Source organism: Gorilla gorilla, chromosome 6 (genome assembly GCF_029281585.2).
Source record: "Gorilla gorilla gorilla isolate KB3781 chromosome 6, NHGRI_mGorGor1-v2.1_pri, whole genome shotgun sequence".
Classification (NCBI taxonomy): Eukaryota; Metazoa; Chordata; class Mammalia; order Primates; family Hominidae; genus Gorilla; species Gorilla gorilla.
The window spans coordinates 93,297,527-93,369,615 of NC_073230.2; the positions used below are offsets into that span (position 1 = coordinate 93,297,527).

General features: G+C 38.5%; 1 protein-coding gene and 1 long non-coding RNA gene across 2 annotated transcripts in view; both read right to left on the reverse strand.

Annotated features, from left to right (window-relative positions):
• Positions 1 to 1,757: 1,757 nt before the first annotated feature.
• On the reverse strand, positions 1,758 to 55,841 carry ASB4 (ankyrin repeat and SOCS box containing 4). The gene is made up of 5 exons (XM_004045783.5): positions 55,626 to 55,841; positions 45,740 to 46,039; positions 13,691 to 14,181; positions 5,460 to 5,573; positions 1,758 to 4,439 (listed from the first exon to the last, which is right to left on the reverse strand). Exons 1-5 carry the CDS (start codon positions 55,810 to 55,812, stop codon positions 4,251 to 4,253), a joined length of 1,281 nt encoding a protein of 426 aa, XP_004045831.1. The 5' UTR covers positions 55,813 to 55,841; the 3' UTR covers positions 1,758 to 4,250.
• An 11,917-nt stretch (positions 55,842 to 67,758) lies between these two features.
• LOC129523785 (uncharacterized) overlaps positions 67,759 to 72,089 on the reverse strand; it is a 12,501-nt gene continuing 8,170 nt past the window's right edge. Inside the window, exons 2-3 of the long non-coding RNA XR_008667400.2 lie at positions 69,709 to 71,081; positions 67,759 to 68,068 (exon numbers count right to left, since the gene is read on the reverse strand). This is a non-coding gene — a long non-coding RNA (uncharacterized lncRNA). The remainder of the gene's footprint in view (positions 68,069 to 69,708; positions 71,082 to 72,089) is intronic.

The following is a 72,089-nucleotide window of genomic DNA, read 5'->3' on the forward strand; positions in this document are numbered from 1 at the left end:
TAGGTCACTGTAAACTTGAACTCTTGGGCTCAAGTGATTTTCCTGCCTCAGCCTCCGGAGGAGCTGGGACTACAGGCATGTGCCACCACACCCAGCTAAGAGAATAAATTCTTGCATGTCAAAAAATAAATGAATAAAATTATTCTACCCTCTGCTCATTCATTCTGATACCCAATGACCCTCCCTGCTAGGGATCTCATTGCTAATCTATGTCCTGCTACAAAATTCATCTCCTCCTTCTCTTTCCCCCACTGAAGATGGAAACAGCTGCAAAATCAGCTCCATATATGATACATTTTCAAGTGACTAAATTTTTCCATAGTAAAATAGATCATTGCGTCTATTTTACTACTTATAAAAATACAAAGATGCAAAAATTAATTGGTTGGCATGTTTACTAATCCCCCACTCAGTGGAGAATTTCTATCCCTACTCCCTACCTCAAAAAAGCCCAAGAAGGTCAGGGACCTGGTTTGTCTTGTTCCCCCGTGGATTCCCAGCTGTCATCAAAGTGCTGACACAGTACAAGCTCACCCAACAGTTCCCAAAGTGAATAGAAATCTACAATGTATCACCTGCAGCTACAGATTCACTCTAAGGATATACTACTCCACTGGTGGAAGCCTATCTCTACAATATAATGATTATGACAAAAGCAAGGACATTAATATCAATAAAATGCTACTGAGTGTCATGGTCTGCTCTACATGTTTTAATCTGTTAATAACTTAACCCTCAAAACAATCCTATAAAAGTCCTATGAAGTAGGCACCGTGACTATTCTCATTTTACAAATGAAAAAACTGAGGCCTGGAGCAGGTGTGTCATTTTCCCTATATTATGAGTCAGATAAAGAGGGGACCCAGACAGAGAGCATCAGAGCCAAACTTCCAAACACCTAACTGTAATGCATCTACTTTATCCTCCTAAAGAAAGTAACAGGAATTCCTTCCAGATACTAGCTGTGGTGTTTGTGTTTCAAAGAAAATGGGTGAATAGTTGAATTCATTTGTAAAAGTTTGGAAAGTGTACCAACTTAGAACTTTGTAAGTTCTTCACAAACAATCAGATGAGTAATAAAAACGTAAGACTCAGCTGTCTTTTCCAACATTGATAACCCACTGCAAATGGTTTGTTACTTTTCTTATCCCTATAATCATCGTTCGACTACTGTGTTTTTGTCACAACCCACTGGGTTTAGAATGGAAGGACAAAGTAGAGACATAACACTCGATGATTAAAAAATAGAACACAAGTATGTCTAGTTCCTAAGAAGGAGAGAAAACAAGATAAGTGATCTTTCCCTCATATCTAAGATTCTTCCTCTCATGTAAGTTTCAGAAGAGAGATTGTTTTTTTCTTCAAGACAATAGATCCTATTTACAGAAAGTTTTCTAAGAAAGTAACAAAGGCGTCATGAGGATGTAATTTCCTCTGTTGCTTTGCCCAGGGTTTAGTGGACAGTGAGAATGAAGGAAAATGAAAAACCCCAGGAGGACAGAGATGGTGAGAGGCAGAGGAGAATGATTCAGTACAATTTCTTTATTACTATTAAAACACACTTGTTCTTACAGCAAGAGGCTGCATTGTATTTGTGTTTTGGCCACAGTTACCCTTTACTTTCTTTTGAAAACATTATTTATTTACAGGCACAATCCCTGATTCTCTTTTTCTTTTTAACTGTTGATAAAAGCAATGAAATGTGTAGAGTTCTTCAGTGTCATTGCTGAAAAGTCAAAGCGGGGTTAGGAAAAAGAGTCTTATTGGTAAGTAAACACAAAGATGAAAGGAGACAGAAGAGCTTTATTTAAGTTCTCTAAATAAAAGTTCAAAGATAAGGAAAAATCACTTTAATTCCACCAATAAAAAAATTACAAACAAGTAGCCATGTATTCTACACTAGATGAACGTAAGTGTTTAAGCACAAGCAAGGTGAATAAGAAAAGTTTTCATTTCCCTGGGCGAGGAACATCTTCTCCCTTTGTCCTCAGCATCAGTTTTACTTGCCCCAAGTCAGTGCATCACAAGCTTTGCTGCTAGAATACGCCTTAAGATGCAGGGCAGCAAGCAATCCTCCAATTGTTCCAGGGTGTGATCTTGTTTTACTTTGTTAATTATTACTATTTTAAGATTTCAATAGTTTTGGGGGTACAGGTGGTTTTTGGTTACATGGATAAATTCTTTAGTGGTGAATTTTGAGATTTTAGTGCACCCATCACTGGAGCAGTGTACACTGTACCCAATATGTAGTCTTTTATCCCTCACCCCACTCTCAAGCTTCCCCTTGCAAGTCCCCATAGTCCATTATATCACTCTGGACGTCTTTGCATCCTCATTGCTTAGCTCCCACTTATAAGTGAGAACATATGGTATTTCACTTTCCATTCCTGAGTTACTTCACTTAGAATAATGGCCTCCAGCTCCATCCAAGTTGCTGCAAAAGACATTTCATTCTGTTTTAGGATGTGTTCTAATACCACTTGCTGCAAGCAAACTATTTTTTGAAAGATCAAGATTTATGTGAATAATTCATACAAATTCAGCATTCTATTCCATGATATAGATCTTGTTTTAGTACAAAATATCTCCACCAAAATATCTGAGTAAAACTGATACTTAAAAGAGATTATTGTATCCACCTATGACTTTTCTTACACAGCCCTGGGAGTAAGACAATCCCAGTTCAGAAGCACAGTCTCAACTGAGATTAACCAGTTAGGTGATCGCCAGTTAACATTAAATGGTAGCCTATTGGAATATCTGACATCATCTCTATTCAACACTCCAGCATCCAAAGTTAAATATGATGGAGAACCACACACATAAAAGAAACCTGCTCACAACTGACAGATTTGTTTGCAATTTACTTCTGCTTTAACCTCTAAAAAATGATGCTAAGAGCAATGAGCTTATCTAAAAGTGATTAGCAAGAACAAAAAAAAGTGAAGCAAAATTGACCTCATAAACCACAAGGCCCAGAGCTTAATCACCTACATTTTTCTTTCTGCAATCCACTAACTAGCAAGCCTGATTAACACACTAATCTTCCCAAGTTTCTCAAACTTTTACCATTTGCAAAAAGTCTCTCTATTTACTTTTCGTAGCCCACTGTCACTAGCAAAGTGCTCCTTATCTCTTAGCTACAATGCTATGAAATGTCAGTCTGCTACATAAAAAGACCGAAGTAATCAACTAAGTCCCCTCACACACTTTCTTTCCCCCATTTTCCTATGCTTCCTTGTCACATGCACTGGAGCCATTGAGTGTGCAATATTTTTCTGAAGGAGTCTGGGAAAGTATTAATACTAACCAAGAAACCATACCAAAATGACACACTATCTAGAAAAAACCTTAAAAATACCCTAACAAAACCAGGAGATCCCTCTACTTTACATAACCCCTTCACTCTTTAACTTCATGCTTAAAAGAAAAATCACTCTTCATGTCAGAAACACAACTTTGAAAGACAAGCATTAAAAGTGAGTCTGCACCTGTACTCTTGCCCCGTCACTTTGTATTGCAGTTAGCTGTGTGTATGTCTGCATCCTCTGCTAAATGGTGAGATCCTGGAAGGCAGGAGTCACACGGGACTCATCTTTGCATCTCCAGTCTCTGGCTCAATGATGTCCGGTTCAAATGTCCATTCTTGACTATTAACTGGACTGATGTTTCTTTCTCATTTCTAATTTGACTCCAAGATCTCCTTGTTTTGACTATGCTCATATGCCTTCATCACTGAAATAAACTTGAGTAGCTTGGTTTGGGGAGTAGGAGTTTGCAAAACTAGTGACAGTAATTACTGCTTAGCAGTAATGGGGGAAGACACCAAGTTTAAGAGGCCAATTGCAAAGCCTGCTATATGGCCATTTGAATGAGAATGTAAACATATTACTGATAAGGCACAGAATTATATTGGTTGGAAGAAAACCTGGGTCCCATTTCAGATGAGATAAGATATAAGAAGTTTTACAAAAATATTTCAGGTACTTAGTAAGAACACTATACATATTAGTTATTACTGTTCTATCAGTACATTCTGAATACATCCTTGTCTTTGAAAATTCCTTAACTTTACTTCTTCTTTATTTCCCCATACCATGATATTCTAGGATTAATGACAGTGTTTGTAAAGTGTTTTGAAATCCCTGAAGTGTTATAATCAACCCAAGTACCATTTTATTTCGGCAAACTGTGTCTACCCAGAGAGTCCACTTAAATACCTAGGATTGGGAACTGCTGTCTCATAAGGCCTAATAAATAATTCCCTCTGGCTCTAAAAGCAAGTACTTTTTCAATGACAATGGGAGGGAAAGCAAAGGAATTGCTCTATGGCATCTGTTGTGTAATGTTCTTCTAATGGCACATCTCGATAAGTGCATGAGAGTCCTTGGAGAGTTACAGCACACAGTAAAGAGAGAGTGGTAAAAATCCCAGTATTTCTGAAAAGGAAGGCAAGACAAATTAAAGTTAGCAAGGCCCCACAGTTTACATCAATAAAAATCAGCAATGCTGCAACTAACCTCTATACGTAATGGCAGCTTCCTAGGGTCTCTATTGGTGAGGCAAAAATTAAACGCAATATTGAAATGGGAGCAGTGAGGCGGTGGTATACAAGGAAAGGGGAGGGGAAATAACATTCTACAATTCAGAACCCAGGAGATAAGATAAAATATGCATGTGTGAAGTGCCTGGATGAATCTAAACCGAAATAGCAATTTTAAACACATTATGTGCTTGGTGTGATGCATATATTCAGATATTTAATGGAAGTGAAGGATTAATGCAGCTCACTCAAGTTAGGTGACTTTTAAAAGTAACACAGCCAGTAAGTAGCAGAATAAGATTACACCTAAGCCACAGACCTCCAAGCCCAGTGAACTTTGCACCCTGTGCCTGATACCTCTCCATGTGTTAGAGACAGACTTTGACATCTAAAACCAAGAACCAAGGGTGTTCAGTGGGAAGGACTGGTATACATTGGTAGCAAAGTCTGAAAGTCTGCAAGTGAGAACTTGACTCTGCCAATGGCTTTCTGTAGGACCCAAGACAGGGTTTTTAAAACTCTTTCCTGCCTAATAGTCACTTCACGATATTTAAAAGTAAATGAAATAATCTACACAAAACGCTTTAATATTCTGGTAAAAATGCTATATGAGCAATTCCAAATGTTATCATTTAACTCATCTAAATTAATGAGAAGAAAGGAAAACTACCACCTTTATATACTTAATTCAACTTGCCCTTAAATGGAGGAATTCCCCAAGACACTCCTTAATGCCACATATTTGATGGAAATATTAACTCTCAAACCTGCATTTTATAACCCTTTGTCTCATTGCATTTGAGTATGCTTTAAAGGCATTCTCAAAACCAACATTTTTATTACAATTTTCTGTACTTCTAGGGCAGTCTGGAAGTACTTGATAGTGAAAACTATTAGAAGGGAATCGATTATTTACCTCCAAGTCATCATCGGGGATAGCTCTTCTCCACTTTGTGTTCCATCTGATGTGTTCATAGGCATTGACTACAACTTCAATTGCTTTAGGACAAGAATGGCAGGCCTGTATCACCTGCAGAGGAAGCACACAGTTTCATTTGTTTGATGCACACATATGGTTCATTCATTCTGCTCACAGAGACATCAAGAATTCACAGACCAGTGGGCATGGTAGCATGTGCCTGTAATCCCAGCTACTTGGGAGACTGAGGCAGGAGGATTGCTTGAGCCCAAGAGTTCAAAGCTATCTTGGGCAACATATCAAGACCCTATCTGTAAAAAAAAAACCAGAACCCACAGACCTATTAAGCTCCCTGGAATGCTAAAACAATTTTGAGAAGTCTCACGCCTTTGAGTATTCCAGTACACTGCCACCATGGCTAATAGATGATAGATTAATAAAATCAAACCAATTTCTTTCACCTTCCACAAGCAAGTGAAAAAGAGGCACTAACAAAGAAGACGAGAATTGAAGAATTACTTTGCCTTTGTACATAATTGAAGCAATTTTGAGACAGACTGGACACAGAATACATTTCCAGCTGCCTGGGAAACTCTTCCAGCTCTACAGAACATTTTATCAAAAAATTCAATGTTAGTCAATCAACTTAGATTCACTGGTGACCACGAGGTAAAGTAAACTACAGAGTAACATGCAAGTTGAGCCAAGTTATCTTCCCAGTCCAATACCTGCAGAGGGCTGGTGTCATGTACTAAACCACACTTATTGGTATTTTACCTTTCATTAACAAATGAAAGATGACATGAAATTCAGTTAGCTCTTAGCACACTCTGTTTAACAGTTTATTAACCAACCAAAAATACTTGAAAGCTTAGTCAAGATGGCCAGAATTACCTTCAGGAGATAGAAAGATTTAGCTTTAACATTTAGATTAAACTACATGGATGTTTATACACTTAACCAACTTTTGGTGTGGCCAGTAAAAGGCATTCCTGACTCCCAGTTTAATCATCTTTCTTTCCATTGCCACCCAACAAGCAGCTCCAGCCACAGATCTGCTCTTCTAAATTTGTTCATCATGAGTTTCGTATCAGTTCCATTTTTCCCATGAAACTTCGGAGAACATAAATCAACCTTTCTGAGGGGTCCTCCTAAAGCCCCTTTCACTTGGTGTTAGGTGAGGCATTAGAAGAGAGGCATGCCTCTGCACTTAAACAACTTTCTCCAAAGACATTTCTTCCTAATTTCCCAGACCATATCAACCTCAACGTATTATTGTTGAGCAAAAGATCACAAAACCGACTTTCTCTCCATAGGGAAATGTGTTGCTCGACAACCTTCCTCATAGGTGGTCTACCATTGCCTTTTTCAGTGTAGGGTGGTAAAGACCTAATGTCTTGGGATCACAGATAAAACAGAGACAGAAAGGTTATGATCTTAATATCCAACTAAGTAAGAGTGTGCGCATGTGTGTGCATGTGCATGTGTGTGTGTGTGAGTGAGTGTGTCTGTGTGTGTTGACAGTAAAGAGGCCAACCTGGATGGAGTCAGGGCAGGGCTAAAGGTCAGAGCTGGTAAGATGAAGCCAGCTGGCAGCACATCTGGAAGTCAGCCTGAAGAGCTTGGGATTGACTTGACAGGCAAGAAGAGGTTATTATACACTCTTAACGAGAAGGGATGATATTCAACCTATCCATTCCATTAAGAAGCCTTTATTGAGCACTGGGTTTAGTACTATGACAGTAATTCTGGGAGATTTATGACCTGTTTTTTGTCTTTAAGGAGTTTACAACCTAGTTGAAGAGAAAAGACACAAATAATTTCAAAGAGTTAGAGAGCAATATAAGTCAGTAAATAATAAAAGACTAATATAAAGATCATCAGGTGCTCCTTGAGCACTATCAGCAACCCACAGAGGAGAAGAGAAGTGCATCGAGGGCAGAGAGTGGAGGGGAGGGTAATGGGCAGTGCACCAACTGGCTCCTAGGCTGGCGTCAGGGCTAGTGCTGGGAAGGAAGGGTGGCTGAAGCTGGGAGAAGAAACAAGTATAGGGCTTAATACTAATCAGATAGGAGGAAGAAAGAATACAACTTGGAAGCCAGAGATAGAGGACAAACAGAGTTGCCACTGATTGACAGAAATAAGGAACATACTAATCTGGGATGGACAGATAATGAGGAGGAGGATAGTTCATTTTTTTTTTTAATGGAGTTTTACGTTTTTAGCCCAGGCTGGAGTGCAATGGTGCAATCTCAGCTCACTGCAACCTCCACCTCCTGGGTTCAAGCGATTCTCCTGCCTCACCTCCCAAGTAGCTGGGATTACAAATCATGCCACAACTCCTGACTAATTTTTGCATTTTTAGCAGAGATGAGGTTTCACCATGTTGGTAAGGCTGGTGTTGAATTTATGACCTCCAGTAATCCGCCCGCCTAGGCATCTGAAAGTGCTGGGATTACAGGTGTAAGCCACCGCGCCCAGCCATTCATGTCAGCAAAAAATGTACACAATAGATGCTCCCCATTAGAAAGCTAAGATGGAGTTATTATGTGTCATCAAAGTATGTGCTGGCAGAAGCCATGAAGTTCAGTGACAGTCTAAATGGGTATAAATGGAAAAGATAGAGGATCATTACCTACAGCTTCAGAAATCCTAATAGGCACGAGAGAGGAAGAAGGGAAAATAATAGCTACCATTTTTCGAGGACTTACTATGTGCAAGGGACTGTGTTAAATCTTCATATACTTTAACTTGCTCAGCCGTTGAACAATCCTATGAGTTGGTCCTATATTCATCCCCATTTCAGAGATTTAAGACCAAAGGCTGAGAAAATTTAACCTCTGGGTCTTTTAGCTAGGAAATGGTAGAGTCAGGATTTAAACTCAAGTCTGCATGACTCCAAAGTCAGAAAAACAGCAGACATGTCAGAGTGAAAGATACCAAATGAAGAAAGCATTCAAAGTGAGATTATCAAGGGGGTCATGAAGATCAAGAGATGAAGACAGATTAAATACCAGCAGATTGAATTAGAAGGTCAAGTCACTGGGAGTTGGGTGGACTGAAACAGGTAAGGAACAGATTGTGGGAGATAAATAAAGGATAAACGAAAAGTTGTAGCTAGGGCTGCCCTGTCCTCATCTTTAAGACCCTTTGTGTCACAGCACGAAGAGTGTTAGAGGCCCAATAAGTAATTTTCCCTTTTTAGTGTAGGACCTATTAAAAAATGAAATGAAGATGACAATCAGAGATCAGAATATCATCTTTATTACTGATAAAATAGATTACATATGTTTAGTTAGGGGGCCATACACAGCTTCTAACATTCTACCCCCAAACTGAATTTATACCCCAAAATTGCAGACCTCTCCCTGGCAGACAGAGTTTATTACTGGAAGCTTGCCACATAAATGAACAAAGAATTCAAGGATCCTCTAGACTCAAGGTTGAGCAAGCTAAGTCAATTCCTCCTCCCAACTCATCAATCTGTTAAGTGAAGTGAGAAGGTTAGGGACAGAGATTAGCGGGAGTTTTATTTTAGCAGCATTTTCCTCATGAAAACATAAGACAAAGGAAACATGAGACAGCGACTGATGTGGACCCCAAAGGGAGAAACCACAGCCTCCTTTTGACGTTGCCAGCCCAGAAAACAGAAGATGTTCAGTAAGCTCACCTTAATGAGTCTCTGGCATCTCTATTCTCCCTTCATGGAGGAACAATTAGACAAAAAAGTTATTTCTACTGTGGTGACTATTGGAGAGAGATTTAGACAACTCATCTCACCATCCAACCCCCAAAAGCATGGATTAATACACAATCTATTAAAAAAGAGATTCAAGGTAAGTCTCCCTGCCTCTCTTCTCATCCAAACGTCATCTGTAAGCCACTTCAGCAGAAACATTCTCAAGCTACTTCCACTCTTTTATACTGATATATATGTGTTCAGAAAGGTACTTAATGATCAAAGAGAACTGCCTAGCTTCATATACAGCATTGTTCAATGGCAGAAATCATCCTTACCTCCCCCAAACCCTCGTGTTAACTTTTCCTCCTCTAGAAAAATGTCTTTCTTGCCCTACAAGAAAACCCAGTCTTGGCTCCCTGGGGTGTCACTTTCTTCTGAATTACACTGGGAGAAAAAAAAATCAAATGTCCTTTTGTACCCTGGAAAGCAATTGCAGACCCTATAATTCTTTTTTCCCCCGCTTATGTAATTTACACATTGGCTTTCAGTGAAATACACCCTCTACAAATTTGCTTTGTATTTGGAAGAAAACATCTTCAGCTCTGACCTTGTTCCTTGTAAATAAGGAAACTGAATTCCCCATCCACACAAGAATGAATCACTTTATCTTCTGGATAAATGAGTCAGTCACTTACTTGTAGTAAAGATGACTTTCTCTTTGGAAAGTCGGGCTGTGGAGTAGTTGTTCTAAATCACTTTGAAGCATCTGCATAGTAAATTGAATAGTTTTTCTTTACTTTTCCTTTGGAGGGGGGCCAGCTCTCCTACAGTCTGTTGAGTAGCAACAAAAATGTTTGTAATACCAGCCATCTACCAGTAGCCAACTCTATCCTAAATGTCTTTAGCATACAGCCAAACTAAAGGAACTCAAAGGAACAAAACAACTGAATAAGAAAATGCTAACCATGGACAAAGTTGGTTGGAACACAAAATTGTATGCCTACTTTACAGGCTGGTGGAGCTACCAAGAAAAGCCAGCAGGGGAGATGCTTATGCTGGACCAAGAGCACATGTTGAGAGGAGGAGAAAAGTGAACACTAGGGTTGAATGCCACTACTCGATTCCACAGCAAGTTTCAGAATACAAGTCAACATTTAGTCTCTGGGCAGGGACTCACACACATACTGTCTCTCCTGGATGGGAAGACTGCTATAGTAAACCAGGCCCAGGAGCACCAATTCTCCTGCTCAACACATGTTTAAGAATAATAATAGTCATAGTCATCATTTGTTTAATGGTTACCATGCCCATGGCACTGTGCTAACCACTTCTCAAATGCTATCTCATTTAATTATCAAAACAACCTTACAAGAAGGCTATTACTATTCATGGATAAAGGGATAGAGTATGTTTCTCTGGCACCTTCATGCCCTGTGTCCCTGTCCATCCTTTTCGCTGGAAGGAAAGTAGTCTTTGAACGACAGTATGCAGAAAATTATGCTTTGTGAAGTGAGCTGTATTACAGAGGTAGATGTTTTTGTCTTCTAGAGCTAACATCATGAAGAATGACCAGCCCTTAGCAAGATGTAGGTAAGAAAAAAAGATGGAAGTAAACAAAGAGAGATGTGTATAGATGTAGGATAGGACTGAAGGGAGGAACTGGGAAAGAGACTCTGCAATGACTGAAAGAAGTCCAAGAGAAAGAGGAAAGAAATGTTTGGCACCACCCTCTGAGCTTTGAGCATGTTTGTGATGTGCTATGAGTAGGAATAACTTCCTTCTGGGGAAGGACTGAGTCTGCATCACATTGCCAAGGCATAAATTCAGGGTATACTCATTCAACAGGGGAAGAAACTGAGGCCCAGAAACTATCAGCAGTTTATTTAATCACACTCTTAAGTAAGTGACAGAATCCAAGTTTGACCCCAAAGTCCATGATTCTCACCACCTTCACTATTTCCACTGTGAATCTAAGCTACACTCATCTCTCATCTAAATTATTGCAACTTTGCCAGCCCCCCACTCAGAGTTATTCTCTGAAAGGCAGTCAAAAGGACCATTTTAGAACATAAATCAGACTTTTATTTTTCTCAACTCAAAATCTTTCAGTGACTTCCTCTCCCATGCAGAGTATAACACCAAGAACATTCCCACGGCTTACAAGGCGACATATATGGTCTGCAAACAACCCACATATATACCTCTTGGATTTATCTTCCCCTTGCTCACTCCACTTCAGCCACTGAGGCTTCCTTGCTCTCCCTCAAACATGCTTAGCCCTCTCCTACCTCAGGACCCTTGCACCTGCTTTTCCTTAGGCCTGGGATGCTCTCCCCACCTCCCCATCAGGTATTTGCATGGCTTGTTCCTCCACATCCTTATTTTTTCTTTTGGAGACAGAGTCTCGCTCTGTCACCCAGGGTGAAGTGCAGTGGCACAATCTCGGCTCACTGCAACCTCCACCTCCCGGGTTCAAGCCATTCTCCTGCCTCAGCCTCCCAAGTAGCTGGGACTACAGGCGCACGCCACAACACCCAGCTAATTTTTTGTATTTTATTAGAGACATGGTTTCACCGTGTTGCCCAGGCTGTCTGTCCTTGAACTCCTGAACTCAAGCAATCCGCCCGCATCCTCCCAAAGTGCTAGGATTACAGGGGTGAGCCACTGCACCCAGCCCCCCACATTCTTATTTTTTCTAATCAACTTAAAGTAGCACACATAATCTGGCATTCTCTTTTTTTTGCCCTGCTTTTTCTCCATAGCACCTAACATATCAGAGTATATTTATTTGGTTGTTGTTTTGTTTGTTTCCTGTCTCCCACTAGAAAGTATCTTTCATGAAGGCCTTTGGTTCATTGCTCTACCTCCAGCAAATAGAACAGTACCTGATACTTCGGAGGTGTTTAGTAGATATTTGTTAAATAAACAAATGAGTGAACTTGACACTTACTCTGTGTGACTTTATGAAAATATATTAACACTATTAGCTTTAGCTTAATCACCTTTTAAATGTGCGTAATGCCAGTGCCCACCTCAAAGTCTATTATAAAAATAAAATGAAACAGTCTGTATAAAACCTATTTAGAGCTCAACACAGGACAGTTACTGTAACATTATTCTTATTCTATTCCTCATCTTAATCATTTGTAGTTCTCTAAAAAACTTTTGGAAAATTCATGACATTCTGGGCTTTACATATAATTTTTAAAAAAAGAATTAGTTAATCTTCCATTAGCATCCTGATAACCAAGAGAAAATTCCTAATGAGATAACAGGATTGCTGAACCCATCAAATCTTCATTTGAAAGTTCTCTGGTTTGTCCATGTGGAATCTGCCCTGACTGAACGCACTACCCTTAAATTCTCTAGTAGAACTTTTCTTCTAACTAAGCCTCACACTGCAGGACTTCAGACGAGTCCCTGACATTTTACCCAGGTAAGACGTAGAACTTAAGCTGTGAATTCAGAAAAACATCTGTTAATTTGCTTTCTGTGGCCTAATTAGTCAGCTGTTGTATACTTCAAACTCTTCTTGTTGTTAATTAAATTTTTAGAGCAAGGGGGAAACCTAAGTATAGTATTATTTGATTTATTTTCAGGTAAAATGCATTTTGGCCTCCAAACTAATTACTAGCAATAAAACTATGCAAAATTCACTCTCTTCCATATTTCTGTAGCACTCATTATTCTTCTACCTTGTCATTTACTACAGCATATTAAAATTACCCCTTTATTTGCTTGTCTCATCTGCTAGATTCTAAGCTTCTTGAGGATAGGTCCCATGTCTTAGTCATATCAATACTGGTAGCAACTGGTCCCTACCAGCCTGTTTGAGATTATGAATGTTGTTAAGAAAAACCATGCAGTGTGATATCATAAGAATAGATGCTGGAACCAAAGTATCTAAGGTTGAATCCTGGCACTGGCACTGTGGGAGCTCAGGTAAGTTACTTAACTGTGTCTCAGTTTCCTCCTCTGTCAAATAGGGACAATAATAATATATACCTTGTATGATTGTTGTAAGAATTAAATGAAGACATACAAAATGCTTATAACAGTGTGCTTATTTATTATATATAATAAATATAATTTTTAGTACTTAATAAACGTTAGCTTTCATTAAACTGGAAAATCGGGTGGCCCTTTCAATGGCTACAAGCTAATTTCAAAGCAGGCTGAGTCATCTTTAGATCAGTCATTCTGTTTAAAAGATGGCAAATGTATGCCTGTCTAACACTATTCACCTTTCTGGCAGACTTACCTCAGTCCCTCAGGAAGCCACCAGTGCACTGGTGTTCACACAAGGCAAAACAAATTATTTGCTACTCTTTTTCTCATTCTAGCTCTCACACCCAATTTCAAGCAAACCTAGACTAGGATGAGATGAGGAGACAGCTAGGATTAGGTATGTAATGGAAGGTCAAAGAGGATCAGAGGTAGTTAGCCTAGGACTCAAGCCTCAAGCAAGCTTGAGTTACTTGGAGATTTCAGACAAGGCTGCCATTTGAATCTTCCTCAACCTGCTGACCACTGGGCAGAGCCTCACCTTGTGGAACTGTGGAGGGTATATTCGGGCCGCCCCATGGTTCAACAGGAGCTGGTAGCAGATCTCAGGCTGGGCAGCAGGGCGCACGGAGGTGACCTTCAGCACGTACTGGATGGCAGCACAGCCGTTGATATCCATGAGATTGGCTTCGGCGCCAGCTTCCAGCATCATGTGCATGAGCACGTGGTCACAGTTCCAGGCTGCCTTGTGGAGGGGAGATTTAAAGTCGTCATCCCGGGCATTGACTTCGGCTTTGTAGTCAAGCAGCATGCGGCAGACCAGGTGGTGCTCCGTGCTGTACTCCTGCTCCTTAAAGCGGAGGGCCCAGTAGGCGGCGATGGCCAGGGGGGTCTCCATGTGGGCATTCACGCTGTCCACTATGGCCCCGTGTTCCACGTAGAATGCCACCAGCTCCGAAAGGCCGAAGTGGGCAGCCGTGTGCAAGGGCGTCTCCTCATCTTGGTTGTTGGTCTTCATGTTCACATTCGCCCCTATAAAGGGAAATTGAGGAAGACAATTATTTAAACATGTTTTGTCATTATTCCTAAGGTTCATTAAACAAGACTTTTCTCACTGCTTCTCTTTTAACTTCTGAGTGCCGTATATTATCCCCAACCCTCAACCCCTTTGCCCCCAGGCTCTCTTCCTGGGCCTCGTCGAAGCCATTCCCTTGAAGCAACAGTGCCATCTCCTGGACAACCAGCAAAGGTACCCAGGGGAGGAGAAGGAAGGATTTGTGCCAGAATGCTGGAGCGTTGCTGAATTTCACTTCTTACTCCCAGGTGGATTTGGAAATACCAAGAGATTTCTACAACTAAATCTTTTTAATCAACATAACAATGATATTTGCTAATATCATTAAAAACAAATGTTATGTCACAACATTTGACTCTTTAAAAATCAACTGTTTAGAATATTCCGCAAAATAATACTTTTCTTCTCTTTCATAGCAGATGAACCTAAAAGTTTGATGCAAGTAAACTTTAGTGGTATGGAAACTTCCCATCCCTTTGACTGAAATTGCAGTATTAGGGCTGCCCAAGTCTGTGAGGCTTTCTTGGAACGCAGCACCACCACCACCACATATGCTTGTGCATGCACACACACACATACACATGCACACACACACATACACATGCACACACACACACGACTTTAGTCACCAAACTAGCCTAAAGGTTATATTTTTCATCAAAAGGGGCAGAAGCTGGTATAGTAGAAATACTCATTGAAAGAGAGAAAATGATTCAGAGACTGCGAAATGTTTGATTTATGGTTGACAAAGGATGTTAGAAATAGGAATTTTTTGTACTTGGAAAGCTCCTTAGAATTACTTAATCCAACCCACTTATTTAACGGACTAGAAAACTTAAGTGAATTTTGTTTTTCTAACTCGAAATGTTAAGTGTGAGAGTGGTCAACTCAAGAAGCTGAAATTTTCCTTCTCTGCCTAATTTAATGAGGTGAACCAAATGACCCTTAGGGGGCCAACTCTAATATCAGCGCTGCTGGAATTTTTTATAGCTACTTCAAGTATTAGTCTGTACAGATTTATTATTATTGTTATTATTATGCTAGTAACTAGTATTTATTAAGCACTTAACCATGTGCAACATTCTGGGCTAAATGCTTTTCATATACTGCCTCATTGAATCTTCCAAGTAATCCTTTGCAGTGGGTGCAGTTTTTAATCCTAATTTTATGGATGAAGAAATTTGTACTCAGAGAGGTTAATAATTGGCCAAAAGTATAGCCAGCTAGTTGTCACGAGTGCAACTAGCTGGGGCCGGTGTCACAGGTGGTAAAGTAATTTACCAAGACAGTTGTAGGTAAAGAAAGGCAGATTTATTAGAGAAAGTATGAAAATGCGTTGCAAGGTTGCAACCGGCAGCACAGCAGAGAAGGGGCTGTGTAGAGGCAGGGTGCAACTGGAGCGAAGTTTTATAGAGTTGTGCTGGGGGGAGCTGCTGTGCTGAAGGAGGTCATTGTGCCCACAGAACAAGGTCATTGTGCCAGGAAGAAGTCATTGCTTGTGATTTCCCATTTCTCAGAACAACTGTTCATTGTTCTTCCCCACCTGGGGCTCTCTCCCACTGGGGACCCATTCCTCATTGTTGAACCGAGGTTTGAAAACAGACAGACTGGCTTCGAAATTCCTTATCACTGTTCTATTCCACCTCATATTACTTTTCTGAAGGAAAATTTTTCTGTAGTTTACTCTCTTTTACTATATGAAAACCAGAAAGTACTAGAAAGATAACATTGCATTTTGTTAGCTTTAAAAAAAAATCCGTTCACCATATATTGTTCCTTTATGCCCTTATTTATGGCATCTCCTGATCATATGGAACACATTTGAGAAAGCCAAAACTCCTACAAGCATGCTCAATATCCTATACAAACTCAGTCCCCAAGGAAGGTACCCAAGAGTCCATTGCTCTGTAAACTCTGAGACTGTATTCCTAACTTGTAGAAGGCAGAATTGTAACCAAAGATGGTCTTTCACGAAGCCGTCTGTGTTTATCAGTATTCTGCCCTAGAGAAGTTCTGGGTCAGGTCTTGTTTCAGGTCAGCTCGTCTTTGCTCTGGAGTGAAATGGAATGAATGAGAATGTCTTCCCAGAAGCCATGTGCAGGGTCACTTCAGACGCTGGAGAATTTCCAGTAAGGAAGAGAATCAAAGGGTCAGGATGAAATTCTTACAGTCCAACTTGGAACAAACCACATCCTTTATTTTTTAATGTACTTGGACATTTACGATTGATCTTTGACCTGTTGGTGCAACTAGATATGCTACATGGTTTCCTTTTCTGAATAGGAGTTCCTTATTTTTATACTTGAATTGTGTCGCCAGTGTAACTTTTCCAGGAAATATATAAAGGACAAGTATTTGGCTACTTTTTTATTTTAGATTTTGTGATTTATTCAATAAATTAGAGACCAGAAACATCAACTCCTGGGAACTTTGAAATATATTTTTAATGTGAAAATACAATGTATTAGTTTCCAAGAGCTGCCCTAACAAAATACCACACACTGGGTAGCTTAAAACAACCGAAATTTATTCTCTCACACCTCTGGAGACTGGAAGTCCAAAATTAAAGTGTCTAGGGTTGGTTTCTTCCAGAGACTTTGGAGGAGAATCTGCCTCAGACCTCTCGTACCTTCTGGTGATGGCTGGCAGTTCTTGGCTTGTAGACCTATCACTCTAGTCTCTGCCTTCACCTTCACATGACATTTTCTCTGTGTCTCTGTGTTGTAGGAAAATCTGGGTTCTTGTCACATGACCAGGTTAATTTAGGCACGCAGAAACTTTGAAGGGTGAGTGGTTACAGAATTTATTTGGCAAAAAGGAAAAAGACTCTCAGCAAAGTAAGAGGGGTTCCTGTTAACAGGCCCCCATCTCACAGACTGAATCCCAGGTTACCACCCAGGAAAAGGAGAGGCCAGGCTGCTCCCCAATGCAAATGGCAGGAACTTCCATAGCTCCATCCCATTCTCCCAGTGCACAGGCTGGTTAGAGGGTCTCTGGGGACCCCATTATACTTGGCTGTCTCATTTGTGTCTCCACATGGTCATCTTATAAGAACACCAGTCATACTGCAATAGGGAACAACCTTACTCTAGTATGATTTTAACATAACTTAAGTAATTACATCTGCAGCAACCTTATTTCCAAATAAATTCACGTGCTGAGGTATTGGAGGTTGGAACTTGAACGTATCTTTGTGTGTGTGTGTTTTGGGGGGTGGCGCACAATTCGACCCATAACACATAACATACATTACATAGTATATAAAATATATATGTACAGTTTTTTTAATTATTGTAAAGCCATCACCTTCTAATCACATCCTTGGTCAAGAAATTAGACACTCTTAGCCCCAGAAAATCCTTCCATTTTCCAGTTTTTGAACTTTGAATAAATGGAATCATAAACACAAATTATTTTGACTTGCTTCTTTCACTCAACATTGTATTGGTGAAAATAATCTGTCTTGTGCTGTTTAGTTCTCATTTGTTCATTTTATTATGTCTGCCTTTCAGCACGAGTAATCCACAATTTATCCATTCAACTGCAGATGGGCATTGCCCATGTCAGGCTATCCCAAGCACTGATGCCATGGGCATTCTTGCACATTCTTATACTCTGGTGCTCACGTGCAGGGGTTTCTCTGGGCTCTACATCTATGAGTGGAATTGCTGGGTCACTGGGTATGCATATCTTCAACTTCATTAAGTACTGTCAAATAAGCAGTTGTACCAGCTTACACTCCGATAAGCCGTGGGTGAGGGTTTCTCATTGTATTACATCCTTATCAACATTGGTATTTCCCGTCTATTTAATTTTAGCCAATTTGTTGGTTGCAGAGTGATATCTCATTGCACTTGAATGGTTTCCCTAATTACCAATGAAGTTAGACACGTTAATATTTTTACTGACCAACAGTGCTTTTATATTACTCTTATAAGCATTTCCATGTAATTATATAGTCATTTTAAACATAATTTAAAATAACTACATACTCCTTAGAGTAAGTTTACCCTACTATGCTGATTTTTTCCAAAATTTTGATCTTAAAATTAATGCTACAATTAATAATTTTGTATGTAAATTTTAGGATTATTTCCTTGGAATAAATTCCCCCAAAATAGAATTATTAAGCTGAAACATTTGAACTATGTTAAGAGTCTTTATTAATAACTACCAAAAGTTATATTTTTATCTCTCTCTGTGATGCATAAGACTACTTACTTCACTAAGCAGTATATTACACACTTAAAGAGAAATTCTTGCAGAAATTCTTATTTTTTAAAATCCGAATTCATTTGATTATTAGAGTTTAGACACTTTCTCTGTAATTATTAACTAATGGTATTTCTTTTTTAGTTAATTGTCCAAATTTAGTTCATTGTCTCTTTATTAGGTGAAATCGTTCTGCTTTGTTTGCACTTTTATGAGCTCTGCATCAAGATATAAGCTTATGCTATCATAATTGCTATAAACATTGTAACCAGTTTGATTTTTCCTAAACACAGTGATATTAACTTTCGATTGTCAAGTTTTCCCTTGCCTTTTCCTTTGTACCAGAATGTCCTACTCTTTTCAGAAGTTGCATAACAATCTTGATTAATTATAATCTAGTTTTTATAAATGTTAAAAAAATGTTTAAAATTTGATTCGTCTGGATTTTATTTTGGTGTACATATCAATTTAGGAAGAATTGACATTCTTACAGTATGGAGTCCTTCCATGCAGACATACAGTCTGTTTCTCTAAAAAGTTTTCTTTACATTTCTATAAACTATACCCTATAAAATTTGTAGCAGTTTTCATTCTAAGTGAGCAGAGTACATTGTTTCTGGGGTAAAGTGACTTTTAATGGGAGAAGTTCCTTCATGAACCTTTTAATTTATGCAAGAGGGTCTCCAGAACTAGTCTAGAATTATAGTAAATGAGAGAGATAAAAAATTAAATTTTCTCTGCATGATAAAAAAGAGGGAATTTTCAGATTTCATCTGTGGGCAAAAGAAACACTGGTTTGTGTGCACTGAGAATGGGATGAACAGGACAGATAGGATAAGAATTTCAGCAGAGAAGATGGAGACCCCTTCCTGTCCTGATGGTCTTGATTTCTTGAAGATCCTTTGTGTGGAAACAGACTGGTACTAAACGGGAGGGCCAACACAGATAAGTGCTTCCCAACCCTTCCAGACACTTCCTATGCTGCAGTGTAAGCCATAGAGAGTATCATCTACACATAATCTTTTAAAAATAAATACAATGCCCTGGCTAACATGTAGAGGCAAATTTATGATGGTTACAAATAATATAAATAAACTACAGTGATGTAGTGTGAAATTCAATATGTTAATATTTAGGAAAGATTATCCTAAATGATATAATGAAATATGATTTGCTTAAGCCCATGTGTAGAATCTGAACAGCTACATATTCGAACTGATAGAGGTGTTTTATATTGTAATTCAAATACCACGAGCATCATTGCCATCATGAATGGTATTCCAAAATAAAAAAAATTATTGGTAAAGTTCTAATAAATCAAAGTTCAGCCTCTCCTTGATTTATACCGTAGCTGCATTTCTAGAAATGCAGCTGTAGTTATTTAAAATGCTATAGTTATTTAAAAACTCAAAATTATTTTGTGTTTATATATAAAAGAGAGAACTCTGTCGTGTTACTGCATCTAAATATCTATTATTACATCAGCACCAAATCTAAGACTTTAATGAATTATGAAATAGTCAAACATAGAGAAAATTCCAGAAAATATTGACACCTGTACACCATACCCATATTTGACTGAATTTAATTATTACCATATTTGCTTTAGTTTTCTTCTGTCCTACGAGTTTTACAGAAAACCCTAGCCCTTTTCTTTCTTCTTTCTCCCATAATTTTTTCCTCCACAGAGACGACTACTGTTCTAAAATTGATGCTTATCATTGCTTGGTAAATTTTTGTTCTTTTTACTATTTATATGTGTATCCATTTAAAAATATACTATTATTTTGTGTTTTAAAAAACTACATACACTGTATCTCACTTTTGCAACCTGTTTTTATCCATCACAACATGTCTTTGAATAGAGAACTGTTTTTTTTTTTAATTTCAGCTGCTGAACAGAATTACCTTGTATAAACCACAGTTTAGCTATTCCTTTATGAAGGATGGTAAAGTTGTTTTAGCTTTTTCCCAATAGTAAATATCTTTCAAATTGTGCAGTAGTTACTTGAGAGGAAGAAATAGAATTACTGGGAAGTAATGTATGAACATTTTCAACCATATTAAATTATATTCATCAGTGTATATATCAATGTATATGTCCATCAGTAGAGTTTAAAGGTTCAAAATCATTTCCAACATTTGATACTCTCAAACTTCTTAGTGTTTGCCAATTAAATGGTATTTTGATTTAATTTGCATTCTCCTGATTACCAGTGAAGTGTATTCTCATATGTTTACAGGCCACAGAATCTCACTTGTAAGAATTGTCTCTTCATAGCTTCTGCCCATTTTTCACTGGGTTGTGCTTTTCTTATTTATTTTTCATAATAAAGGTCATATTCAAAAAGGAAACATTTCTTTATGTATTGAAAACATAATCAGAATATATAAAGATCTACTATGAAGGAAATGATAAAATTTTTATTGAAGGCAAAAGACTCAATAAATGGAAAGTTTTACTATGTTCATAAATAGAAAGACTCATTATTGTAAAGATGGCAATTCTTTCAGAATTAATCTATAAATTCAATGCAATTCAAACATTTTTCCCCACAAAATTTGCAGAGTAAAGAGCAAAAATAACAAATCAATTTTGGAAAAGTGAAGTAAAAAGAATGGAAAGAAATTTTTTTTTAATTAAAAAAGAATAAGATGGAAAGAAAAGACAGTGAATAAGGGGTACTTACCCCACCAAATATCAAAGCAAACTAATTAAAATAATGTGGTGTTGATGCATAAAGAGAAAACTGGACCAATGAAATAGAAGGTAAAGCCTAGAAACAGACCTACCTACCGAAAGCATCTGTAATGACAGGTGTGGCAGTGGATAAATAATGGACTATTAATAAAGGTATTGAAACCAAAGACTAACCATGTTGTAAAAGCACAGATTTCATCTCTAGTGTGTGTGGATGGGGATGGGGGGTGGGGAGTGGGAGTGTGTGTTTAATTTCAGATAAATTAAAAGCAAATGAAAAGCTAAATAATAAGCTTGTCTAAGATAAAGGTGTAGAAGTAGGGATTGGAAAAGAATGGGCAATACTCTGTATTCAGTCACTGTGGTTCCAGAATACCCTCTCAACTTATTTACTTTTGATGGGCACATTTTTAGCCAAGCCTTCCATGAGATCTGAAACAACAGAGCATTATTTTTTTATTCTTCCACCAGTTGAGCTTGTTTGTATACTTTCCAATAAACCTGAGTTTGTAGACAGAGTGTTAATTGTTTTCACTTTGTTCAGTCTCTTAGTTGGCTGGAAGAGTTGGAGAGATCAGCTGAACAGCTGTTAATGGTATACTTTGTTTCTGCTCCCTTTGTCCGTAACTTCCTTAAAGATTCTGCAGTGCAGTACCCACCACCGTGTCAGAGGCACATGTGCCCCTGTTGGGGGGACACTTTCAAAATTCAGAATTCAAATTATTCCTTGACTCAGGGATATAGCATATGATTGAATATAATGCCCCAGCACTGAAATTTAATATTTTATTAAAGGTTTTTCTGGGCTTAGATGTTTTCGTTAATTTTACCAAACTGAACCTACCCATTTCATCTCCAAACAAAGGCATGTTTTTTAGATGAAGATTTTTTTTATTCTACTCTGTTTTGAAACATTGTTCGTATTCAAAAAGAAAACATATCTTTATGTATTAAAAACTATAAAACCATTTTTGCTTAAAATATTCACCACCCACCAATTATCAAGTAAGTTAAAGTCAATGAAAAAAAAATCCCCTCTCAAAATTTTTAACTCCAGTCCTCAAATGAATGACTTAAAACATAGTAAATCACTAATGGCTGCCTTTTTAACATCACCTTAAAAAATTACACTTTTCTTAGAAAAGGTGTTAAGACAGGTCAGAAAGACCATGGAGAAAATATTATCATGGTTTATTAGTAAGGATTTGAGAAGGAATTTGGTTCCATTTACTATAACTTCAGGTAGAAGTTCAGAATCCTCATTAGTTGTTTATTTTATCTGAGATGTTTGATCCATGTTGGTTTACACTTGCTCTCATCACCTTGACCTGCACCTGCCTCAGTACAAAACCCTCCTGGGCTGGTATAGGCTTCTGTGCAGATAAAGAACAGCACATTTGTCATGCATTCTTTTACGAAAATATTAATTGTGTCTGCTCTTTTTTGAGCACTCACTAAGAGTTTTACATATATTGTCTCGCTTACTTTTCACAGCACGAATTATTTAGAAACATCTATTATTCAAAGGTTAGATCCCTTTTATTCTATTCAGGGCTTTTCATTTTCTGCATGTTCTGGGATTATTTCTCAAGTCTGCTTCTTTGTCAAGGATGCAATTTTGTACAGTGTCGAGTATGTTATGAACTGTCGCCAAAGCATATTTTCAGTTGGTTGCTTTTTTTCTAGTTTCAATTTTGCCCTTTCAGTCTACATTCTATGGCAAATATATTCTCTTGTGTCTTCCATAGTCTTGTCTCAAATGAAATCTTAAATGAAGTACCATTTCCTTTAAGTTCTCATTTATCTAATACTCACACTCTCTAGAGTCTGGGGTTGAGAACTACCATCTTCTAGAGCAACAAGAACATTAATTCCTCACCTGTGCACCTCATTCTTTAAGATTTATGTCATCCAGTGAAATTACTCTTTATTTCTTCTTATCTATAATCTTACTAACTCCCAGTGACTCTCCCATTTTCCCTGAAGGCACAGGTGTCTGGCTCAAGTCTTCCTTTTATCTCTGTCCTGAAGTCACCCTGCGAAACCTTTGTGGATGGCCCATCCAACACACTTGCACTTACAATTCTAAACCTTCTGGGGCAAATTGTATGGCAATGATAAAAAATCTCATTGGTCGTTCCTGCAGTGGAATCCCTGTTAAAGATTTGTACATCATCTTGTTGGACTCAGTTTGAGTTAGTGGTTCCAGTTGCCCAGTTTAATCTCTATCTTACCCTTATCTAGGTATCTAGGTCATTCAACTCTTTCTTGAGTGCCAATATAGTCTAATTTTTTTCCTTAGGTTAGGATTTAATCAGAATAAACTTAATTATGCTGTTGTAAAGACACTCATATTTCAGTGGCTTAGAGCAACAGAAGGTTATTTCTCACTGTCGCATAGTGCACTGCAGTTCCAAGGGGCAATTCAGAATCAAGGCCCTCCATTTGATTTCTCAGGGCTCCAAGCTGCCCTGGTCTTATGGCTTCGCCATCTCTACCTGAGGCTTGCCCCACTATCACAATACCGTGGGGAGAAGAAGACTTTAAAAATTCCTCATGGACTTTTCATTGTCTAAGCCTGGAAGCCACTCTTATTTCTTTTGTTCATATGTCATTAGCTAGAAGAGTCATATGCCTGCTGAACTTCAAGTGGACTAGAAAGTGTGGTCTTCCATGAGCCTGGAGTGGAAGAGAACTAGATATTGGTGAAAACTAGTTATTTCTACCATTGCTGAATTGAGTTTCTGTGGGTTTTGGTAAAACAAACAGAAATGCTGACTAATTCAGCATCTTTACCTTCTCTCTATCCTTTTAGGGGAAGTAGGGTCTCTCCTCCAATTTAAGACCAACACCTTCCTCTTTGCAATTGATCATACACCCAGCAGTAGAACACTGCTCCACAAGTAATTTATCTCTATTATTTACCCAACATCTCCATTCCCATGGACTCTTTGCCCTCATTTTCTAAGCATACTTAAGCTTTTGCAACTCTTTTCTCCCTTTTAGCTAACCTCCAATTTCTTTCTATTGCTTTTTGTTTGAACTCCTTGAAAGGGTGGTCTCTGTTTTCCGCAGCCACTGTCTCACCACCGATACACTCCTCAGTCCATCAAACCTTGCCTCTGTCCCCACACTCCACTGGAACTGCTCAGACGAAGATCACCAGTGGCCTGTAATTGATTATCTACATTTTTCAACCTTCCAGTTACCACACTTCTCTACTACATCTAATGGTATTGATGACTCATTTCTTGAAATTCTTTTTTTTTTTTTCAGTTTCCTTGGGTGTGCTTTCTTCTCCCTCTCTGAAAACAAAGTCTGTGATGATTTTTCTGTGATTTCCTTTCTTCTCACTCCCTAAATTTTTGCTTCACTTTGGGCATCATCATTTGCTCCTTGCACTTCCTATTATACATAACCTCCTGGAGCAATCAAAACTACTATTTTCTCTTTATCTGTGAACAGACAGGTCCCCAAATTCTATCATCATATATATGATAAAAGACTCGTGTCTAGAATACATAAAGAACTATTAAAACTAGACCTGGCATGGTGGCTAACGTCTGTAGTCCCAGCATTTGGGGAGTCAGAGGCAGGAGGATTGCCTGAGCCCAGGAATTTGAGGTTACAGTGAGCTATGATGGCTCCACTGCACCTCAGCCTGGGCAACAGAGTGAGAACCTGTCTCCAACAATAACAAAAAAAAAAATTGAACTATTACAACTCAATAGAAAAAGCCAAATAACCCAATTTAAAAATGGATAAAGTATATAAACAGACTTTTCTACAAGAAGAAACCATGCAAATGATCATTAACACAGGGATAGGAAACACTTTCTTTCTGGACATGGAAAGCTTGAGAGGATAACTAAACATCCAGTGGAGACAGATTATATATAGTTGGATAGATGAGTCTGGAGTTCAGAGCAGAGGCTCAAGCTAGAGATACCAAGCTGAAAGTGAACACCATCTGATGACATTTGAAGTCACAGAAGCAGATGGGATCACACAGGTTTGAGTTCAGACGGAGAAAAGAGCCTCTTAGACTGAGCCCTAGGACATGCAAATATTTAAACACAGAAAAGAGTAACAGATCCAGCAAATAAGACTGAACAAAGACCAGTGAAGGAATAGGAAAACAGCTCGGCTTTATAAATGCTTATTAAACCAAACTTTTTGACACTTGGTCTGCTCTCATGACAAGTTTCTTCTTCTTTAACAGCTACTTGTATTTTTTAAGCCATATTGAAAACAGGAAGCAAATATCACAAACTATTTCCCCTGTCTCCTGAAGCAAATCTTTTTCATATCAAAGCTTATCTGCCAACTCCACAGAATATTGCTTCTCATCCTTTGGGAGACACATTTTTTTCATTGAACCCATGTTTATTTATCATTTTGTTTATTTTTAACTTACTCAACCTTAAAGAAAAGATATCTTTCTAGACATGCTATTGGAGAATAACCAAGATGCAGACACTGAGCTCAGTCACTCTGTATTTATTTTATTTTTTATCTTTTTAATTCCAAAAAACCATTGATTAAAATTTTGCAAAGTAACCATAGATAAGACTGAATAACTCAGACTTTGGAATATGTACCATTACTGTATTATTTTCCACTAATCTGTTGGGCTCATGAAATCAGACCATATATTATGGTCAGAAAGGTGTTTTCATTGAAGGAAATTAATGCTGCTATTATCATTCAACTGAAAAAGAGGTTAACCCTGAGGAAGACTGATTTTTTCCTAGAGGGTACAAGTTTGGATAAAGTGATAAGGACTTCTTCCTCCACTCAGGGACAAAATTCTGTCTGTTCTGGACTCAAAGGCAAGAGGAGGCCTGGACCAGCCCTAGGGGTAGAGGTGAATGGCCCTGGCTCATGGAGGCAGGACTGGAGTGAAACAGGGAGATAACATGGCATGAAGGAGAGTGGTACTAATGGGGCTTTGGGTTATCAGAAGCCAATTGTATGAGAAGGAATTCGTCAAGCAACAGTGAGCCTACTTTTTTGAGTGGCAGCAACAGCAGCAAAAGCAAGGGTGATGATGCCCATCTCTGGAGCAGCCAGCATCTTTGATAATAAGTAAGGAGTCCTTTAGTCCAGGGGGAATACCAGGGTTTATTCTACAACCAGTGCCTTACAGAAAGAGCAACTGCAGCTGGGTGCAGTGGCTCATGCCTGTAGTCCCAGCACTTTGGGAGGCCAAGGTCGGGGGGATCACAAGGTTGAGAGATTGAGACCATCCTGGTCAACATGGGGAAACCCCGTCTCTGTGAAAAACACAAAAATTAGCTGGGCTTGGTGGCACATGCCTATAATCCCAGCTACTCAGGAGGCTGAGGCAAGAGAATCACTTGAACACGGGATGCAGAGGTTGCAGTGAGCAGAGATCACATCACTGCACTCCAACCTAGCGACAGAATGAGACTCTGTCTTAAAAAAAAAAGAGAGAAAGGAAAAAGAAAAGAAAAGAAAAAAGAAAGAAGAAAGAAAGAAAGAAGGAAAGAAAGAAAGAAAGAAAGAAAGAAAGAAAGAAAGAAAGAAAGAAAGAAAGAAAGAAAGAAAAACAATTGCTTGGACAGAGGTGGTCTCTGCTGGGAATTCATATGAGGAAGGAGTACCTTGAAGAAACAAGATTCCCTGCTAACACAGTGTGTGGAGGACCACAGTTGTTAAACACAGGGATGCCTAGGTGTGATACTGTCTACGTCACCAGCTGGTGAAACTAGAGCTATGGCTACATAAAGGTTTAGAACAGCCCCTTAGGTGAATTGAAGAGGGAAGTGTTTTCCCCAGCTCCCTTTGCATTTCTGCCTTTATCTCAGTCCATCATCTCCTTAGGTCTCATAAAGACCAAGTCCCCTTCACACTTTGGATGGAATTAAGCAAAAGACTTCATAATTTTTGTCTGTTTCTTGCAGAAAGGCCATTTCAGAATTATCTTCCCCTGCATAGTCAGGGTAAGGCTCCCTCTATGCTGGGCCAGAATATTTTCATGGACTCCAGGTTGTGCTTCTTTGTACCATCTTCATCACTGAGAAATGGGTAAGACAGGTAGTGACTAATCATCTGAGACTATCTTTTCGAATACCTGATAGGTTGCATGCCTGTCAGAATGATGAATTTAAAGGGAGGGAGAATTTGTGTACCCTGAAGCCAGACATTGAACATGTCAAGTCAACCTCTTCCTCTAACTCTTGGAGGGGTTGTCTGTCCATTTTGTTTAAGAGGGACATCCAAATTCATTCCTTTTTATGATGTAATTAATAGAAATTTCACCATTCTTTGGTTTACAGTTTGTTCATATATTTAGTTTACATAGCTATTGCTAAAGGGCTTTGGTAAGTTTTTCTGTATTTTTATAGATGATTTAATAGTAAGCAGGGAATGGTGTATTAGAGGTGTATATGGTCTGTGCTAATCTAGAAGGATTGTACTGTGGCAAAGTTATAGTGTCGGTGAGACAGAAATTCAAGTAATCAACAAGGAATCCCAGACTGAGTAGAGAAAGAAATGACGTTAAGAGAGGGTGAGAGACCTGTATTCAAAAAGGGGCAAGGAACTGGAGTCATGACGACAGTAAAGAATTGGTGCAGTGTAACTGAGAGAGAATGATGGAAGGATAAGAAGCGAAAATACTGGAGGGCCATAAAGGACCAAGGATGAGATCATGTGAGTGCACAGCTGACCTGGAGTGAAATGCAGATTGTTAGAATTGTGGAGGTCCAGGAGTTGTGAGGGTGATTTTGGACTGGTAATTTATGCCAGCATCGAAATACTTCGTGGATGATGGCAGAATTAGAGAAATGGACCAGAATTGAGAGACAGATGACCAAGTCCTCAAAAGGAAATCACTTACATTATAGCAGATAGTAATGCCTAGGATGCCTAGGGTGGGTAGATGAGAGTCCTAGCTTCTTATTGCTGCTGTCACAAGTTACCACAAACTGGGCAGCTGAAAACAACACAAATTGATTATTTACAGTTATGCAGGTCAGAAGTCTGACACAAGTCTCAGTGGAGGTAATGGTTAATTTTATGTAACAACTTGGCTGGGCCATGCTGCTTAGCTATTTGGTCAAACAATATTCTGGATGTTTCTGTGATGTTGTTTTTCTAGATGAGATTCACATGTAAATCAGCAAACTTTGAGTTAAAAACACATTGTTCTCCTTAATGTGGGTGGGCTTCATCCACTCCATTGAAAGTCTTCATAGAACGAAGACTAACCTCCCACAAGCAAGGAAGGGCTCTGGCAACAGACTGTATCTATTCCCTAGGTCTCCAGCCTACTGGCCTTCCCTCCAGATTTCAGACTTGCACCTCCACATTGCATGAGCCAATTCCTTAAAATAAATCATTCCATTCCCTGTCTCTGAACACACACACACACACACACACATACACACACACATTCTATTGGCTCGATTTCTAAAAAAAAAAAAAAAAACCCTGACAGTGGGCTAAGATTGAAGTCAACCAGAATGTATAGAAGAGTCCATTTCCTTACCTTTTCCAGCTTCTAGAGGCTTCCCACATTTCATGACCATGGCCTCCTTCCTCCATCTTCAAAGCTAACAATGGTGGGTAGAATCTCTTATACATCCTATCTCTCTGACCTTCCTTCTATAGCCACATTTCCTCTAACTATAGCCAAAAAAGGTCCCTGATTTTAAAGAGACATGACCAACATGGATAATCCAAGATAATCTCCTCATCTCAAAGTTCTTAATTTAATCACATCTGCGAAGTGCTTTTTTTGCCATATCAAGTAACATGTAATCACAGGCCCCAGGGATGAGGACTTAGACATCTTTGGAGGGTCGTTTTTCTTCCTAACACAGTGATGTAATCTGCCCTCAGAAGAGAAGCTGGAAAGAAGACTGATGTACACAGGGCTAAATGGAGTTCTTGCTGCACCAAATGTGAGTTCCCCTTCTAGCTATAGGCCCTAATTTCATTCTTCTAAGCAAGCATTACCCAAAGTCTGCTCTGTGGCATATTAGTATTGCAAGATGGATTAAAAATAAAAGCTCTGTGGTTAAATAAATGTGTAGATTTTATGTACCTTTGTATCTTTACAATTCACATTAGCACATGAAAGATTCTGAGAAGTTTATATTGAGGAAATCTGTCCAGTTTAACATGGGTTTTCCAGGACTTATTTTTCCAAGGAATTCTCTTTTTGAAACACCTATTAACAGCTCCAGCATCATTGCTTAATACAGTGGACTTTGGGAAATGCATTTCTAGACAACACAAAGATACTTTCACAGGTCCAGGGATGGGGGAAAAGAGCCTTACATAATCCATAAAGCCTTGCTGGAGTTCCCTAGAATCAACTTGAATTATCCGTAGCCCCGTTTAGTAGGTGAGGGCTAAGATTCAAAGAAGTTAAATTTTGCCCTCATGAATGGAATAGTCAAGGTCTGAACCCAGTCCGTCTTACTCCAGAACCTTCACTTTTAAGCATTGTCCTTGAGTTCCTCTTTTCATATCAAGCCATGTTCGAGCCTCCTGGTCAGCCCTTGGTTGAACACCACCCCTGGTCTAATAGGCTACAGCATGGGAGGATCAAGTGTTACAGAAGATAGCAACCTGTGCTTCCCCTTCATCAGGGGCTGGGAGCAAGGCAGTTATAGAAGAAGCTGAGGGAGTGGCAGGTTTGCTGACTGACATATACAGTCTACAGTGGAGATGAGATCCACAGAATAAGGCAAAAACAGCAAAGTCCCCCAAGGCAGTCCCGAGGCTAATTTACATTAGCGGCAGGACTCTAAAGTAGCAAAGGGAAGGCAGCACCACCTAGTGGACAAAACGAGAGCCCTGTATTGAGGTCACTGCAGTCAAAACCTGATTTCACTATTAAGCAATTTGTCTCAAGCTCAGTGTCTTAATCTGCAAATCTTAACCTCATAGGATAGTTGTGAGAATTAGTGAAAGCACAGACAAAGTGCCAACCATGCAAAATAAATGCCATATCCAGCTGTTGTTGTTTTTTTTTTTTTTTTAAGACGGAGTTTTGCTCTTGATGCCCAGGCTGGAGTGCAATGGCGCAATCTCGGCTCACCGCAACCTCAGCCTCCCAGGTTCAAGCGATTCTCCTGCCTCAGCCTCCCAAGTAGCTGTGATTACAGGGTTATTATTAATTATTAAGTCCAAGCCGATCTTTCTTCACAGCTCTTCCTCCTGACCCCACCCAAGTTAATTCAACTATGCTTGCGAGAAGTGCACGTACTTCCTACTCTTACCACCCAGGTCTTTGGTTGGTGTGGCCCTCTTAATTCAAGAGTGTTGCTGAGGGCTGCCAGAATTCTGAGGCCGCAAGAAAACAAAGGGGGCTGGAGTGATTTGCTTTCAGCGGACTCCGTAACTGGGCCTTCCCTGCAGCGTTCACTTCTTGGTGGCTCTCGGTAGGGGCTGGCTGTCAACAAAATGTTTTGTCTTGGAAAAGAGAGGGGTCCACCGTTATTCTGTCCCCATTAGCTTTCTAATTAGTAAAAACTTCAAGAAGCTGGCATGTGCTTGATTCTTAGCATCCAATTCTGAGCTTTCATCATTTCCCCTATTTGTATGTTTTCTTGGTTAGCTTAACGGAAAAACCTTCTAAAATTGTTTATATTATGTTCCATAAGTTATTACTTACAGAGATGACAAAGAAAACACTTGCATTTCTGTTTGTAAGTCTGATATCTTTTGCTAAATGGGTATTTAAAATGTTCGGAGGATAATAAGCTCCAGGCTCCCCTAAGTAAGAAACAAATTAAAGTGCTGATAGAAAATAAATCAAGAAGTACAGGCCTAAGGAAATTTCATCCTTCAATTTCCGGTTTCAGATGCTTCCAGTTATAAAACAAAGATAACACATCCAGACTGAAAACTCAAAACAGAAGACACATATGGTTTTTGATTGTAGAATTTAAAGAGAGTGGGTTAGAGAAGGAAACCTATAATGCTAACAGGTGGGAAAGAAGGCTGTGATTACTACTTTTCCTCTGAAGCACTTGGGAATCACCTGGCTGCAGTAAGCAACCCAAACTTGAGAAAATTGACCTAAAATTGTCGTATAGGTGAGACCAAAACAATTAGTGTTTGGAGAAAAAAAGAAAAATGCTAACATCTAAGTTTAGTGACAGGGATATTTAACATACGCCTAGTTATTTCTATTATTTTAAACCTTGCTATATTACATTGTTGGAGGTAGAAATTAGAAATTGATCAAAGTGTTGCTTTTAATTAAAGAGTTTAATTTTAAGGAAAATGAATTAATGGATTTTCAATATATCTTTTTCAATCACTTATCTACACCCTTTTTGGAGCAAATCCAGAAACCAAAATAAAGGCATGATATTTAAAAGGAAAGGATCAGTTTCTGTGTTAAGAGTGTGCTTTGCAACTCCAATTCTTCATGTTAGAAAACGACAGAATGGGCATAAACGATTGCCTTGATGGGACTCATTTTGGAAGAAACATCGACAGTTTTTCATATCTTTTAATTAAACACACTTCTAATATACCCAGCTGCCTTCTCATTTTTTTTAAGAAAAGCGTTTAAAAAATCTTAGGATAGTTAATTTTTTAAGCTAATAGGATTCTGATATAGCATTTAAGCTTCTCTTTTAGATATTGTCACCTTAGCACAGTCTTTTCTCCTAATTTTTTAATTAGCCAAATGTCCCAGAAGGATAAGCATCATTCAATTTCCAGCAAGACACAGTGGGAGCATCACGGACCCAAAACAAATAAAATTTGATCTGCTTGAATCTGACAAGCTTTGTGTACTGAGGCCTGATTCAACTTATCTGAGTCTCTGATTCCTCATTTTTTAAATAAGGAGAATAATGTGCAACCTCACATGGTTGTTGCAAGGATTAAATGAAACATTTTATTTTCAAGTACCTGACATAGCCACATCATAGATGCTTAATATATATTATTTTCCTTTCAGTTTTCCCCTTCATATGCATATATACCGGCAATATCAATTTCCTTTATATGTAGTGCCGATGCTGTTAACTTTATTAAGCTAGATTTTCCATTAAGCATTTATCCTTATTCATTAGCTAGGAGGACTGACGCACAAAGATATTAAATTATTTACTCAAGTTTAATGAATGAAATTGAAAACCCTTTTCCTCTGCTTAACATGAATGTGCCCTTTTCAGTATGCAGAGCTTTGTTGCATTTATTCAGAAGCTATTGCTAAGTGCTTAGTTTGGAACAGAGGATTAATGAGCCCGGAGACATGGCGTTGGTCACCATGGCAACCAAACTAGCTTTGCTGTGTTCCAAGCTCAAACAACGGATGTGGGATGCTTAACTCTGGCCTGTGATATATAGCTGGGTGTTCTTTTTCATATATCTGACTCCCCATTGCTCCTTCCAATTACTCCCTGATTCTCGTGGAAAGATAAATAAAAAGAACACCCCTACTTCTTTAGGGCTTTGCTTTTTCAGCTATACTACCTAATCTCCTTCCCGAATATAATTATCTTCCCATCTGTTTCTTAAGATTTTAGCACCTAACTCACATTACTCCTCACCTCAAAAATTCCTGACATTATTCTGGGGGTCTTTAATGCCACATGAATGACCCACCCAATCTCCTGGTCTCCCCGTTTCTGAATCTCATTCACTTCAGTGACTTTCTCCTACTCTGACTTGATGACTCCAACCCACAGTCATACCTGGACTGAGTCATTACCTGAAATTTATCTGTCTCCAGAAATCACTGATTCATATATCCAATTCTCTGCCCACAGTCTTCTGTCTTTGCATCTTGCTTGTTCAGTGTCCACTATAACAATTCTTGGACTCCATCAGATCCCTCTCTGTGTTCTCTTTGTCCATTAAATGTTCCTTGCTTCTCTCCTTCTCTATCCAGCTTAGTTCCATATTTTATCATTTTAATAACTCTTTTGCTGGAACTTTAAATTCCCTTCATCTCTTCATAGCATCTATCTGGGGCCATTATGAGTGACCCTAAACCTGCGTGAGCCCGATTATCTGCTGTCTCAGTGCCTGCACCCAAGCAGCTGAGTGCTGTGTGACAAAAACCACCTGTGCCACCTGTGCAAGACTAGTACCATCATAAAGGCAAACATCAAAACTCAATTGGACCCTCCAGACTGCTCAGAAACCCAGCGTTTCTCTGTTTGACTTACTTTCCCGTTCTCTATAATTCCCTATAATAATTATTCTCTATAATTATAGAAAATATAATATATTCTCTCTAACAATTATTTCAAACCTCTTTTTTCCTCAGATCTTTTATACTTCTTCTCTTTTCACTCTCAACTCTCTTCACTTCTTACTTTACATAAAAAATGCCCTTCAAAGGGAAGCTTCCTTAAAGCCTTCCCACCACACACATCAACTCTCATTCTCTCCTTCTGTGCCTCTGGCTACAATAGAACAGAGGTTCTCCTCTCCAAAGTCAATCCTTTTACCTGCTCTGGATCTCATTTCCCAAACTTCTCAGAATCCTCACACCAAAAATTATCCCTACTCTCTTCTTTGTCTTCAATGTCTGCCCTACTGGTGGATTTTTCCATCAGTTTTTTAAATGCTCAGGTTTCTATCATCTAAAATCTAAAAAAAAAAAAAAGTTCAAACCCATTTTCCTCTTCATCTACCTTCTCATCTCCTCTTCACAAGTACTCCTTAAAAGGCTTGTTCACACTTTTAGACACCCTCCTTTTTAGTTCTCAATCCCCCCCACTCCGATTTCTGCATCCATCTCTCAAGTGATTTGTATAATCTTCAGTTCCATCCATGTCACTAAATCCAATAGCAGCTGTTTAACTCTCAACTTACTGGATCTCTCCGTAGTATTTAACACTTCTGACTTCTCCCTCCTTCCTGACCTACTCTCTTCATATGGGAAAGAAGCAATGTGTACAACTGAGCACGATTTTACTGGTAATGATCATGAAATTGCTCTGGTTCAACTGCACTCTTTTCTCTAGTGCTAGAACTTGTTGTCAATTGAACATCCAATAAATTTTTAACAATCAACACCCAATATGTACTATGCACTGGGCTCTGCCAAGCAAAACAGTCTCTGGTCTCCTGAAACTTATGGTTTAGTAAGGGAGGCAGTTACTAATCAAAGAATTCAACAAATAAAATGTAAGTGCCACAGAGGAAAGCTACAATGTGCTATGAGAATACAGAACATAGCATTGGGACCTAATTGATTTTAAAGGAATTAAGGAAGACTGATCCTCAGAAGTGAAGTCTGAACTAAGACCTTGCACAGGAGTAGAAGTTTGCTCGGAAAAGAAGAGGAGCAGAGCATTCTAGATAGCAGATGTGCTATATTTGCATCCCCAGCCTTTTCCCCTAACTTAGCACCTGGAATAATGGCATTTAGGTCTTGACTCTCTAGAAAAAAAGTCAGTTAATTTTTTTTCGGAGAATCTGACCAATCTCAAGGAAAAAAAAATTCATAAGAGACTAGGTCAGAGATTCCTCAGATGAAAGGTGCAGCCAGATACCCTACAGCAAACAAACAAACAAACAAACAAAAAACCTCTACGTAGATAATTAGATTCCAAATCAGCTTTTAGTGACTCAGATCTTAAATATAGGCAGACAGCCAAGGATTATAAGACATCTGAGGAAAACCTCTAATATAGTTGACAGAGACAATAAAAACAGAGAAAAACAACCTAGAAAAGATCTCCCAGCAAGTAGATAATAAAAAACATAAAATAGGAGAGACGAGACAATACAAGATAATTAGAGAAACAGTCCAGGGAGGTTCGACATCCAAATAATAGTAATTCAAGAGAGAGAGCATATACAAAGCAGAAGAAAAGAACTCACCCAGGAAATAATTCAGGAACATTTTTCAGAACTGATAGACAAGCAGTTTGGAATTGAATGGACTCAGTACAAAGGATGAAGATAAACCTACCAAGACAGTTCATTGTGAAATTTTAGAACATCAAAGACCAAAAAAAAAAAAAAGAATCTAAATTCCCCAGAGAGGAAGATAATAATTCACATTAAAAAATGAAGATGTAAATGGCTTTCAATTTTCCAGCTGCAGTACTGGAAACTAGAAGGCAATGGGGCAATGCCTTCACCATGCTAAAAGAAAATGTTTATGAATCTAGAATTCTAATCTAAGTCGGGGGTAGAATTCATGCACTGGGGTGCATGTATGGTCTCATGCACCCTTTCTCAGAAATGTACCAGAGGACATATCTAACCCAAACAGGCAACACACCAAGATTTAGGAAGACTTGTGGTCCAGAAAACAGGAGAGAGGAAAAGGGTATCCCTGGGATGATAGGGAATGGGGATCCCAGGATGACAGTGGTTCACCAGATGCGCATCAACCTGAAACTAGTTGCAGCAGGTCTGAAGACTCCAGAAGGAACTTTTTCAAGAAAATAACATTGATAAAATACCCACTGAGTTTAAATATTTCAGAAAAGATTAAAACTATTGTCTGACCAGGTACAATGCCTCACACCTATAATTCCAGCACTTTGTAGGCCTAGGCATGAGGATCACTTGAGGCCAGGAGTTGGAGACTAGCCTCATCAAAATAGCAAGACCCTGTCTCTACTAAAAATAATTTTTTAAAAATTAGCCAGGCACGGCCCATGTGCCTGTAGTCTCAGCTACTTGGGAGGCTGAGGTGGGAGGATTGCTTGAGCCTGGGAAGTCAAACCTGCAGTGAACCATGGTCATGCCACTGCATTCCAGCTTGGGTGACAGAGTGAAACCCTATCTCTAAAAATAAATAAAGTAAAATAAAATAAAAATATTGGCAAAAGCTTTGAGGTTAAATACCAATGAGTATGTAGAAAATTAAGCAAAAGAATGAAATAAGACAGTTTTCTACAGAGATAACAAACATTGCACAAAAAAAGAAGCTATCATAGTTGACCACAAGCCTCATAGTTATAATATAACATCATAAGGGACAGGAAATGAATAAGTATTTGGGGGGAGGGACACGGATAGAGGGAAAGGAGCCAGATCCTCATTTTCCATTAGAATAAATCAATAGATTCTCATAAAGCTGCTTCTATTGCTACTTATTCTTTTCCACTTTTATGGATAAATAAATGGTATTTATTTAGTAATTTGGAGCTAAATACCAAACTAATCAGCTCAAGGAAGTAAAAGTGGTTGCCTCTGAAGAAGGAATAATCTAGTACTACATTTTTCATTATAAACCTTGAATATGGTATCTTCTTAATGTCTTTTTAACAATTTTCATATTTCTTCCACCTCTTTTGCTAAATATATTTTCTAGGCCCCTTAAATTTCTTGTGATATTATAAATATATCTTTTCTTACATTACAATTTCTAGCTGCTTATTTCTGGTATACAGAAATGCAATTGATTTTTGTATATTGATCTTAAATGCACTACCTCTTCTGAACTCAGTTACTAGTTGTAACCATTTAATTGTAGATTTTCTTGGATTTTCCATGTAGACAAACATCCTGTTTTAAATAACGGCCATTTTGCTTCCTTCTTTTAAATCATCATACATTATGTATTTTTCTCTTCTCTTTGTGCCAGTTAGGACCTCCAGGACAGGGCTGAAGAGACTGTGATGAGAGCAGAAAAGTTGTTTCATTCGTGATTCTAAAGAGATGCTTCTACAATTTCACCACTAAATAGACTATCAACTTGAAAGCACTGCTTAAGGTTGTGTTTCCTGAAGTGTGGTATGATTTTTCGTGGAACATGCTTTACGGGACTGGAGTAACTGCTGACTGACTAGGAGTGAGATAGGGACTGCAAACTCATTTCAAGTTCACTCACTCAGAGCAGAATGATTGGAGGCAAGTCTTCTGGAAAAAGCAGTGACCAGAAGACACGGCCTTTTAGAGTCATTTTCTGCCATCTGAGAACAGAGGGTCTCTGAGCAGATGGAGGTCAAGAATTTAATTGCCTTTTATTTACTGTTACTGTTACCCTGAATGTATGTCAAGGGATTTTGGGTTTCAATTTTTTATAGTAATATCAAGTTTCCTTTAAACTTGAATTTAATAAGTAATATCAATTTGATGACAACATTAAATTCATATTGCACAGGTGGTACTCACAATACAGCAGATGTGGCAAAAATCCTCAGGGTGGTTTGCAAATGACTAACATGGTCAGATTTATGCTATTACAATGTATAACGCAGAAGATGAAAAGATGGAATGTGGTGAGGTGGTAAGAGCAGCGTCTGTCCAGCAGGCCTATCTATTTCGGATTAAAATGAAGGCCAGTGACATCTTGCCTTACCATGTTCCACTTCATTGACCAGGGAATTTCCTAACGTGGGTGACTTGTGTCACTGTCAGATAAAGTAGCAGGGAACAGTCTTTTAAAAGGCATGGCCCCCTTTAAATTGCCCCCATGTCACATTCTGCTAAGGAACATTTGAATTTTTATGGCTTTCCTGCAGTAACAAATTTTCCTCCTACTGTCAGGATTTGCTTCATGCAGAGTAAAGCGGGCAGCTTTCATTTTCCTCTTATGAATGGAATAGGTAGAAATAATATGCGGCTTAGCAGCCGCCTAAACCTGCCCCGACTCTCTTTATTCATAGGGAAATGCAGGATTCAAGGAGAGGACGTTTTTCAGCAAGGTAAATAAGCCTTCTCAACTGATGAACATTATTTTACTAATACCAAAGGCAACAAAGGCCAGGAGATGGGGGCATTAAGCAGAAAGGCAAACAGAAAAATAGCAGACAAAATCCAGCATGGGGACAAAGCAGGCTCTGCAACACTGAAAAAATAGGGGAAAATCCTTTAAGAGAAAATTGGGTGCAATTTTTTGCCTCAATTAGCCTTTTCCACAAAGAGCACTTTTCCACAAAGAGCCCATTAAATAGCAAATGAAATTACATCGGTTTTCAGTTGCCATGGCATTGGTTCTTCCTCTAACGGACTTCTGCGGTCCTGAGCTTAATGTTAGCCTGACGTATTTTCCTCGTCTATATGTTGTCTCAATTCCCTCTGTCCAGCTACAAAGTGATGTATTTGAGTTCTCCCCCAGAGTATCTATGACATAATCTAAGAGAGAGAAAATTTAGCCTTTGGCTATATCTCTAGAGACTGAGAGGGTAAAACTGATGAAGAGCAGCATTTCATTAACCATGAACCACACAGTTTTCATTTATTAGGCGGCAGTGGGTCCCCATCCATGCACTCAGGGCTTCTGGAGCCATTCCCAGATCTGTCAGTAATCTCAGTAACTATTTATTGAGCACTTTCTATGTGCCAAGCGCTGTCCAAGAAGCTGAGGCATAAAAATGCAAAGGAAAGAAAACAAGATGCTCACAGTCTTTTAGTTTCCAGGTTAGAAGACCTACCTGCAAAACACTTACTTTCTCCTCATGCATAAGATGGGTTGAAATTTTACCCAGTGATCTGATTCACAGGTTTGTTTTCTTATTTATATATCTGCCAGCTGCCACACTTTAAAAAAATTATTCTAGCAGCAAGGATCTAAAATAACAGATTTGCCTTTTTGAAATTGCTTAGCTACAGTTAAACATTAGCTATAATATCAAGTTTCACTCTGATATTTTAAATATTATTTTGATATGCATAGTCACATATAATTTTCAGAAAAATACATCTATACAGTCCATACTGTCCCGTAAGCTGCTTTTTACAACCTTCCCATGTGAACGGACATTCTTTTAAACATCATTTTAAATATCTGCATGGTATGGCGGTAACAACATGAAATTTTCTATTAGATATGTAAGCATTTTTCAGTTTTTCAGTAATATAAATGACTCTCTGAGGGCAAATAGGAATCGAGCAATTTTTTCAGACTCTAAATACATTTAAAAATTAAAAGTGCCTATCTATATATTTTCAATTGTGGTACATTTTAAATGTTTTTCTTAACCAATCAAAACTTCTAAGATGAAAATATAAGGTAAAATAAGTAAAATATACTCTAACTGCATTATTCTGAAAACTCTTACAGAATTAGGAGAAACTCACTAATTACTAGTGTACTGCAGGTCATGTGACCAAGCACAATTCTAAGTTACATGATCAGTGTCTTTCTTTTTCTTTCTCCCCAGTTATCTCTTTGACTTTAGGTATAACCTAGTTCAGAGATAACATCTAAAGTCTGAATTCGAGGCCCTAAGTAAATGACAGCCCTGGGTAAAAAGGTCTCCTGCCTAGAATTGGTCCCTAATCCTAGAGGTGAATTTTCTAAGTTACAAGAAAGTTTTAAGCTTTTGATATGTGTTATCAATTTGCCCCCCCCAAGGCTGGTACCTATTTACATTCTATTAAGCATGTGTAAGAGCACTTCCCTATGTGTTTGTCATATATGTATTATCTTTTGTATGCTTATTAATGTAACAAACAACAACAAAATATCTAATTGTCATTTTAATTGACATGTTACTGATTACCAATGAAGACTATCATTATGTCATATATTTATTTGCTGTTTATATGATTATTCTTTTTTTTCCCTTAAATATTCCTGTTCTTGGTCGTTTTGTTCTTTTTCTTTTTTTACCTCTTTCTCTCTCTTTTTTTTTAGTTGTTAGCCTCATTACTTTAATTGAAAAACTTCTGCGTATAGTAAGCCCTTTGTCATATAGTCTCAAATATTTTCCCCAGTTTTATGATTGCCTTTTAATTTTATGGTGTTTGCCCTTCTGAAGTTGAACATTTTTGCTTTCTCTAATTTATCTCTATTTTCTTTGTGAATTCGGCCTTTGATGACATGGCTTGAAAGAGTAAGTGGATCTTTAATGGACTTCTATTCTCTCTCCTTGATTCTTATAAGCCTAATTCATTAGTGTCAGCCTACAAGCATTGCCCAAGCTTCCCCCTACCTCTTTCTTCCTTCTCATCTCTAGGTAGTCTCCCTCTGTTGACAGGAACAAAAGAGATGGGGAATAACTGTACCGGCTGGGAAAGGTGACACCTCTAGGGAGTGAAAGGTTGGCCACTCTGTCAGTTTGTGGTTGATGAAGTCACATGAAAAGGCCGCAATGTAAAAAGTTAACAAAGTTTCAGTTACATGGGATGATAAATAAGTTCTGAAGATCTAATGTATAGCAGGATGACTATAGTTAGTAACACTGCATTGTTTACTGGAAATTTGTTGAAAGTAGATCTTAAGTGTTCTTATTTATGATTAAGATGAAAAGATGGAACGCGGTGAGGTGGTAAGAGCAGCGTCTGTCCAGCAGGCCTATCTATTTCGGATTAAAATGAAGGCCAGTGACATCTTGCCTTACCATGTTCCACTTCATTGACCAGGGAATTTCCTAACATGTGGGTGACTTGTGTCACTGTCAGATAAAGTAGCAGGGAGCAGTCTTTTAAAAGGCATGGTCCCCTTTACATTGCCCCCATGCTACATTCTGCTAAGAAACATTTGAATATTTATGGCTTTCCTGCAGTAACAAATTTTCCTCCTACTTTCAGGATTTGCTTCATGCAGAGTAAAGTGGGCAGCTTTCATTTTCATTTCATTATTACGAAAAGTGAGACAAAAAACGTTTTAATTAGAAAGCTAATGATTAAATTAATATATAATTTCTAAAATTCCTTAAACTCTTAAAAATAAAAAGCTTGCATGTTTAAACTAATTAAATTTAAAAATCAATAAAGATAAAAACTAAATCTAAACATAAATGAATGAGTAAATGTGAAGAGTGGTGATGGCTACACATAGAAAATGTGGGTAAGCTCCAAATTATGCCTAACCTTGTCCCTGTAGCTTCCTTCCTAAGTGGGAGGCTGCAAAAGCGAAGAAGAGCACGACTGCTGGAGGGAGGTCACAGGTCACTATTATCTACAGTTGGAGATCAGAGGAAAACCTTGTGTGCCAAAGGAAGTGATTCATAGAAATAACAGTTGAAGATGTATGAGACAGGATAACTGAAAGGTTCCAGTCTTTCAGAAGTTGAGATGAGATGAAATCCAGAGAATATGGGATACAGCCTCATTTTTAACAGGTGAACCAAAGAAGAAGGAGAATATGCTGGGCTGAATTTTTTCTTCCCCTTCATTTCCACAGGTTGAAAAGATCACGGCTTTTTTTTTTTTTTTTTTTTTTTTTTGAGACAGATCTTGCTCTGTCACACAGGCTGGTGTGCAGTGGTCCAATAATAGCTAACAGCAGCCAGCCTCAAACTCGTGAGATCAAGCAATTCTCCTGCCTCAGCCTTTCGAGTAGCTAGGAATACAGATGCACCACCATGCCTGGTTAATTTATTTTTCCTTTAGTAAAGATGTGGTCTCACTATGTTGCCCAGTCTGATCTCAAACTCCTGGCCTCAAATGGTCCTCCTGCCTCAGCCTCCCCAAAGTTCTGGGATTACAAGCATAAGCCACGGCTCCTAGCCACATGGCATCTTTTATAAGTCCAGTAATCCTACTACATTTCTCTAGTAAGCTTCTTCTCCCATTTTTTTTCTCCCGAACTTCACATTCCTTCTCCATTCTTATGAAAATGTCTATGCTTTCTGCTCTCCTCTCATTTTTTGGCTGGTGACTTTGACACATTGTTGGGAGGAAAAACCATCCGAACTCCCTCATCTTAGCACCATCAAATCTATAAATATTCTGGCATTTAAAACCATCTTTTACTTTGTCCCGCTTCTTAAAAATGAGGATGCTCCCAGCTACTTGGGAGGCTGAGGCAGGAGAATGGCGTGAACCCGGGAGGCAGAGCTTGCAGTGAGCCGAGATCGCACCACTGCACTCCAGCCCAGGCGACAAAGCGAGACTCCGTCTCAAAAAAAAAAAAAAAAAAAAGAGAGGATGTATCCCGTAGTCTCTGGATTTAATCTCATCTCAACTTCTGAAAGACTTTCAGTTATCCTGTCTCGTGCATCTTCAACTGTTTTCTTCCTATGAATCATTTCCTTTAGCACACAAGCTTTTTCTTTGATCTCCAACTGTAGGTAATTCTTGCCTGTGACCTCCCTCCAGCCCCCTCCAGCAATCATGCTCTTCTTATGTTCACTTCTGCAGCCTCACTTCTTTTTAACAATTGTTTACCTGTGGCATCTCTGGTTTCTTACCACCCATTTGCACTTTACACCATTCAAATCTGGCTTTTAACACTGTTTCACCAAAACTATTTTTGTCAGTGATAACTCTGTCACCTAATCTAATGAACATCTAATTAACCCTGGGTAGCTATCACTATAGCTGGCCACTCTCTGCTTCTGGAACCTACTACCTCTTTCTTTGTCCTTGTGTTGCCAAAATACTCTTGGTTTTCTCCAATTTTACTTATCAGTATATCTTACTCTCCTTTACTGGTTTCTCTTCATCCTTCTAACATTGAAATGTTAGAATTCATTGGGGCTTTTTCATAGATTCACTTTTCTCTATATATACTCTTTATCCAGGTGATTCCATTGATTTCCTTGGCTTCAAATACAATCTATAGGCCAACAATTCTGAAATTATAGCTTTAGTCCAGGGCTCTGTTCTGAAATCTATACTTTTATATAAAGTGCATCCTTGACATTTTCACTGAAGTTTCAAAGAGATATGAAAACTCTCATACTTAAAACTGATCTAGGAGGACTCACTCTATCTGATTTCAAGACTTGATACAAACCTGTGGCAATCAAGTCAGTGGAGCATTAGGGAAAAAAATAAAAAGATATATAGGTCAATGGAATAGGCTGGAGTCCAGAAATAAACCCATACATATATTGCCAATTGATTTTTGACAAAAATACTAAGGCAGTTTGATGGTAAAAGAATATTCTTTTCAATAAATGGTGTTGAAACAACTGGGCATCCATATAAAAAAAAGACGAACCTAACCCATAACTTACACCATATAAAAAAATTAACTCAAAATGAATCCTACACCTAAAAGTAAAATCTGAAATGACAAAACCTCTAGAAATAAACATAGGAAACAAATTTTGTTGCTAGGAGGAAAAAAATTGATAAATTGAATTTATCAGAACTAAATACTTCTTCTCTTTGAAAGATACTGTTAGGAAAATGAAAAGAAAAGCCACAGAATGAAGAAAGGTACGTGCAAACTATGTATCTGATAAATGACTAGTATTCGGAATATATATCAAGAACTCTCTCAAATCAATAAGAATACAGGCAACCCATTTTTTAAAGGAGCAAAAGTTACAGACATTTCACCAAAGTAAATAATATACAGATGGCAAATCAATACATGAAAACATGTTCAACATCCTTAGTCATCAGAGAAATTCAAATTAAAACAATGAGATACCATTACAAACATATTTAGAATGGCTAACATTCTAATGATCTACCCCCCAGTAGAGGGACATTTAGAATGTTAGCCAATATGTTAGCTATTCTAATATGTTTGTAATGATTGCAAACTGATGTTGCCCACGCTGATCTCAAACTCCTAGACCCAAGCAGTTCTCCCATCTTGGCCTCCCAAAATACTGATATTATAGGTGTGAGCCACCGTGCCCAGCCTAATTTTTTTTATCTCACATTATCAAGTTCTGCCAAGCAACTGGAATTCTCATACATTGCTGATAGAAATACGAAATGATAGAACTACTTTGGAAAACAGTGTTGCAGTTTCTTATAAATTTACCACATAGCCATCATCCCACTCCTAGGTATTTACATAAGAGAAATAAAAACGTCCACATAAAAACCTGTACGCAAATGTTTATATCAGCCTTTCTTTGAAAACTGACAAAACCTAAGGACATTCCAAATGTCCCTCTACTGGGGGGTAGATCAATTTTGTTATGTGTATACAATGGAATACTACTCAGCAATAAAAAGGTCTAATTTATTGGTCCATGCAACCATATGGATGGATCTCAAATGTATTATGCTAAGTGAGAGAAACCAGACTCAGAAGCCTACATATTTTATATTTTAATGTATACGACATTCTGAAAACAGGCAAAATTATAGGGACAGAAAACATCAGTGGTTGTCTGTAGATGTAGAGGGGGAGAGGACTAACTACAAAGGGCATCAGGAAACTTTTTAAGATGATTGGCATGATAGTTTCACAAAAATAGTATTTCTCAAAATGTTAAATTGTACTGTTAATTTTGCTGAGTGAAAATTATACCTCCATAAACTGACTTTTTAAAAAATGGATTTAATGATTATCCCTACATAGGTGCCTCTTCCTCAAGTTTCTTTACCTCAAAAAATGGCATCACTATCTGCCTATTTTCTAAAACCTGAAACCAGGCAATGATACTTGGGACTTCCTTTTTCCTTCACACCCCACCCACATCCAATCCATCTCCGAATCCCAACAATTCTACTTCCAAAATGTATTGCAAACCCATCTCCTAAACTTCCTATCTGAGCTTGCCCCTGGTGCAAGCCACCATCTTCTCTCACCTAGACTATTACAATAGCTTCGCTACTGGTCTCCCTGCTTCCATTCTTGTCCACCTCCAATCTATTTTCTGCATAGCTCCAGAATAATGACTTTAAAGGAAAATCAAATCATGTCACTGTCTTACTGAAAACTTTTTTGTGGCTCTATTTCAGAGCCCTACACTTTGACCCTCGAAGGCCCTGTAGGATCTAACACATCCAACGTCATCTTGTAACACTCCCCTCTACCCTCTTGTCCTTCCCACCCTACTCCACACCCATGATACTCTGGTCATAGTAGCCCTCTTCTATCTGTTTAATATTCCAAGTTTTATTGCTCTCTTAGCAATTTTGCTCAAGCTATTTCCTATAACTAGACCCCTCTTCCTCTCGGCGTTCTTTTTTAATGGCTGTCTCCTTCCCATTTGTTTTTTGTTTGTTTTTGTTCTTTGTTTTTTGTTTTGAGACAGGGCCTCACTCTGTCAGTCAGGCTGGAGTGCAGTGGCATAATCACAAGTCACTGCAGCCTTGACCTCTTGGGATCAAGTGACCCTCCTACCTCAGTCTCCTGAGTAGCTGGGACCACAGGTGCATGCCACCATGTCCAGCTAATTTTTTTTACTTTTTGTAGAGATGGGGTCTCCCTATGTTGCCGAGACTGGTCTCGAACTCCTGGGCTCAAGTGATCCTCCCACCTTAGCCTCCAAAACTTCTGGTACCACAAGCATGAGCCACAGCACCTGGCCATCCTTTTCATTCTTAAAATTTCAGCCTACCTAGCATAATATCCTTAGAGAAGACTTTATACATTTTATAGTAATTCACTTCTGACATTCTCATTCATAACTCCTGTTTTCTCCTTCATAACACTGTCCCAATTTATAATTATATATTTATGAATTTATTTTGTTAATATTTGTCTCCCTTATTAGAATATACTTTCTTTGAGGGCAGGAGTATTTTCTCTTTTTCATTTACTTAGTGCATTACCTGATGCATAATAGGAGCTAAATAAATATTTGTTAAGTAAATGAGTAAATGAATGAACTTCCTGCTATTAGATAATAATAATAAGATTTTAATGTGATCATCATTGAATTACCTGAATCAACAGAACTATGTATTTTTTAGGGCCTTCTGTACTAGGCATAATTGCATCTTTATGCTTACTACATCATCTGGGGTAGGTAGGGGTCACAAAGTCTTGAAACCATGAGTGTACAAGCAGAGAACAATGTTGGCCACCCAGGAAGGCTTACCTCTCCAAACCAATTGCTTGGCACAGAGAATGGAACTTGGAGTTGTACAAAAGTGCAAAGCTGTGTGTCCACTTAAGGAGTAGCAATTGAGCTTTGCCCCACGATCACAGAGGATCTTAACACAATCCACATTGGCCATTTCACAAGCCACGTGAAGAGGGGTTTTCCCATTGGGTCTACAGTTGATTGTAGCATTGTGGTCCAGTAGCACCAGAAGACATTCCACATGGCCAAACAAGACAGAGAGATGAAGGCCTGTGGCCCAGGAAGACTTCAATTTATAGCTAGGCAACCAGTAACCTGAAAAAAAAAAAAAGGAAAAGGAAAGTTTAACTTCTTGACCTAGGCTTTCTCCCTGTTTTGTGAGGATTTTTACAAGTATTTTATTTTGGCCACATTTATAAAAGTGGAGTGGAGAGGGGATGACAGAGGTTTTAAACTAATAGCTAATGGGTCTGCAAGCGTTTTGTTTAATAGCATATTCTGATATTCATCAGGGGAACAGGCTTTCTCAAGCTCTCACTGTCTCTACTGTTTCTTATTACTGTGTCTTGTTCCTTTATTTACTTTACCTTTCTAGGTCTTGAAGGCATTTAAGTTTGGGATCTTCATTTATGTAATTGTATTTTATTTTGCATGCTGAGTTATTTGAGATGCTTCAAGGATTTTTTTTAAAAAACTTTCAATCATTGAGAGTTTGTCTTGAATGATTCCAAGGCTGTCAGTTGCAAGCTTATAATTTTTATTCTATCCAAAATCTTTTTTCCTACAGTTGTTGTCAATCCAGCATATGAATATATTTAATCTTTTTTAAAAAATTATCACTCCAAGATTTTATTTGCCTGCCTGTTGATTTATGCAATATCGCTTTCCAAAGACGAATTTAAGGCAACTCTCAACTTTCACACACTTAAAGATTTTTTAAACGATTTAGAAAATAAGGGCAAAATAAAAAAGTAGGAAAATAAAAATGTCAAAAGTAAGACAAATACATACACAAAATATAAACTGTATCCTATACACTAGAATGGCATTGCAAATTTGCCTTTGAATTTCCTAGCAGCCAAAATAAAACAGGAAAATAAGATATGTTGCATAATTAACTATGTCTACAAGCCATACATAAATGAATTGGGCAGGGGAAGCATAGATGTGCCTAGAAATGAGATCTTCAATAATTTTTCCCATTGGTTTTTGGAAATGTGCATTCTCTCTCTCTGCCTCTCTCTCTCTCTTTTCTCCCACTGATCTCTGACTTCTATACGCTGAGCTGGTCTTTTTTCTATAAATCTGCAACTATTGCCACATTTGACAAGCTATAACTATGATGACTTTATAAACCTTCTTTCTATGTCAATGCCAATAGCCATAGCATTTAAGCTTTTATGAATGGAGAATGGAAAATAGGTACAGAAAGAAAAAATACTGAGGGCAAGAAGATGAAGAGATAGTTCTTCAACAGTCACAGCGTAGAAATTACTTTAGGGCTGAAACAACAAAATAAATTTTAACATGGATAAATCAAAAGTTTGCTTATAGATTATAAAAATTCCACTTATAAGTACAAAGTAAGCAGAATATGATTTAATGGTCATTTATTTGAGAAACAACCTAGGGATTTGAGCTGTAATCTCAAAATAAGCCAACAGTGGGATGGTGCTGCCAAAAAACTAATACAATCTGAAACTACATTAATAAAAGTGTAGTGTCCAGAACAAGAGAAGTAAACGTTGTATTCTTCACTGATTAGATAAGGTCATAAGAAATCTAGAATATTACGATTACTACTGGGCATTGCCCCTTACAAGAAATGATGAACTACTAGAGGGTGCTCTGAGGATGATGACCACATTAAAAGTGGGCCTGGTGATCAGGTATTAAATTTCTCTCATTTAAGTGAAAAACACTAGAGACATGCCACCCCTGGGTATTTATCCTATAAGTATAAACACCCATGTGAAATGTCCTAAAAGACCACTGTATTGCACAACTCCACAAAAAACAACATTTGCATTGTACTCTGTGAAATGTGCTCCTGGACTTAGGAATCTTGACAACCTGGTCTACATACAAGAACATGCACTACACTACAGCATTGTTCAAATGGTTAAACAACCTCCATGTTAATTGATAGGAGATTGCTTAAATAAATTATGATACATCCGTCAATCAAATACTATACAACCATTAAAAAAAGGGGCAGTCCTATATAGACTGAAATGGAAAGATCTCAAGATATATTACTGAATGAGAGAATCAGGGAGCCAAACAGTATACAAACTATGCTTTCATATGCAAATATATTTGTAAACACTGAGAACACGAAACTGGTTATAGTGGTGGCCTCCAAGAAGAACTGGGGGGTTGGGGGATCAGGACAGACATGCACTTGTTCTTGTTACAAGGAGGTAACATACCAAGTTATCTCCTTGGCAACTTCTAAATTTAGTATCCTGTGCATGTATTGCTTTTTAACAAAAATAAATAAAATCAAAATAAGCTATTGTCTCTCTGTCCAGAGGGGAAAGAATAATTTAATTTAAAGAAGTTATTTACAAGGTTGTGCACAGTGATTAATCCCACAGGAATGAATGAACTCAACCCAAAGTTTGTCTGTCTTTCTGCAATGTATCCTCCAACCTAGCTATACACACACACACACACACACACACACACTTTAATCTCTTTTTCACTCCATTCAGAATTCTAGAGCCATCTTGCTTTCTCTCTCTCCCACCTTTCCCTTTATCCAAATCTACTCTTTAAAAAGAAATCCAGTTATTTCACATTAAGGTCTAATGGACTGAGGATTGTTTAAAGTATGATCACTCTCAGGATTATCTGAATTTATGGAAGAATCTATATTCAGCTAATAGAATTAAATTCTAATATATTACTTTGAGATTCCAGACACTGGGAAGAGATGGTGTTGGATTATATGGACTTTCCATGGCAGAACTAAGTAGTGTCATAGACAGTCTGAGCTGGGGAGTATCAACTCCATGCCTCGTGTGTATATGTGTGCAAATTGATATGCACACACAATGTATGTACATATAGATTCATTTATACATTTCTATTGAGTTATGTACATTGAATCTCTGTTCCGAGCAGAGTTCCTAAGCTGTATGTCATGCAGCTTGCTTTTGATGATGAATGAATCACATTAACTTCAATACTTAATCAGTCATTTTAATACTCAAATTTCCTCAAAAAACAACTGGCAAAAACAGTCTTTTCTAACTGCCTAGGAAGTTGGTTCCAGGTCTGAAAACCAGGATGTGTTTTGCCTGCTGATTAACAGCAAAAATTAGGCAGCTCTCTGTGACAACTGATTGGAAATTTGCGCCTGCTTCTGCAATGGGAAGAAAAATGATCCCAGAAAGGAAGCAGCAGAGAGCTGATTAAGAAAACACCATTTTGATGTAAAATCAAAGAAACACAGAATGTTAGCGCTGGAGGGAAGATTATCCAGTCCAAGCCTTTCATTTTCCAGATGAGAAAACTGCCACTTTTTCAGCCTGCTAGAGCCATCAGTTGCCTGCCTCAATCCAAACTCATGGATTCAGAATACCCGCAATGCAGTTTCCATCTGTCTTCGTCTTTGTGAAAGCAGAATAGAATTACCTCCAAGCCTGCTTCACAAATCACAAGGAAAGGAAGAAGATCCTCAATTCATCTGTAATATTTCACATCTCTGATATGGAAATGCATTTGCTAGTTGAATTTTTTTCCTCCTCCTAACTTCCAGGTAGCACCTAAAGACTCTATCCTGTTCGTGTATTATGTGAGTCAGTTATCCTTGGCCTCTCAGTGGGTTTCTTCCGCATCTCCTGTAATCATAAACATTATCTGGTCAATCAGGCTCACAGACTACAAGGTCCTGGAATTCAGCCAACTCCCAGAATCGAGTTGTGGTTACAACTCACCTCTCCTAAGATAGGAATGTGTGTAGGTAGGTGGTAACAAGACACCTTAGCTGCTGCCTCTGGGGAGCTGAAGTGGAGAAATGGCAAGAGGACAGTTTGCAGGCTATAGCTTAGGGTATACTGAAGTGTATCTGGAAGCTGTGTTGCAAAACTTTGGTGGTAATGTGGGGCAAGGGATTTTTGAATAATTCAGCCCTGAGCATATCAGGAAAGTCTGCTGCTTTGAGCAGAGAAAAGAGCAGCCCCTGGCAAAAGGGCCATCAACGTACAATCATCACTTTAAAATGAGGCTGGGCCTACAGGTCACTGTGTAGCAAGTGTGGAAGTAAATACACTTACTGTCATGGAGGACCAAACCCCAGATAAAGCTATCTTCAAAAACTACAGATGAGGCTGTGCCTGTTCACAATCTTCTGCTGATGCTGATATGTCAAGAGATCAGAATTTGTCCCCCAAAATATAACCACCAATGACCACAGCATGCTAGAAACACAATTAACTGATCAGGCAGATTCATTTTTTACACACTCCCTTCTTCCCACAGCAAAATTTTCCCAGGGCTTTGAAACCTAGAATGTGATTTATTCCTAGTATTTGTCTTTCAAAAGCCCCACTCTGCTCACCTCTGCAGACTTCAGGCTGCCCTTTTACTATGTGTTTAGACTTCACAAAGGACAGAGGTGAGGGAAAACCAGGGAACCAAGCCCATGGGAGCTAGGGGTGGGAGGTGAAGCAGCGGCTGCCTCCCTCTAATGTAAACCACTTACACGCCACCCCATGTCTAGAGTCTGTGTGCAGTGACAGCTCCTTGCAGAAGAGTTCTGTTTGAATAAGAAGCTCCACTAAGAAGAAAAGAAAAATACAGATTATTTCCCCTGTGTACAAAACCCACAGGAACTCCCAAATACGGGCCATGCCCATGTGGCTTTGACCATGATACATAATCTGTTTACATAGTTTCACCTTCATAATGTGATTATCTGCATGCCAGAATCTGAGCTTAGAGAGGGTCTTGTCAAAGCTTCCATTTTACAAATGAAGATAATTAGTCTGGAAGAGGTTAAGTAGTATAAAGTGTCCATGTTCATATAACAAGTACCCACAGAATCAACTCTAACTCTCAAACTCCATTGCCCCCAAATCTTTAAATAGCCATCTATGATCCGAAGGCTACATGCAGTTTACCTCCAAACTGATATCACTTGTAGCTAAAAGTTCTAAAGGAATTTGAGAAGTTTTATCCCTGAAAAGAAAATATGCAGACTAATCGTGTGTGTGCGTGCGCACACGCGCGTGTGTGTGTTTAATTTAAATCTGAAACCAAAGAGAGATGCCCCAATAGCTGGGTAGAAAGCTGCCTAGAAATATAGCAAGGAGCAAAGTGTTTGGGCCTTCTTTTGGAAGAGGGGATTGGTTCTGCTCCAGCGTTTGGAGAGGATGTACACATTTCTGGTAAACCTTCAGCTAAGCCTGGGCTCTGCAACAGTTATCAACTATAATGTTATCTGAGTCAAAAGAACCCCACACACGAGAAGCCTCTGTTATTACAGCCAAAGGTTACACACAGTGCTCGTGGCTGGATTAGCAGACATTTGCTCTGCCTGTGTCCATGTATTTACACAGTCCTGAAGGATTACAGACTGAAGCACAATTCTTGGCTATTTTTTAATAGCTAATATTTTCCAGATAACTCAAAGTTCCCCTGGGAAGGGGGGATAAAAGCAAGTTTGAAGTGTAAAATGTAAAAGAAAAAAGTTTGAACATCGAAGAAAGGAAAAGAACCCTAGGATGGAAATGGGAAAGCAGGAGAGTGAATTTCTGGCAAAGAGGAAAATTAGGTGATAAAGAAATTATTCATTCAGAGAGTGGAAATAAGAGCTTTCACAATATTTGGATATAAGTTGCTACTTAGTAAAGGAGACAGAGTACCTGCCAGAAAGTTTTTTAAGTGAAATCATTTGTTGGTTATTTTAATTAAAAATATGACTACCAACCAAGGAATCAGTGGCTATGGGCCATAAACGAAGTATTTAAAGTGCATTACCCCGATTAATAAAAGGACTCTGATTAACCTTGCTGACTAGGGAATTTCGTACCAAAGAGATAAGTATGAAATTCTGCCTGTATCATTTATGAGCAAAAGCTCATACATCTGAAGGAAGATCAAGTTGGTAAAGCCTTTGGAAACAGTTTTATGGACAGTCCTTCATGTTTCCAGTATGGAGGTCACCAGTGAAAACCAATAGAAGGGACCTTTGTGTTTTCTTTAAAGTTTCCTTCTGTGCTTGACTTCACTCTAAATACTCAGTGGTTGGCTCATAATTAATGTTATATCACTGACATCCCTTGACTTTCAATGACTTATTACATTTGGCAGTTAGAAAGTTGTTCTTTATGTTTTCTTTATATCATTTTTATTTTAAAGTGATCATCTGGTAAACGCAATTTTGGCTTACTTGTTTTTGCTTTTAAGACCCATTATCTCCGCCATTCCCAGGGAGGTCTCTCAAATGCCAACCAGCACATTTTAAATGTTTGCTTTACAAAATGTGAGAAAAGTTTCTTTAAATTAATAAAACATGATTTCATCTGCAGATTTTATTATGAAGCTTAAAATAACTTAGAAAAGTAAAGTGAGAGCTCTCTAACTTTAAGAATCATGATTAGATGCTGGAGAAAGACAGGATCCACAGTTTGAACATGAACTCTGGAGGCTGGCTTCTAAATCTGTTCTCTGCCAAACTGGTAAGAGAAGCTGCTCAATGAGCTGGGCCCAGTGCTACAGAGGAAAGCAGAAATGAGCTTCCAGACTTATTTGTAATCCAATAGCTTTATTCTGTCTTCCTCACAAAATACACATTTCATATTTGCTTATGAGCTAAACTTTTGATTACTGGTGTGCCCAATAGATTGTAAATTTGCGAAGCACTATTTAGATTTTAGGTGATTTATTTGCCAGCAGAGTTCTGAGTTCCCTTTTCAAAAATTATACACTGACTTTCATATAGGCTTAGATGGACTATATTTAGGGATAAAATTTAGTTACTTCTTAAATCCTATAAAAATGCTGTATGTTCTAAATAAATAAGAATGGTTTAGAATTGATTGTACTACTTTTCATTTTCTATAGGACTATCAAATGTTGAATATAGAATTTTAGTATTGATTACACAAGGAAATTTAAGAGTAGCATGAGATTTGTTATAGGTTTTGTGCATTGTCTTTCTTATTAAGCCAAAAATAACTGAAACCTGAAGATTCCCACACTTTAAAAGTAAACAGGAATGTTCTGTTTCCTCATCTGGATGCTGGTTACATACGTTTGTTCTTTTGTGAAAAGTAATCAAGCTGCACACTTATTTATGCACTTTTGTGGAGAGCTTTTCAAAAGTGCTTTAAAAAAATCAAAGAGCAGTGTGTAGCAGTTCAACAGCGTCCAACGTCCAAAACTTCTCCTTTGATTTAATAAAGTCTCACAAACTTTAATCCAGCCACATGCCTTTTAAGGCCACACAGAAATGGGTCCTATTCCTTTGAACTATTTAGAAAAGAACTAACTAACCACTGTAGACTGCTCAGCTCCACGCTGTTGCCCGACAATGACTTTATGACTTAAGAAATTGATATAACCACTTAGATCTACTAGCAGCTAGGATTCTATTTGTCATTTCCATTCCTAACTTTCCATTCCTAAGTTTAAAAGGATTGATGATAAGGCTGGAAGCATGTGAAAAAAATTGGAAGAAACTTCTTTTTTTTTTTTCTTTTTAGACGGAGTCTCGCTGTGTCGCCCAGGCTGGAGTGCGGTGGCGCGATCTGGGCTCACTGCAAGCTCCGCCTCCCGGATTCACACCATTCTCCTGTCTCAGCCTCCGGAGTAGCTGGGACTACAGGCGGCCGCCACCACCCCCGGCTAATTTTTTGTATTTTTAGTAGAGATGGGGTTTCACCGTGTTAGCCAGGATGGTCTCTATCTCCTGACCTCGTGATCAGCCCACCTCGGCCTCTCAAAGTGCTGGGATTATAGGCGTGAGCCACCGCTCCTGGCCTGAAGAAACTTTTAAGAAAGATGAGGTTTTAACCTGGGTTTAAGACTAAAGAGACAGGTCCTTGTGTCCATGTGCATATTAAACAGATTAAACAGAGTAGTGGAGAAGTGTGTTTCTTTCTACACATGCGTGCAGACACAAATTTCCTGCATAAACCCTAAAAGTAAGACCACAAATTTTACTAGTTCTGTGCAAACATCCACTTGGCATACATAAGAATGGAACTGTTCTTTTCCTTTTCCAGAGGGTGTAATTTGCTATCTCCCTAATTGAAAGCCACATCCCACAGTCCTAACACTATGAAAACACCTCAATTCGTGGGAATGAAAATTTAGCTCTATGAGGACCATGGGAGTCAGCTCATATTGACAAGAAGAATTTAAAATGTATTTTCTTTTCCTTCAAGGAAGATGACACCGGTGGAAGTAGGAGAACCAACCCCACCTCTCCCCTCCACTTCCCTAGAGCCTGCATCTAAAACTTGGTTTCTTATATTCTCAGAAACTTCCCACAATCTGTGCAACTTGGCCTGCTCAGGAGATGAGAGAAGACAGTCTTTGCAACTCAGGGTCAAATAACTTACCCACTGACTTGAACCTGAGTTATTTCACCCTAGGCACAAATATAAGCTTTTTAAAAACATCTTAAAAATTAGTTTAGCATTCAGACATTCTATCACTGAACAAAATTATAAGATGAAAGCAATCTGATTATATAGTATACAAATTTTCTAACAGACCCCATAAACTTTTTAAAAAATAGATCCCTTCTTTGTCTTCCCATCAAAATATTAATGCCATTAATGCCAAAATATTATAAAACCCTTGAGTAAAAATCATAAACACAGTAACTAGCCTGAACTCTTCTATATGTCCCTCAGAACTCACAATCGGAGGACAGTAAATTAATGAAGAAATATATACTGTACCATTAGCATTTGTATCTGGAAATGTATTATACTGATGATTTATAGATGGCCAGAAATCATTTTTAAACATTAAAATAATGACTGTCTCTAAATGCTATACACAAGAGCTTAGCATCTATATTGTATTAAACATTAGTGACGTTGAGCAGCATGTTTGCAGTATGCTCACCAGATGATCTAACTACTCACGTTCCCCCAATTAACCAGTTGATTTGGGAAATCAGAATCAGTGGAACTCTAATTTATTTCTGATTTATTAAGCATGGGTTCCAGAAAATTCCTTGGTAAAAAAAAATTGGTCTAATTTTTGTTTTCCTTAGGTCTTTATAAGACAGATATTCTGTATTAAACACATCTACAATTTTGAACAATTATTGTAGTCCAGGAAAAATGTTAACTTTTTGGTTTTGCTGAATTCAGCTTTTGTGCCTGAACTGAAAACTCATTAAAATGAAGAAGACCAGGAAGGTGCCTGTGGCACCGCTTTATCCATTTATTAACCCTCCAAATGTTGGGGAGATTCCTCTTTTTCATCCACATGGACATAGGGAGGATATATCTTTAAGTAGCTGTTAATGGAGAATTAGCAGCCTGTTCTTAAACCAGGTACATTGTCTAAGATAGGGTTTCAACAATCTGCTTAGCCATAATCTAAAAATGTTTTCTTCCTTCTATATCATCATAGTCAGAAGAAAAGTTAAAAACAGAGAGAGTGCATTGCTAAAAATGATTGTCTGGGATTTCAAGTCCTAGGCCCAAGGGTGGGAAAAGAAAAGGAGAGACACAACTTATACATACATATCAGGCCACAATGTGTTTTAGTTTAAAAAGAAAGAAAATATCAATTTAGAAATATTTTTAAGTGAATACTTAAAGAAACAATAAAAGCTACTGTTTAGAGTGGATAACTGACACTGTGCATTTTTTTAAAAAAAAAATCATTTTCTAACAGTTCTACAATAACACCTATATGTTTTTACCTTGTTTATAAGATGCCAAAACCATATTCTCATCTTCGACTTCAAAAACAGTGTCCACATCTATTTGCCTTTGGATCAAAATAGCCTTCAATTTTCCGAAGTCATTGGACTTTAGCGCCTCAAGGAAATTTCTCTTAACTAACTTGGCAGCTCCAGATTTAGTGACAGGGGCAGTGGTGCCGTCCATCCTTCCTCTCCCTCTGGAAGCTTTGTTGTGATTTATCAAGAGAACAGCACCGAGCAAACAGGCGCATGCTGGAGAGTCCACAAACTGTCGGCTAATTTTATCCCAAAGTTATGCTGATCCGTTCTATTTATATAGGGATCATTTCAAACTTCAAAATATCCTTCTTGGCTGTCACTACATTTTCAGGTCCTTTAAACTGGTTATATATTAACTGATCCATTCAGTAATATATAGTGTCAATATGAAGGAAAGCCCCCGTGATACATTTCCAGGCATAAAATGTCACAATTATTTCTTATATGATCAAAGTAATAACATAAGATTTAAAAGCTCTTAATGCTCTTTTTTTCCCCTCAATAAAAACATCTGGTGCCTGGCTGGAGATCCAGCATCTTGCTCTGACAAGCCAATATCCAAAAATGAAAATCTGTTACAGTTGTTGATACATTTGCTTCTAAAAACCTGTAATAATTTTGCAATATGAGCTTGTAAAATCAACCATTGTCATACATATTTGAAGACAAACAGGAGGTTTTCAAGTGACCTAGACTTGAAAAATTTTAATATGAAAAGCCGGGAGGGGAGGAGGTGGGGAGACGGTCGGGGGCAGGGACTCTTTTAGGTAAAAAAGAAACTGAAGAGATAAAACATTTAAATGCAACATGTGAATGAACTTTATTGAATCCTGTTTTTCAATCAGCTAGAAAAGACAGTATTGTGGAACTATAAATGTGGACTAGATATTACTTGACAATATAGAAGTGTAATGATAAATGTGGTTATGTAAAAAAATATTCTTACTCTTAAGTGATACATTAAGGGATAAATTGTCATGATGTCTAAAACTTCTTTAAAAATAGCTCAGAAATGCAGACAGATAGATGTGTGTGTATGTGTATATACATATATATACATATATACACATATATACATATATACATTTATACACATATATACATATATACACATATATATATGTATGTGTAAATAGAAACAGAGAGATAGCAAGTGTGGTAAAAACTTAAAAAGTTGGTGAATCTAGTAAGGGATATATTGGTGTCCATTACATTATTCTTTCAGCTTTTCTGTAAGTTTGAAATTTTTCAAATAAAAAGTTGGAGAGAAAAGTATATACTTAATTTTTCTTACATAAAATCATTAAAAATTAGGAAAATTATAATAGCAAGTTCTAAAGAGAATGCAAATAAATTGTATTTTTATATGTCGTTTGTGGAAGTCAAAACTGGTGCAAACTTTCTGCAGAATAATTAAAAACATGAATTTTTAAAAACTTACAATGATACTATTTGATTCTTAGAATTTACTTAAGTATGTAAAAGATGCAAATCACAACATAATTTTAAACTTATTTTATTGATGCGTAATATAAATGAAAGAAATTGGCAAGTTACAGGTATACAGCTTGTCAAATTTTTAGTGAACAAACTCATGTAATCAACATTGAGGTTAAACCATAGACTAGTTCAAGTTTACCTGAAGCCCCCTTTGTGTCCTCTTCTAATCAACACAGCTGCCTCAAAGAGATAACAATAAATCTTAACTTCTAATAATGTAGATTAGTTTTGTTTGTTATTTTTTTTGAGACAGGATCTCACTCTGTCACCAGACTGGAGCGCAGTGGTGTGATCTGGGCTCACTGCAACCTTTGCCTCTCAGGCTCAAGCCATCCTCCCACCTCAGCCTCTGGAGTAGTTAGGACTATAGGCATGCAACCAGCACACCTGGCTAAATTTTGTGTGTTTTTTTGAAGAGACAGGGTTTTGCCATGTTCCCCTGGCTGATCTCCGACTCCTAAGTTTAAGCGAACCTCCTGCCTCAGCCATCCAAAGTGCTGGGATTACAGGCATGAGGCAGTATGCCTGACATTTTTTTTTTTTTTTTTTTACGTTTTAATGTTAAACATTTTACAATTTTTGAAAATTTTAAATTATATAATTTTTGAAAAATAGCAACAACAAAAAGAGCCATATATGGAAATACTTCCTCAACCAAGGGATTGGCTCCCAACTGACTCTCTGTGACACACTGCTTTTGTTGAAATTGTATTGGCATTTTTAGGGAGCACTTTGCAAGTCTGTTTTATGCTATTGTTATGATTCTTTCCACAAATACACATCAAGTATCTACCATTTGTCAGACACTTATTCTGGGCACTGCAGATACAGCAGTGAACAAACACAAAAATCCCTGCCCGTGTGTAACTTAGCTCACTAACAGATTTAAGTGGCGATGGGAGTCCCTAGATCGCCTCCATTTCCCATACACTAGAATTTGTCACAAAGCTGCAAATATACTAAATTTCATACAAAAATAATATAGTTTGTTTATATCTAATCATTTGATCTGACCCCCATTGTGGGTCTCCCCACCTAACTTAGTGGCAAAAAGAAGGACAATTTAATTTTGTCCAACCTGATGTGTTAATCTGATCCAAATATTTAGCAGCCTCTTTAGGTAAATGATCAGTCTCTCTGAATAAAATTCTTGTGTTTGAGAGTTCAGGCTTTCCCTCTAAGAGAGCTTCAGGGAATATGGGATACGTGGAGCAACAATATTCACAATGCTAATATTTAACAACTGGTATTAACTAGAAGAGACTTTTGTCATAAATTACCAGTATGGCCAGACCACGTGTATCAAGTGAATAGCAGTCAGCAGTAAGAGTGCAGCTTACGAGACCTCATGGTGACTGAAAGAAAAGGGGGTCCTCAGATGGACTCATTGTCCTCTGGACCCTCCCTGATATCTCCGTGGCAGAATGGGTCCTCACTTACTTGGTCCTATCTGGCTACTAGAGTGTGTGATTCTGGTCATTTGACTCCAGTTTTGATGTTCTCAAACACTGCAGCCCGTCGGCTGACAAGGACAATGAAGAACAAGTCATCTTCTATTGTGCCATCTTCTTAGGGCCAGAATAGACATGAACCTAAGCTAAGGAATGGAGTTTCCAAGGGGTCTACATTCTCTCTAATGCTGAGCCGCTAACCTCAGTGTCCTCGAACTTCCTCAGGCATATCTGGTTGTTTCTAAACCACCCCCCATCCCATCAAAGTTCAACCCCGGAAGAAGTGTGTGAGGAGGGCTGAGTACATGCCATCTGACCCCTGGATCAGGCTATATATCCTCTCATAATCCATCAAGACTTCTAGCCTTCCTAGCTACAAGGGTCCAGTTGGACAATTTACTGCCTCTCTAGCTTTTCTTTTTCTCCCTACGTCAGCAAGCCTATTGATCTCCCTCCAGAGGTGGAACGGTTATCATCTTTGCCTTGTGAAAGAAACCCTATGACGTGAGTCCTTCAGGCGTGGTCCTTGAAATGCTAAATAAGGAGATAAGGTGATTTAGAAATATCCTCATTTCCTAATCCTTGAGTCTCACAACGGCTGTCTTTGTAAGTGTCTGCATTGAGACTTAAAGCTGATCAATGGACAGATTGTCCTTCAGTCCTTTCCTCGGGTTGGCAAACTTCAAAACTTGGCCCTCGAGGTCGAAGGCCACAGGGAACATGACTTCAGAATGAAATTTTAAAGCATTGCTTTAATATCTGGATACAAATTTAAAATTTTAGCCTAAAGAGATGGCTATAATTTTTCTCACAGAAGCTATTTCAGTCTTGTCCCATAGCTATATAAATAAATACTGTATCTAAACTTGGTGGAATAATCCAAGAAAACAAACAAAGCAGATTTTCATTTAAAAAATGTATCAAGCTGAAAATGTTATCTATATAATTCTGCTAAAAATCAATTGATTATTTTACCCGAGCAGCAAAGGATAAAACTTACAGATTATTTGCAACTACAAAGCAAATAGCAGCTTAATTAAATTGCCCATCAAAGTCCTTCTAACATAGGAAGCAGTGCCACCAATGCTAATAGCAGGTTTGAGACCTGCCTCCACTATCCAAGCCACCGCTTCAACTCACCTCAGGAGGTCAAATTACACAGTGGTCATGTTTCACACTGTCTAGTCAGGCCTGTCAGAAATTCCTGTCTCCTCAGCTCTTAAAAATGAAAACTCTCCATCCTATAAGATGAGCTTTTTATTACTGTTTCATTACATGTCCAGAACAGTGTCCTTTGCTCTTGAAATAGTATGAAGACCTTTCTGACAAGGCAATGATGTGGCAAGTGGCCCGTAAGACCCTGGTGTACTCTCTGGGGACCCATGGCTGAGACAGCAGGCACAAAGTCCCAGATGCTTGTCTGTGTACAACATAATCTGTCTACTTGGAATATCTTCTCTGGAACACAAATGGCTCCTTGGTTTATCATGGCATTTAAACATGAATTTGATGCTACTAAGCCACAATCACTTATCAAATGCAATCATAGGGAAGAAATTTGAAGCCAGCTAGAATTGGAAACTAGAATTTCTGTGGCAACAGAACCCCTTGGGCCTCCTGATTTTCTCAGCAGCTGAATTAGGATGTCCTTGCTATTACAGAAATGGATGATTGGGTGGTCTGACATCCCTTTCTTCTCATCTGTTATACTTCTCTAATACGTAGCATCTTACTTATTACATGTCATCTTGTTGGTTTTTTTTCCTTTTTTTGCTATTCTTTTATAGGTTAGTGTTAATGCTTAGCATAAAGATGCCTTTGTTTGTAAGTAACACCAGCAACTGGAACTGAACCAGTAAAGATTTATTGGTTCCTATAATGGAAAATTCCAGTTGTAGTGTTTGGGTTTCAGCAGAGGTCTGATCCAGAAGTTCTCAATGTCAACAAGGCTCTTCCAGGCAGGAGGTATTATTTGTGGTAAAATTTTAATTGTTATCATTATTTCTAGTTTACAGATCAGGTAAACTAAGAATCAAAGACTATAAATGAATTATACAAGGTCAGATAGCAAATAAGCAGCAGATATAACACTCAAGCCTAGATCTTGACACTCCCAACCAATGTTCCTATTGCTCAAATGGATTTTTATACGGTTTTTTCAGGTTAATTAGATATTCTATTTGATCACTGAGTAATCTAGTAAGAAATCAGCTCACATTTAGCCCTTCAGTCAATAAATATTTTTTGGGAACTTACTATGAGCCAGACACTGTATTAGTTATCTTTTGCTGCATAGCAAATAACCTCAAAATGTATTGGCTTAAAGCAACAGTCATCATTTATTATCTCTCATGGTTTCTGTGGATCAGGACACAGTGGGAAAGGCTTGTCTCTGCTCTATGATGTCTGTGGCCTCAAACTAAAGACACAAAGGTCGGGGGTTAGACAATCCCCTTTAAAAGTGGCTCAGTCACTTAGCTAACAAGTTGATGCTGGTTATGTGGTTTGTGTCCATGTAGTTCTCTCCATTGGCTGCTTGAGTATCCTCACAACATGGTAACTGGTTTCTCCCAGAATGAAAGATCCAAGAGAGCCAGTTGGAAGCTGCAACATCTTTTGTGACCTAACCTAGGAAGTCATATACCACTATTTCTATCATATCCTATGGTCACACTGACTAGCACTGATTCAGTGTGAGAGAGGATTTTGTTAAAGGTGTGAAAACCAGGAAGTGAGAATCAATGGGGTCCATCTTAGCTACCACCTGTACTTTTTATAAGTACTGCAGATACACAAAGAAAGCATGTTAAAATCTTTACCTTTATGGAGCTTTTATACCAGTGGAGGGGCTACAAGGGAACAGACAAAAAAACAGACAGTAAGATATATAGTTTGTCACATGGTAATATGCGCTACCAAGAAAAGTAAACTGGGTAAGGTCTAGGATTGCAGCCACACCATAAGCCACCCTTGTATAGATCAGAACAAGGTGTGCTCCTGTGGACCAACAAGTAAGAAAAGTCTCCTCCACTTCCAGGTTGGTCCTGGGAAGGTGTTATGGCCCTGGAAAGCACTGCAAATTCAAATAAATGGTCAGAGAAATATTCACTTGCCTTGAACAAAAACTTGAATTGTGGGAATGAGCTATGCTGATATTTAGGGAAAGAGATTTCTAGGCCATGGGAGCAGCAGATTCTAAGACCCTGAGACAAGAAACAGGAAGGGACACCAGGAAGCCATCCTATTCAGATGCCTGCACCTCTTTTCAGATATTTTTGAAGCTCAGTGAAGCTTAGGAGTAGAACTGATGAATATGCATTTATTTCCTTTCTTCTACTTCTTGAACCCAAGTCCAATTCTCTCAAAGCTAAACCCACAACAGCATCCTCATATCTGCTGTGTTCTAGGCCTGATACATAGTAGGTTCTCCAAAATGGCTTATAATTGATGATAGTTTTGTTTCTTCCGTAGACAAGCAATAAAGTGCATATTTTATCAGTGGATATTCAATATTTAACACAAAAAAGTGGGGCAAACACACAAAAAATTTTCAAACCACGTTAGGATTTCAATGATCTATTCCCAGAGGCCATCTTGATTTGGGGGCATGGCCACAATATTATAATAAAGAGCCAGCAAGCTAGTACAATTAAAACTATACTTTTATAACAATAGAGATCAATTCTGTGGACTAAGCATACTATTTCATAAGAATAATTACCAGGGTTGTAAAAATCACATGAAACAACGTATATAAACGTACTTTGCATATTGTGAAGCATTATAGGAGAGTTACATATTATTACTGTTGTTCATATCAGTGGACTAACAGAATATCACAATTTTTCCTGAGAAATACTAAGTGGTGTTACGGTGAAAGACCGTCAGAATGAGACACCTGGATCGTATTCCCAGCTCTGGTGGTCATAAGCTGTGTGTTTCAAATAATTCAAAATACCTCTCAGTGACTTCTTTTCCTGTAAGTAAAATGAGACCTACTAGACACACTCCTCAGCCTTTAGGGCTTTTTTCTCCCTTATGGAACACAGTGTCCTGGACATTGGCAAAGATTAACACCATTTTGCAAGGGCAGAAGACCTTGCTGAGATTTTTTGAAAGTCTTCCCTGTGGCAGCCATGTTGTGGGCTGCCCTCGTCCACAGACTGATTCAGGTTCTGTCTTCAAGCAGTTGGGGGCGCTGGAAGAACTGCTAAGATGCTTCAGCTCTAAAGTTCGGCGTATTCATTCTCAATTGTAATTACATACTGGGAGCATGTGTGTTTAACATAAAATCTGTTCAACAATCCTCACAAATGGCAGAAATGATTGCTTTGTAAACGGGAGGGTCCAAAGTCCTACGCAAGCACATCTTCGCTTAGAACTCTATTTGTGGCCTGTCATCCCTCTCTTTGGAATGCTGAAGTAATTATTTAGCCGCTACTGCCCACTTCTTGGATCCCATATCAGCGAACAAACCAGCTGCCTTTCATGTAAGAGTATTTAAACTGAATTCGTAGCTAATTACCCTGAGTGTTTCCGGAGAATCTTGGTCGCTGGCACGATGCTAGATTGTTCCCTTTCAGCGACTCTCTTTACAGGTGGTGGATGTCAGAATGGCTGGATTGACATAAGCAGTAACCAAGCACTGGCCCACCTGAATTTTGACAGACTATTCATTTCACGTCATCTTTGACTGTGAAAGACAAGGTTTTTTTGAGATCAAACATCCCTGCCCCACAGAGGGGGCATTAGCTCTGGATTCCAGGTCTCCTAGCAACTGACCTGCATTTACACGCCGTCCAGCACAGTTTAAACATCAACACCAGCTTGTATTTCCATCCCTCACCCAGTTACACACTTCACAACATCAACTCGAGGGAACAATTTACCATAATTTTGTCTCTTCAGAACATTTACCTCACAATTGTACTCCAGGCAGCATTTGCATTCTCTTTTTACTTTTGACAAATTTATGATGCAGAGGTGCAGTAAGAAAAAAAAATTATCCTTCCCTTTTAAGGGGTAAAGAAATTGGACTGTCCTCTGTAACGTTCTTTTTACACCCACAGTTGTCAGAAGCCAATAAGTTGTTTACCAATTGCAAAGATTCATCAGTTTTATTTTATACTATGGAAGTATCTAATTCATGAAAACTAAGCTGGAGCAATCCTCAACACAACACCAAAACTATGGGATATTGCAGGAAAAAAAAAAATTGCACAACAAATTTGCAGACAAAGCTGCAGTTAGGAATGGGAGAGAGGAGTGGAGAGAAAGGGGGCACATATTTTCAGAAAACCATAGAAAAATAGTATACCTAAAGAGAAACGACACTCTTGCTTTTTAAAAGAACTTAATTTTGCTTGTAGAATCACAGAATTATAGCAAAAAAAAAAAAAAGGTTCTTGTTAAGGGTATCAAATCTTCTCATTTAAGAAAAAAAGTACTGAGGCCATCTCACTTACATGTTTGCACAAAATTGCATAATTAATTAGTCGCAAAGCGAAGTCTCCAACCTAATGTCAAGCTTCATACTTTAGTTTTTGAACTACACAACGCTGCCTCTCTGTAGTTTTCTATAGTTTTGCATCTCCTCTCCCTAAACTGACAGCGTAAAGAAAAAATAAGCAGCCACACTAGTGTATATAAGCAAAGCATTCCACTCTTTTTACAGTAGATAAATTTGTGAAAACTTGACAAATTTATAAAATGAGCAATGTTCAATTATTATTTTATATATTTTCTGATGTGATAACTATATACTTGAGAAATTCAAAAGGTGACGTAGAGTTGATCCTTTGGCAAATATTTTAAGGATGCCATTTCAGAAAGGTATTAACAAACACAGCTTCAAATAACGAAGCACATTTTAAAGCCACAAACATTTTTCTAGAGAGAGAATCAAAATTAAAACCGTGCTGCTAGTTGTCTTTTAGGGACTGTGTTAACACATCAGGCCACATGATGGCAGTGTTCCTCGATAAATGAACCCGGAAGAACAGCTGCAGTATCCGGGGGGGGGGGGGGGGGGGGGGAAATCCGAGCCAATGCGGATAAAACGTGATCCAGGTTAAACCACAAATATGGATTTTAAAAATTTTGTTTTAATCCACGTAAACCATATCTTTCCTGATCATATTTTCCTGCAATGAATTTCTCTACTGAGAATTTGCTATGGGTTTATGATTTCATAAAATGAATTTCAATATGTATCTAACAAATACATAAATTAAACATTGTTTGGAGGAGGAGTGGGTTGTCCCTTTATTGTTTGTTTTTGCTACAATGGTATTAAGAAGAACATTCAAAATAATAAGCTAAATATGTTTCATACCATGTGTCTCCAGATTCTTTACAGACTGTTGTCTTATGAGTCTCTGTCTTCGGGTGTGGGAAAGCAAGACAAGCTTGCTTCTCATGCTCACAATTTTTCTCCTAGGCTGAAAATATTCCCTATAAGACCAGAGTGTGATTTCCTGAGTCCCTTCTAAAAAGGCGTGAAGCCACAGATGGAGGTTAAAGCAGCAGCTACTGTCAGTCAAGGCCCCAGGCAAGACTGTGAAATCAAAGATTTGTTCCCGTTTCCCAGCCCTGGTCTTTTCTAGTGTCTGTAGCTGCCCCTTGATTGCTCCAGGGGGTAAAAGAGCTAGGCTTATCCTCTAGATCTTCCTTCCATTTCTTGATTTCTCATAGGTGAATTTTGTATTTTAAACATGGGCTGTGAGCTTTCTATAAATTTTTTTTTTAATATAAAAAAGAATGTCAGTCACCTGCAAGAGAATATTTTGGGACAAGCATGCAATACACACCTACCTCACACAGCTAACAGCCTTGGCTGAAAGCTATCCGATGACTCTGGGCTGGGCTGGAAGCCTTGCCGCTGCATACCACAATTTGAACACTATTGACTGAGTTATTATTAGGTGTCTGACACTGTGATAGGTGTAGTAGGGACCAATAGATGTGTAGGATCCAGCCCCAATCTCAAGAACTTATAGAAGAATGAAATTAGACCATACTGGTTATACAATAAGGCAGACCAGAATCTACTGTGCCAGAAATACGAAACACAGGGAGCTGGCATTATAAAAAGGAAAGATCACACCATTCGGTTTGAGGAATCAAGAAAGATTTCACAGAGGAAATGGTATTTGACATAGGATCTTGGGATCTCGATATATAGAGACCGAGAAGTTCAGGTGATTTGATTTCTTTGTTTACACTGTGATGCCATTTAGGAAGGCACCCCATAAATCTTAACTAAGTAAAGATTCTTCACAACCTTGCCAGCTCATGGCAAGGATTAGAGATGGGGGAGAGAATGGCCATCCAATTTTACTAAAAGATAAAGAATATGAGCAGGAAAAATAGAAGATGACACTGGAATACATGATTTGGTTTTATAAAGACAGAAGACCTTGAATGCAAGTAGAGCAATTTAGCTATTAAATAAATTCAAGGCCGGGCGCGGTGGCTCATGCCTGTAATCTCAGCACTTTGGGAAGCTGAGGTGGGTGGATCACCTGAGGTCAGGAGTTTGAGACCAGCCTGGGCAACATGGTGAAACCCCGTCTCTACTAAAAATACAAAACTTAGCCAGGTGCGGTGGCACACACCTGTAGTCCCAGCTACTTGGGAGGCTGAGGCAGGAGAATTGCTTGAACCTGGGAAGTGGAGGTTGCAGTGAGCCAAGATTGAGCCACTGCACTCCAGCCTGGGTGACAAAGCCAGTCTCCATCTCAAAAAATAATTAATCAATTAAATTCAACCTGCAATGGGGAGTCACTGACCACTGCCAATATTCTGGGTTGTGATTTTACTTCTAAATTCTACATCCAGGTGGGCGTGGGGAGGGACTATGTAAGGAAAGATGGTCATTGGCTATAGTGTAGTGAGTGTGTAGTATATGACCCTACCTATTCTATTGACAGCCTGGATTATGACAGCTCTTCTCAAATTTTTCGGTACTTCAGAGTCCTCTGGTGGGCTTGTTACAACACAGACTGCTGGGTCACACCTGACAGAGTATGAGTGAGATCTGAGTTCTTGTTAAATGCCAGTGTTGCTGGTCTAGGCACTATACATAAAAAACAGCTTGTCTATAGGCTCTACAGAACATTTGCCAGGGTATAGAAAGCCACCTCATCCTAAGGATCATATTGCAAAAGTATCTCCTGAATCCCTCCTCCTTAATTACTGTTTCTAAACCTCAATGATCAGTAACATCAGATAATTTTTACCTTAACTACATGCCTATTTGGGGTAAAACCATTTTACTGTTGAGAACATGGTATGCATAATGATATAAAAACTAATTTTTAGATGAGGCATGGTGGCTCATGCCATAATTCCAGCACTTTGGAAGGCTGAGGCAGGACTGCTTGAGCCCCAAGAGTTCATGACCAGCCTAGACAACATGGTGACACCCATCTTTAAAAAAAATTTTTTTTTAAATTAGCCTGGCATGGTGGCATGTGCCCGTAGTTTCAGCTACTCACGAAGCTGAGGTAGAAGGATTGCTTGAGCCCAGGAGGTTAAGGCTGCAGTGAGCCGTGATTGCACCACTGCACTCCAGCCTGGATGACAGAATGAGACCCTGTCTCAAAAAGAAAAACAAAAACTAAGCTTTAAAATAGGATTTTAAACTGCACATTCTGCAATCATAACCAGGTGTCCAGTTGTCAGGGTCTGGAATAACTTAAAAGATATGTACAAAAACAGAGATATAAAAAAAACAAATTGATAAGTGAGCAAGATCCCTTTTGGTAAATTTTGATTCTTTAAAAAATCAAAGCACACAAGTTATTATCAACTGCTACAGTCCATGTATATCCTATTTTTATATTTGACCTCCCCAAAAGGAAAATATAAATAGCCAAGAAAAATAAATGTGTAAAATGGCAGAGACAATTATTAAACTGAATGTTCAAGAAAAGGAAAAGACTAAAGTTCAGCATATATGCATATTCGCTAATTTGAAGTCAGAAAAGTCTTTCGACCTGATTTAACGTGATCTTCATGTGATCTATAGTCTGGGCCAGATCAAGTATGGGTGCGCCCCAACTTTTAGCAAATACCACACATAAAAATCTAGCTTTACAGAAAAGATCGAGATTCATTGAATGTTAAGGCTGAAAGAGTTCTGGAGGTAACTTATGGCTTTATTTTCAGTTAAGGAAGGTGAAGCCTAAAGATTAAGAAATGTCCCCAAAGCCATCCAGTTCCTTCTTTCCATCCCCCTTCTGACCTAACTCCACAGCCAGTGAGTAAATCCTCTTCCCTGCTCTCATTTTCCACACCATTCATGGGTAAAGACCACAGGGCGGCATTTGCTTAAACCAGGCCTGGAGTCCCTGGCCATTGTTCCCCATCTGTTGGTTCTGTCTCTCCAGCAATGATTGCAAATGCCTCAAAAACAGGAACCGCTTCTTCAATCCTCTCCTGAATTCCCTATGGATACATGAAGAGGCTGATTATTCCGTTGATTAAAAAAAAAAAAAAAAAAGGAATCTCCAAATTACAAAAGCATTCACAATGGCATCTGTATTCTATAGGCTCTTTCAGGTTGCAAGAGCAAGGGAGACCAATCGTGCTTCCCTCATTAATGGGGGTTTATTGTAAGGACAAACAGTACGAGGTCTAGCAGCTGCACACCCAGCCAGGCTCCGCTGGGAACTCATCACTGCTTGTTATTGTCCTGGATAAACCTGTGGCTCTCACAGCCAGGCAGCTGCTCTCCTGACTTAACTGCTTACCCTCTCTGTGCCTTGGGTCCTTCACGTCTAAAATGGAGGTAATAATAATACCTCACTGGGTTCTTGTGAGGATTAACTAAGTTGACATGTGTAAAGCCCTTACAAGGGTATCTAGGGCATAGTAAATGCTAGAAGATGTTAGCTATCATGATTAATTCAGTGCAATCCGACAGGTCTCCTTGAATGGGAAAGCTCTTACTCCTCTGACGGATAGAGATGAGAAATTCCCTTTTTGTCTTCTTTGAGAATTTGACTTTTTTTCTCTCCTAGTTTCTGCTCATTGGGATCATTACTTCCCTGGTGGAGAAAATCAGCTCACTGCCCGTCCCTTCAGAAAAGATATTAGGAGCTACCGACTCCATGGAAACTTGCCACTGGTGAGCAATCATTTGTTCTACTGCCAAACTGCTGGAGCATGGAGAGAGGAAATAGAGGATTTAGCAGTTTGGCTTCCTTGTACTGAGACAGTTTGATTTTTCTCTACAAGTTTTGGCAAATCTTAACTATAGCATGCCTAAATTATGCAAACACCGTGGGATGGGAAGTGCACGTTTCTGGGTGGACCAGAGCTGAAATGTTATACATAGACCTGTGTTGCTCCTGAGGAGTGCTCCTTGGGGCTAGCTGCAAATCCAGCTGAGGTTAACCGCGTTTTATCGTACTGCAAAGAAGCTCCCTTGTAGTTAACCCTGCTGTGGAATTCAGAGCCTGTCCTGAGCCTTTTTGCTTGAGGCTATGCACGTGGACCTTGGCAGAGCATCATTAAAACCCCTATTAGTGAGAGTAGACTGCTTTTCCCTGTGAGGAAAAGTATTACATTGCAGTAAAATGCAAATCCACTAACAGGCAACTGCAGATTTATAGCACTGCAGTTCCACAGGAATCACAGGGAGATAGAACCTTGTTTCCCCCGGCAGATTGGAGTTACTAGTGTGTACAAATTGCCCAGAATTCCACACAGGACCAGGTACATAATTTGCAGGGCCCAGTGCAAATTGTTCAAATATTATTGAGATTTGTTCAAATAGTATTGAGATTTTCAAGATGGCGGCAACAGATCATTCGTCTAAGCATCTGGTCATTCTGAACACAGGGTCCTGTGCTACTGCCCAGATTCTATGTGTCATTGAAAAATGGCACTTTCAATTTTGGACACATCATATGGCCTTTGGGGAAAGAATATAAATGCAGATATAAACCTTGTTAACCCAATTCCTTCAGCCTGGGGACACCCACACATTGGTAGATAATCAAAATGGCATGAGCTACTGATCCCCACCTAGTGTCATTATTGATATTGTAAGTCCCCTCCCACCACCACACACACCCACTGACCTCCTTTTGCTGTGAGTATGAGGACACTCACACTCCTCCTCTGATCCTTATGTTTTTTTGCTTTGTATTCAGTAAGAAATGGAATAGCACAATACTTAAGAGTATAGACTCAATACTACTAGTAGTTGTGCACCCTTGGGCAAGTTATTTAACCTCTGTGTGGCTCGGTTTCTTCATCTGTTAAAAAAAAGCAGATAATAATAGTACCTGCCTAAGAAAGCATAGTGTTAGCACACATAAAATACTTAGCATTGTCCCTGGCACATGGCAAATGCTCTGGAGGTGTTAGCTGGTATTAACCTGCTACCTTTGCCCCAGCTGCAGTCAACTCCACTGTTGCCACCACTGCTGTCCTCTAAAGTCCTAATGTTCATGTAAGGGCATTCCTTTATGAGAAAAGAGGGCATTAAGCTAGGACCTCAATTAAGGGCCAAAATTAGACAATTATTGTTTATTTCCAAATGAGTTTAGATACATACTGTCACAGAAGTACACTGACAGTGTTGGAAGAGCCTTCAACTCTCATACAAATATAATTGCTAATAGGTGTAAACATTTTAACTACAACAGAAACCTATGTTGACATGTCTTCATTTTAAAATATACCTGGAGTCTGGAAAAATAGAGGTGGCCTTCGCAGTGTGGAAGGTCCCTGAAGCAACCACTCTTGATCATCCTCATTTTTCCTTTAATTATAAGAGCAAGAACAGAATTCACATTGTTTTGCAAATGAGGAAGCGTGCAGGAAAGAGGACAATAGCAATGGCCCTGGAGCTCTGGGGAAGCAAACCTGACTCAGACACCAACTCTGTTTTCCATGGGGCAAGCCACATCATTTGAAGGGGACGTGTGTCTTTTTTCCTGTAGAACGCAGTTCATAATGAGGGTCCTCCCTAGGTCATGGTGCTGCTGGCAATTGTGCAGGATATGGACATTAGAAAACACACTTAGAAATGAGCCAAGGGGACAGAAAAATGAGAGACATTTTGAGGAAGCCAACAAGAACGAAATCAATATGGCATCAACTAAATCATTTCAGGCATCAAGGATGACTGAAAATGGAAATATGGAATAAAGTAGGAGTTGAATTTAGGGCTCTGAAGGAAAACAAAGTAAAAGTTAAAACTTACTTTGTAAACAGGGAACCACCCGGAGAGTTATTATGTTAATTTCTTTCTCTTCTTTGGTAGTGGCTTAAAAGAATTTTGAATAAAACATGTAAGTATCTTTCCTAATGGGGGGAAAAAAGAAAACCCTACCTTTCATTTCAAATGAGTTAATGGATGGGACAGTGCCTTGAAAAGTCCTATTATGAAACCAGCCAGAGCATTATCAGCCTTTCTTCTTAGATTCAGTCGCCACAGCTGCCAGGCCTGTCCAAACAGCAAACAGGAAATGAGAAAGGATCTGACACCACAGCTTCAGAGAGTTCTTACCGACCTCCTGGAGGTGTGGGGGCGGACAGAGAATCTTGAGCAAATATGTGTACTTTCCACTTTATTGATAAAAATATACTTTTATTGCACAAGATTTATCAAAGTGGCCCTGTCTACAAGTGTTTGTTCATTCTTTTAAAACATTTTTAATGGAAAAATTGCATTTCATTTGCTTAGATCTATGGATTAAGAGTTTTTTTTAAAAAAGGCATAAAAGTTCCTATTGCAGCAAATGATCAAAGAGAGAGCTGATTTCCTCCCATAGCTGTTCCTTCAGGTGTTTTTTATTCTGAAAGGTTATTTTCCTCTTCTTTTCAAAATGGTGCTCAGAATGAAAAGGCAATCTGTATTTAAATGTTTGCTTTATATTTCCTTTGTTATTCAAGAAATTGTGTGTGCCTGGACATTTAGTGTTCACATTACACTTATAAGAAAACTGGAACAAGTACTCTGAAACTGTATATCTCTAATTTGGGAGAATGTGTTTAAATTTAAAAAATAAAACTTTTTCCAGGAAGAGGCTCTATGCACAGTATCAGGATGGGGCTACTCCATTCAGAATCTGTTGCCATGGTGACCGACCTGGGAGCCTCGTGGGCTCTGTACAGGAGGCATGTGTGGTAATTATATAAGCTGAAGTGCTGTTGAATAACCCCAGGAAGGCAGGACTGCCACAGTGCAATTTCTCGGAAACCACTATTTAAAAATTCATACATCATAATGCCTTCTTCTTTTATATGAAAATCCGCCATTTAAGTATTTTTCTTACATCAATCTGATAAGACTGATATAACGGAAAATAGAGCTTATCAATTCTGAGCGTATAAAGTATGCCAAATGAGCTGCATTATATACTAACGAATTTATTTCCAATAATTTTATTTTTTATGAACGAGCAATGAACCAACAATTAAATGCATTACTGTTGTTCTCATAATAAGCCAT

What these genes read in the sequence shown, in the direction of transcription:
- ASB4 (XM_004045783.5), bottom strand. Translation starts at nt 55,812, where the DNA reads ATGGACGGCACCACTGCCCCTGTCACTAAATCTGGAGCTGCCAAGTTA. An exon ending in TTTGGCATCTTATAAACAAG is followed by an intron (nt 46,040 to 55,625) that starts GTAAAAACATAT and finishes TTTTTTTTTCAG; the next exon opens with GTTACTGGTTGCCTAGCTAT. An exon ending in TCCCCGATGATGACTTGGAG is followed by an intron (nt 4,440 to 5,459) that starts GTAAATAATCGA and finishes CTTCCTTTTCAG; the next exon opens with AAATACTGGGATTTTTACCA.